Source organism: Grus americana, unplaced genomic scaffold (genome assembly GCF_028858705.1).
Source record: "Grus americana isolate bGruAme1 unplaced genomic scaffold, bGruAme1.mat scaffold_339, whole genome shotgun sequence".
Taxonomy (NCBI): Eukaryota; Metazoa; Chordata; class Aves; order Gruiformes; family Gruidae; genus Grus; species Grus americana.
In genome coordinates this window covers 13,509-83,781 of record NW_026561617.1, presented here as the reverse complement: position 1 = coordinate 83,781, position 70,273 = coordinate 13,509, and the positions used below count along the sequence as shown (strand labels likewise).

Genomic DNA, 70,273 nt, shown 5'->3' with positions numbered 1-70,273 from the left:
CAGATCTTCAGGGCCGTGCTGAGGATCCCCTCTGAGCAGGGACGGCACAAAGCCTTTTCCACATGCCTCCCTCACCTGGCCGTGGTCTCAATGTTTATCAGCACTGGCATATTTGCCTACCTGAAGACCCCCTCCATGTCCTCCCCATCCCTGGATCTGGTAATGGCAGTTCTTTACTCGGTGGTACCTCCAGCCGTGAATCCTCTCATCTACAGCATGAGGAACCAGGAGCTCAAGGATGCAGTGTGGAAACTGAGGACGGGATGATTTTCAGAAGCAATAAACTGTTCATCATCATCTCCATATCACTCATAATATAACTCATTGCAGCCCCAACCTGTCTTCTGAAGTTTTTGTTGCTTTTTTTTTGGGGGGGATTTCGATTTTTTTCTTTTGTTTTACTGATGATAATGTGGTCCACAAAGCAATGTCATTATTCATGCCACTTCTGCATCAGGATCTACCTTTCCTGTGTGATCCAGAGAGTGTGTTAATGAGAAGCAAGGCTGTCTGTACATTTAAAGAAATCAAAGGACCCTGCAGTGACTGGTTTGTTTGAGATCCTTCCTGAGAGACCTTTCTGGAGCTGCAGGTCAGTGCCTGTGTGCACAGGTGGAGGGGAAAAGAGTCCCAGCACAGGAGCACTGCCAAGCAGCACCAGCGCTTGGTCTTTCCTGAGCTGCTCTCTTTTCACTTCCACACTCTCTTTCTGAGCTCTTGTTTTGGTGCAAGGCCTGAGAGCACTGGCAGCTTGGTCAGAGTCCTGCTGCGTGGCAGTCCTGTGATCATAGGCAGGGACAGGCAATGGGCACTACTTTGACAGAGTTTGCCCCCATAACAGTGTTTCCGTCAGACAAGGGGACCTCCTGAGGCAGTGCCTGAAGGCGTAGGTCTTCCTTCAAAGTGGCTGTCCAGAACAAGCTCAAGAAAGTGCCCTGGTGAGGAAAACACCAGTGAACAGACCAAGTGTTTGAATGTGCAGGGTGGGGGAACGCACGCAGCAGTGTCCTCGCACAGCCAGTCCTCCTGGGATAGCCTTGAAGGACCAGCAGAGCAGGGTCTGGCCTGTGCCCGTGGTCACTGGACACCCCAAGGAAAGTGCCCCAGGGCAATCATCACAGGCCAGCCCCTTGCAACCACCATTCCCAACACTGGCTTCTCACTCCAGCTCAGAGAGGTGGTTTGTCCCTCCTGTTCAGAAGGAGGACACTGCATGACTAGGTCAGAAGTCCACGTCTACATTTTACAGACGAGATAGAAGCATGCACATCATGTGCATGTGGGGACATGAACCTGAGTGAGCATGAATGCCATCAGCTGTTCCTCAGAGGTGCCATGAAGGCTTGTGGGACAGACAGTGTCTTGAGGTCACTTCACTGTGAGAGTAACTTTCCCTGGGAAACCACCTGAATGCAGCACTGGGATGGGCTTCCTTGGACCTAAGTCCCGGTGTCCATTCCTCATGCCGTGGGGCATCTCAGATGAGTGCAGGGCAGGGCGACACACTGCAGGGCTGAGGTGCCTCCCAGCCTCCTCCCGGAGTGGCAACAAGAGGCCAGAGAGACACTGTGACTGCTGCGATGCACTGCCTCTGTGTCTGCAAGGGAAGGACTCGTGGCTCTGAAGACCCCTGTGTATATGAGGAGTCAATGAGGCCAGCTCAGGTGCGGACATCTCACAGGGCCTTGACGTTTCTATTTGTGACTGCAGGAACAACCCCCAACTTCCCCTTGAGATTCCTCTCAGCCGCCTTGGACAGGCTCATTGCAAATACTCCTGTCTGCTCGCGTCACCCTTTCTGGATTGTGCCCTCAAACGTGTCAGAGCAATCAGAGAGGTTCTGGGATCCTCAGAAAAGGCAGACATCAAACATTTCTTCAAGAAGGGCAAGGAGGAGGATTGGGAGAATTACAGGCTGGTCAACCTCACCTTAGTCCCTGAGAAGGTGATGGGCCAAATACACCTGCAGGGATTTACAGGCACTTGAAGGAGAAGGAAGGGACTGCCAAACCCATATGGGTAGGGGCAAGAAGGGCATGTTTCGTACCTAGACCTTAGCAAGGGCTTTGACATGGTCTCCATAGTCTCTATACAGTCGGATTGGGCCAACCCGTTGAATGTCTTTATTAACTCCCTGTATAATGTGACAGAGGGCATTTTCAGCTCCTTTGTGGATGATGCCAAACTGGGCAGAGCCTCTGAGCGACCTCATCAGGTTAACCCTGCCTTGAGCAGGATAGCCGGACAAGATGAACTTCAGGGCTCTCTTCCAACCTGAGTTATTTGATGATTCCATGAGTCTCTCCCTTGGAGAGCTTTTGGAGACAGAATCGACAAAACAAAGAGGCAGCAGTAGAGATATAAAATGCAGCGGTAGAAATACAGCAGTTCCTCTGAGGAACATTTCTCCACTCAAATTGTTGGTAGGAAATCTACTGGATAAATTTGATGAAAGCAGCTTACTTTTACCTGCTCAGGTACTGGGCCACAAAGAGGGTGATGGTTGGGTATGGTATGATGTGGTCAATTGTGTATAAGTACCTCATAATCCAGTAGGAAGCAAATGGGGAGGTGAGGTCAGTTCTGCCTCTGGAGGTGATAGGCCAGCAGCAGGAACGTGGCTGAGAAAGGGACTCTGAGGTCACTTCACTCTGAAATAGCTGATAGGCCAGACCTTGGCCCATGGCTGGGATATGTGCTTTAAAGCTCACATCTGACAGCGTCTCTGACAGGCCAGCAGAAGGCACCTGGTTGGCACATTGTCTGTGAGATCCCATCTGCCAAAGGACCTAGGCTTAGTCCAGGAAGGGGGCTTATATCTTGGTGGTCATGTCTGTTCTGCCTGAGAACATGATGGGACAGCAGCAGGCACACGGCTTGGTCGTGTCTATCATCTGAGAAGCTGAAAGGCTAGCAGCCTTGGGAGATCATGGTGAGGTTACTTCTGCCTGGTCAGGTGAAAGGCCTCAAGAAGACTGGTGGGTTGGGATGCCTGCCTGAAGGGTTGTTTCTCAGATGGTGGAGCTTTCCTTGGAGGTAGGAAACAACAGGAGAGAGAAACGCTGCCACACAGTGCAGCGTGGAAGGTGGAGACTGGACATGAGGAGGAAGAACTGTCACTCCAAGGGTAGTGCTGTGGTACAAGAAGTCATCCCGAAGGAGTGTGAGATCAGTCCATCTCTTTGTGTTTCAAGGAACAGAGCGTGAGGGTGGACAGATGTCCGTGAATGTATGGAAATGCCAGGGTGAGAGCAAGGTGAGGAAGTGAGATGGGTGTCTACGGTGTGCAGGGAAAAGAAGCAGCTGTGGGACAGCGTAGGACAACGTGTGGTGGAGATGGCAAAGGGCGCTGGCAAGGCTGGAAGTCGCCAAGAGAACCCAAGTCTGTGTCCCCTTGGCAATCATCTCTGCCACCAAGGCCTGTGAGGAGACATGTTGTCCTAAGGCACTGGGGGGCGCTCGTTGCCTCCTTGCACACCCCCAGTAAGGCTGGGAACTGCCATCCCGTTGTCCTTCACTCAGCACGACACCCCCCACATCCCACTGCCCCAGGAAGAGCCCTGAGCAAGGCGTGAAGGACAGGATCTGCCTTCCCAGGGGCTGGGGGTCAGGCCTTGGCCCTTCTGCTTCATCAAACAAAAGCAGGGCTTCCTCTGCATCTCAGCTGCCTGTACATTACCTTTGCCTGCCTGCAATCATGGCCTCCAATTATCCCTTCTAACGAGTCCTCGGGGAGCCTTTGCTGGTCATGGTGCTCAGTGGGACTCAATGCTTCAAGGTACTCTGGGTTTTTTCCTTTTACACTGAGTCTTTGAGAGGTTTGTGCAATCTCCTCTCAGTACCTGGGGTTTGTTACTCAGCACCAAATACACCATGGGACTCATTAAAATCAAGCAAGCCCTAACGAGCCATCTCTCTCCCTGTGATTTTCTTCAAGTCTTCAAGAGTTGTACAGATAATTGGAGCTGTTTCCTAGTGTAGTTATGGAGAAAGATTTCAAAGAACTTCTAACAAAGAGGAGCTTTTATTTCCAAGGGTGTATTTTACCACTTTTCAGTTTAGAGAAGAGGTGATGGCAGCATTCCTCAGTAGATATTGCTCCAGGGTCTCTCCTAAGGACGCCTGGACAGGAGGAAAAGCACTCCCTTGAGGTCTGACACAGCATGGACAACCTTCACCTCAGCTCCCCAGCCCCACCATTTCTCTCATTGGCCACCGGGGACTTTTCCTTACATCAGACTTCTCCACTGAATTCTGCAGCTGGATGTTACAGCTCCTTTGTACCAACCCGCACTTGCTTTCCTTAGAGAAATGGCTGCACGTATATTTTTTTTTTCCTATTTGCAAGCAAAGAAAAGTCAAGCACGATAAAGTTTCATCGACAATAAAACACACTCTGCACCATATGCTTACTACAAGCTGCCTCTAATGATGTTGCATTTCTCCAAGGGATAATCATATGAGGAATGTTTTAGACAGGTAGGTGCCAAAAGCTAGATATAAACACAGCTAAAGAGTTGGCTAAAGAGCAAATTGGACTAGTGTCGTGATTTAATCTGGTCGGCACCTAAACCAACCCCACAGCTGTTCTCTAACTCCCCTTCCTGGGATGGGGGAGAGGACTGAAAATGGAAAAAAGGAAATCTCTATGGGTTGAGATAAAGACAGTTTAATAGGACAGAAAAGGATGATGATGATGTTAGTAATAACAACAATAATAATAATAGACTATACAAAACAAGTGATGAACAGCACAGTTTCTCACCACCTGAAGTCGATGCTCAGCAAGATCCCAACCTGCCCCGTCTCCTGGCAAGCCCCCAGTTCTATATGGAGAATGATGTCATAAGGTATGGAATATCCCTTTGGTCAGTTTGGGTCAGCTGTCCTGGCTGTCTCCCCTCCCAGCTCCTTGGTGCCCCCCAACTTCTCGCTGGCAGGCCATATGAGAAGATGAAAAGTTTTTGACTGCTTGGCAACAACTAAAACCATCAGTGTGTTATCAACAATACTCTCCAAAACACAGCACTATCCCAACTGCTAGGAAGAAAATTAACTCTATCCCTGCTGAAACCAGGACAGCTACTTAATCACAGGGCAAGCATTTAACTCCCTGATGTCAAAACAGCAGCTTGGGGTGGGTGACAGGAATGTGAAGGAACAAAGAGTAAGGGGAGGCGAAAACTGGAGCATAATGGAAAAGGCCTTTGTCTAGACAGTCTGCTGGAAAGATGACTTTAGAAATGGTTGTTGTTATCAGGAGAGGTGAAAATATAGGAAAGATCAGGGAAATTAAAAACTCCATATAATGGGCAGAGTAGTGATGATGAAGGTACAGGGGAAGATCAATATTTCTTTTGAATATCCCTTTTCAAAGTTCACAGGCTTGGTAGAGGTCTCTTGTGAGTGAGGACGTGCAAATCTGCACCCGTCTTGGAAAGTGGCCAACATTGCGACGCAGGGAACCCCAGGCTGCACCAGCTCACTTTGGTGAGGAGTGTGCCATCAGGTAGAGTCTTCTCAGGTGACATATCTGGGCACCCAGATGAGAAGAACGTGTCCACAAGCTGTCAGCATGGACTTCCCAAGGGTATATCATGCCTCACCAACCTGGTTGCCTTCATGACAAACTAGCTGCAGTTATGCATGAGGCGAGAAGAGGGGCCATCGTTTACGTCAGCTTCAGCAAGACACATGGCATGATCTCCCTCACTATTCTTGCTCCCACGTTAGGCCATTACAGTCTGGAGGGGTAGACAAACAGATGGGTAAAACACCAGCTGGATGATCAGGCTGGGAGCGCAGTGGTGAAGGGGTCATACCCTACGTGGAGGCCAGTGAGACATCCTGGGGCATCGTGGGGCAGCACAGGGGATGCTCCTGGGCCCTGTGCAGTTTATCACCTGCATCCATGACCTGGAGGAGGCAACTCTCACCACGTGTGTCAATGACACTAAATGGGGGGGGGGATCGTTCCTGTGCCTTAGTGAAGCTGTTCAGGGGAAACGTGCCAGGCAGAAGGACTGTCCTGTCAGGAACTTCATGACAGAGAAGACAGACAAAGGCCAGGTCCTGCACCTGGGACAGACTGACACCAGCAGTGGCCGGGGCTGAGGAATGCCTGGCTGGGGATCAGCCCTGCCTCAAAGGCCCTGGTGGTGCTGGGGGACAAACGACAACGATCAATCCCACTGTGCGACCTGCTAGCAAAGGTCACCAGCGGTGTCCTGGAGTGTGTGAACTGGAGTGTCAGCAGGAGAGTGAGGGAAGCGACTGTGTCCCCCTGCTTATCGCTCTGTAGACCACCTGTACGCTGCTGTGTCAAGTTTGGGGCCCCCCCTGGGGAGGGGGAGGAGGAGGAGGGAGTGAGCAGCTGTGTGCCTGCTGGGCTGTTGGCCAGTCAAGCCACCCCATGGAGGAAGATGTTGATAACTGGGAGCGAGCGCAGTGGGAGGCCTCCGAGATGCTCAGGGGCTGGAGCACATGCCTGGGAGGAGAAACTGAGGGGAAGAACCTTGTTCAGCCTGCAGAAGAGGCGGCCTCAGGAACCTCGTAGCAGCCTGCCAGTCCCTACGGAGACTTCTTCGGGAAGATGGAGCCAGTCTGGTCACCATGGTGCTCGGCAGGGGGAAAACAGACAAGAGTTAGATGATGGAATAAGGCAGGTTCAGCGCAGAGATAAGGAAAATCTTTTTCTCCACGAGGGTATCCAAGCATTGGAACTGGTTTCACACCTTGGGTGTTTTCCAGCCCCAACTGGATAAAGCCTTGAGCAACGCTGTCTGACTCCATACCTGATTCTGTTGTGAGCAGGACACCAGAGCAGAGACCTCCTGAAATCCCAGGTGGTTTCCAGGGAATGACAGAGAGAAAAAGAGGTCACCGCTGCCTCCTGCAGCATCAGGGACTGAGGAGTGTGCTCCTGCCTCTTGGCTCCTGACAACGGTAAGTGCCTTTTGGCCTGCCCTGAAATGCGGAGATAGTGTGGCAGCACAGACACCGCCAGCAGCAGCTGCAGGCATCTGTCCAGCTTGGCCGGGCTCACTGGAACGGGCTTCCTTCAGCTCTGAGAAATGCCGCCTGTGAGACAGTCACCGTATGAGAAGTTCTCTGGCAGTTTCCCGTCAGCAAAGCTGGCCGGAACTCTGCTCTACCTGTGATCTTGCGAAGCGCTGAGACATCGGAGAGTTACAAAGAATAGGCTGTATGTCTGAGGGCATTTTGAAATGACCAGGAAATGCTGGCATGTGGATAACCTGCATACAAATGGGTGCTTTGAGTTAAAGCCTTAATTTAACATACATGTGGGTATCTCACAGTTTTTTCAGAAAACAAAGGTATTTCTTTTTTTCGGTACACTTACATGAATCAGTAGGTAGATTAGAAAACAATCATGGTGACTTTTCCCTCACACCAACCCCAATGTTGTCTTGGAAACAAAGGTAACAAAGGAACAAACCTCTGTGAGATACATAAAACTCACAGGAAAAAGGCAGGAATGCCTTGGAAAAAGAATCAAACTACTAGGACCACATGTTTTTGTGAATCCAGATTTTTCTCGTGAGAAAACCCTTCTGTGTTTTTCATTTGGCTAATCTGAATGCTTTAATTCCATGTTTTATGACCTGCTGTTCTCCTCAGTAATGCATCAGAGTTTAAGAAGACTTTGCAAAGGGAGTTAGCGATGGCTGGGGAGACACCGCCAGCATCCTCAGTCCTCTGCCTGGAAGAGCATATTCCTTCCCCATGTCAAACTGAGCTTCTTAAACATCTTTCAGCTGAGTCTCTTCTTCATAGGAAGACACCTGCTACTGCAGTGCTGCTTGCTTGGAGCTCACATCCTGCAAGTGAACCCAGCAAGAAGTCTTGATGCTCTGGGAAGGTGGGAAATGCAAAGGGAAGGCTCAGTTCCCCAGGCAGCAAGAGCATTGCTCTGCTTCTGCGAGGGCTTGCAGGGGAGAGGGAAGCATTGCAGGGCTGGGATCAGAGCGAATGGGCCCTCGGCTGGATTTGTAAGCTGTCAGAAATCCAAGTGACAGAGCAGGAAACTTAGGAAAGCTGAATAATTCAGGACTCATGGAGAAGTTACAAAAGTCTGACCTGTTCAGAAAAAGTGGGTATCGTCAGGACATGACCCAATTTTAATCACCTTCTTCTCTGTATGACTGAAAACTGCATGAAGCCGTTTGATTGCTTGCATAAACGTGTCTTTTAGCACCCTGAAATCTTGTGGTTGATGCAGAGACTGCTGCTCATCTGTCTTGTTAAGAAGTCCCATGGATGCATCAGTATTACTCGATTCCTTGACGGACAGAAGCCTGTTTTAATTTTGATGGGATTCACCCTTTGCCATGTAAAAATGAATGATTCGGATCTAAATATATTCTCCCAGATCTTTGTGTGTGGACACAGTATCAAGAGATGAGCTCTTACACATGAGGAATGCTGGGATTAATGTCTCTCACTAAGGTCTAAGAATCAAGCCATGCCTTGCCTTGCTTTGTTTTGATTGCCTCTCCGTGCCCAGCCCAGCCTTGCTTTCTCTTCCCCTTTTTCATCCCTCTCCTCCTTTTCACCCTATGTCTTCTTAATGTTCTTACATTCAGTGCAGCTCCTACAAGGTCTGGACAAGGAACGTAAGCAAGACTGTTCTTAAAGGGGCTAGTATTGATCCATTCTCTTCCTTTTCTCTCATCTCTCACCAGATATTCTAGGTAATAAAATCACCTCTAAAAAAAGAAAGTCAAATTTCTGTTATCCATGTGACAAAACCCAGACATTCAGGCTCAAGGATTCTGTTCTCTCCTCCCTTTACAAACCTCCCTGCAGCAAGCAACCCATGTTAGATTGCCAAACGTTCATGCATATCTTGGTCAAGCTTGCCTAACCCTGCAATCACGTGTCTGCTGATGTTTGTAATCTTTCTCCAGGCTTGGAGTGTACGTGATGGTGGACAAGCCATCAGCATCCTCTAAGAGGCTGTGGTTTGGCTTGCTCTGCATAGGGAAAATGCCCCAAAGAAAAGGCTTGGAGAACCACACCGTTGGATCTGGATTCATTCTCCTGGGACCTTCTGAGCACTCCAGCCTGCAGGGCCTGTGCTTCACCATATTGCTGCTCATCTACCTCGTGGCTCTCACAGGGAACAGCCTGATTGCACTCATCACAGTGCTGGACTCAAGCCTCCACAGCCCCATGTATTTCTTCCTGAGGAACCTGTCCTTCCTGGAGATCTGCTCCACGTCAGTCACTGCCAAAAATGCTGGTGGGTTTCCTGATGGAAGACGGCAGGATCTCCTTGCTTGGCTGTGCTGCCCAGCTCTATTTCCTGGTTTTGTTGGGCAGCATCGAATGCCTTCTCCTGGCTGCCATGGCCTACGACCGCTACATAGCCATCTGTGACCCCCTGCACTACACCCTCATCATGAGCAGGGGTGTCTGTCTGCATCAGACTGCTGGTGGGGTCATGGGTGGTCGTCGTACCAGTGCAAGTAGGACAGACCTACCAGGTGTTCACTTTGCCCTTCTGTGCATCCCTGGACCTTCGCCACTTTTTCTGGGATGTCCCCCCTCTGCTGGAACTGGCCTGTGCAGACACTTTCTGGAACCAAGTGATGCTGTACACCATCATCCTGGTCTTTGCGATCCTTCCCTTCTCCTTCATAGTTATTTCTTACATGAAAATTATCAGGGCAATTCTGAGAATACCTTCGGTTCTGGGCAGACACAAAGCCTTTTCCACCTGCTCTTCACACCTCGCGGTGGTGACGCTCTTCTATGGCTCAGCCACAATCGTCTACTTAAAGCGACGGTCAAGGGATTCTGTAGACCCTGACAAGTACCTTGCCCTGTTCTACACAATTGTGACCCCCATGTTTAAGCCTGAGGAACAAGGAAGTGAGAATTGCCTTGAAGAGACTCCTATGGACAAAGTGATACTACAGAGTATGTAAAATAGCCCCAAATAGTCCCAAATGCCCCACTGGGGTACGTGGTTGTCTGAAAAAAGGCATCCCACATTTGCCCCAAAAAACCCCACATGTCCAGCCTGGCTTCCATCCTCCTCAAGAAGGGGGAAGGTGGCCTGAGCCATTCCTGGTATGTCATGCCCCACCATGATTAATGCAAACAGCTCCTTCAAGCTCTGTCTGACCAATGTAAAGTTAAAGGGAAATAGCCGAATCGTGGTCAGCAGTCAAGGAGGCCCAAAGGTGACACAACCGATGAAGAGATGACTACCCTCAGGTTTGAGAAATCACTTGCTAGACCCCATGGACTGTCTAGAGTGTCACCGCATGGAATCAACCTAAAAACATTAAAAGTCATGAAGGTCATCTTCCCCTGCTATGATGTCTTGCACTGAGTTGTGTAATGCTTCACTAACTTGACAGAAAGAATAAAAAAAAAAGTCACCGGGGGGAAAGTCCAGCACTGGGATAGAGTCCCAGGGACCCATGGAGTGTCTTTTTGCCATGGTTTAATACCAGTCGGCAACTAAGCACCACACAGCAGCTTGCTCACTCCCCACCCTGGTGGGACAGGAGAGACTCGGAAGGGTAAAAGTGAGAAAACTGGGGGGCTGAGATAAAGGCAGTTTATTAGGTAAAGCAAAAGCCGTGCACACAAGCAAAGCAAAACAAGGAATTCCTCCATCACTTCCCATCAGCAGGCAGGTGTTCAGCCATCTCCAGGAAAGCAGGGCTCCATCACGCGCAATGGTTACTTGGGAAGACACACACCGTCACTCCCAATGCCCTCTCCTTCCTTCTTTTTCCACCAGCTTTTATGGCTCAACACGATGTCATATGGTATGGAATATCCCTTGGTCAGGTGAGGTCAGCTGTCCCAGCCGTGTCCCCTCCAAACTTCTTGTGCACCCCCAGCCTCCTCACTGGTGGGGCGGGGTGAGGAGCAGAAGAGGCCTTGACATCGTGCAAGCACTGCTCAGCAGTAACTAAACCATCCCTGTGTTATCAACACTGTTTTCAGCACACATCCAAAACGCAGCCCCATGCAAGCTACTACGGAGAAAATTAACTCCGTCCCAGCCAAAACCAGCACACGCATTTATGTGCTGAATCTGCTTTGCCAGTCTGAAACTGTCTCTTTAAAAAATGAGCCAGTGGGGGGTTGTAGCCCAAATGCCTATGCAGCATGAAGTGGGTTTCCCCAAACGGAGCAGCTTTGCACAATGTCTGCTCCACGAGGGGAAATATCTCAGCCTGCAATTGCAAATGGCTGATGCTGTGGAGGACAAATGTGTTTCCTGAGACAATATTCGATAAGCAAACAATACAAAAAGATTGGGAAGGTGAATGGGTAGGACAGAAACAGGAAAATTGCCCATCCACTGGAGCTCTGCAGAAGGAGGCTGGAGTGGTGCCCAGCATGAGGTGCTACAGTGGGATCAGCACCTAGACAAGACTTTTGTAGGGAAGGCTTTGCAAAGGAATAGCCTGACCTCACCCACCTGAAAAATAGACCCCGGGCAGCGTATTGAAGTGATGGTGAGATATGTCCCGGGGTAAAAGACCTTTGATGAGAGAAGGCTGGAGAGCTTTGGGTTGCAGAGATTGGAGGTAGTCCTCTGGCAATCTGAGTAGACTAAGCTTTGGAAAGGAGGAAAATAAAGAAGCTCTCAAGGATGTTTAAGGAATTAGTGGTCCTGTCACTAATAACACGAACAGCACAGTGCTGTAAGGGAATTCCTTCTTTTTCTTCATTAGGATTAATCAAAGCACTTCAATTTCATTCCCAACATTCATTTCTACTTTACAAAAGAGCCATAAGTTCTCAGCAGTTAGCCTCTGGCATGAAGTTCTTAAAACGCAGTGCTGCTTCTCTCACTGTTACCATTTCAATATTACACTTCTTAGACAGTATTGCCCTTAAATTATCCCTGCTTCATCTCTCTCCTCCCTGTTGTGTGGAGGAGAGGGAGGTGGAAGAGGGGAGCTGTTGCTTTTTTAGCCACAGGCGGCCAAGGGACAGACCCCAGCTTATGCAAAAGCACAAAGGAAGACAACATTTCCACGTGGTGTACGCTAACACAACACCGCTACCTGCATTTCCAGTCTCTGATGTCCTAACTGTGCGGCAGGGAACCTGGAAGCTCTGAGCTCCCTTCATCTGCCCTGCAATTCAGCATGTAAAATGAAACTAACCTCCTCAAAGAGATTCTTCTGGTTCTCTTCAGAACCTACAGCACCACATTTGCCAGGAGACTGGCCAGGACAGGGAAAGTGGACTCGCATTCCTCTGCACAGAAAGCTTAGGTGTTCCTGGGAAGCTCGGGAGGCATGGCATACCGATTCCTGGGTTCAAGGAGCCGCTCAAAGGCTTTGTGTCCATTTCCATAACGGTGGATTCAATGCCTGGCACACGTGCAGCCTCTGTACTGGGATGCTGATGTCTATGGAGCAACCTGCTCCGACCTCCGAGCTGGCCCTGCTTGGAACCAAAGGTAGAACTAGAGACCTCCTGAGTACAGGAGCATTCCACCCTGAATCGTCCTATGACCCCCTGCTGCAGAGACCCCCACCTCCAGCTGAATCCTTTCTCCTGGGGCACACTGCAAGGCACAGGCTTATGGAAGGGTTGTTGGGAAAGGGAGCGCTGGGATCTCTGGTCCAGCCTCCCAGCAAAGGGTGGGGTATCGCCAGTCCCACAGTCAGCTTGGCTGGAAACTGAAGACCTCCAAAGATGGAGATCACAGAGAGTTCTGGGTGTCCTGCTGCCGTCAGCAGCACCCTCTGTTCACTCTTTCTGAAGGCCCAGTGTGAAGGTCCCAGGAGGAAACTTGTGGCTGTTGCCTCTGCCAGGATTCAGCTGCCTTTGAGTGCCCTGCTCCTCACCTTCAGCAGACTAAAGAGACCCAGTTCCTTCTGCCTCTCCACACGGCTCATGCTTTAGGCCCCAACTCTCATCATGACAAACTGCCTCTGGACATTCTCCAGTTTCTCCATCCACCTTTCAAAATGGGAAACCCACTGGCTCATATGGCATCCATCATAACCCCATGCCCTTCTCCTCAGGACACTCCTCAGCCAGGCACGTCATGGTCCTCATGCATGCGGTTTATTCTGCTCCAGATGCAGACCTTGCCTTTCTGTTGGCCAAAGGCGCGAGGGTGTGAAGGTCCCTCTGGCCTGAAACTCCCACATGTCAGCATTCGAGATTTGTGGGTCAATGCCTCCAGCAGCATAGCAATATGGGGATTTCTCTCCTGCCAAGTATCAATAATTGTTCCCTATTCCTCTGCCAGGGCAATGCCCTGGACCTGTTCCGACATGAAATCACCCAGGTCCTCAGGCTCCCCTGCTCAGATGTCCACCTCAGTGAGGCTGGGTTTATTGTGGTTAGTGCCTGTTTAGCATTTGGTGTTTTGTTTTCATCGTGGTGTCCTGTGTGCAGATCTTCAGGGCCGTGCTGAGGATCCCCTCTGAGCAGGGACGGCACAAAGCCTTTTCCACATGCCTCCCTCACCTGGCCGTGGTCTCCCTGTTTAGCAGCAGTACCGTGTTTGCCCACCTGAAGTCCCCCCAATCTCCTCCCCATCTCTGGATCTGGTGGTAGCTGTTCTGTACTCTGTGGTACCTCCAGTAGTGACACACTATTTACAGCATGAGGAACCGGGAGCTCAAGGATGCCCTTGAGAAAATGATTCCAAGGACATTTTGCTACAGTGACAGAATTACCACCTCTGTCCACAAATGATTCCCAGTGTATCTGATTCCAGCTTTTGTTTGTTTGTTTGTTGTGAGGTTGGGTTTTTGGGGTTTTTTTTGGTTTGGTTTCATTTGGTTTAAATATCATTATAATATCATTATAATTATCATGCTGTTGATATTTTTCATTCACGGTTTTTATGTTTCTTTCTTCACAAATATTTGCATTTACGTCACTGTATCTGAGTCATGTACCAACTTTGCATGTATAAGTGAGCCTGGCTGCCTTTATAAAAGTATGTTCAACACTGCTCAGAGTTAGCGTGACTCGTAGCATCTTGATAATACCGTGGGATCTCCCCGGTGCAGTGCTTTCTGTCTGGGCTCTTTCTCCAAAGAGGCATGAGGAACTGCCCCACTGAAATTCCTCTTCCTCCATGTGTTTGGGAGCAAAAAGCTCAGTGTCTGTTTGTGACCTTTTAGAGACGAGACGTCGGACGGGATTTATGCGTCACCAGTCGGTGTCTGATGACAGGTAAGATGGTGAGTGTAACTGAGGGGTGTGCCCGGGGCTCTCACACAGGTGACATTAAGGACACCCATCGTCTAGGAGAGGAATCTGGAGCTGCCTGGAGGGCGCAGTGGTTCTCCAGGAGCGGCATGTTCCCAGGGTTGAGTGGGTATGGAAGAGGTCGGCAAAGATGGGGTTGAGGCCTAAAGTACAGGACATGTGCAGACCTCCTCGGGGCACTCTCCAGTTCCTCCCCACCTCTCTACAGCAGCAATTCCCACAGAGGGACACACCGGTCCAGATGTCACCACACCACGGCTCACTGCAGGGGGATGAAAACTCAAGATGTCTGGGGTGGCAGAGCTTCTCCTACCACGGCCTCAGATGCAGTTGACCTTGTTCACGCTGAGCACGCACCACTGCCTTGTATGGTGTCCCTCGTAGTGCCTACAGCACAGAGGACCCAAATCCTTGCCTGCTAGCCAAATCATTGTATTCCCTTCCCTGCATGCAGTAGTCATGCCACTCTCCTCGAGCTGCCTTTCCCTCTGGACACCTATCAGAAAACTTAATGCAATTTCTGGTGCAATGATTGTGAGGCTTTTGGGGAGTCAGCAGTCCTAGGATGAAAGCAAGCACACATTCAAAATTCACCAGGATTCACACGATTTTGAAGGCTTTTGGAAGATGCGGGTATGAACATGTATCACAGTTTCTGCAGGGGCTATGGGAAAGCCCATACGTACAGTAGTGATGTCTCCAGGAGCTGATCTTAAACTCTCCATCTATCCAGGAGCTGGCCCTGGGATTCCCTCATCCCTCCAGTTACCCCATGGAGAAACACATACACACAGACAAACACACACACACAGAGTCATGTATTTGGTAGCGGGAGGGCTACAGGGGGTGGATCTGCAAGAAGCTGCTAGAAGCTTCCCCTGTGTCCAATAGAGCTGATGCCAGCCGGCTCCAAGACGGACCCAATGCTGGCCAAGGCCAAGCCTATCAGCAACTGTGGCAGTGCCTCTGTGATAACATATTTAAGAAGGAAGAAAAAGAGAGCGACTGAGACTATTTGAGAGGAACAACTCTGCAGACACCAAGGTCAGTGCAGAAGGAGGGGGAGGAGGTGCTCCAGGCGCCAGAGCAGATTCCTTTGCAGCCCATGGAGGTTGATGGTGGAGCAGATATCCACCTGCAGCCCACGGACGACCCCACACTGGGGCAGGTGGAGACACCTGAAGGAGGCTGTGACCCTGTGGGGTGGAGCAGGCTCCTGGCAGGACCTGTGGACCCATGAAGAGAGGAGCCAACGCTGGAGCGGTTATTCTGTCAGGACTTGTGACTCCGCTGGGGGACCCATGCTGGAGCAGTCTGTTCCTGAAGGATTGTACCTCGTGGAAGGGACCCACGCTGGAGCAGGTCATGAAGAAATGTAGCCTGTGGGAAGGACTCAAGCTGGAGAAGTTCACGGAGGACTGTCTCCTAGGAGAGGGACCCCACGCTGGAGCGGGGGAAGTGTGAGGAGTCCTCCGTGAGGAGGAAGGAGGGGCAGAGACAATGTGTGATGAACTGACCAGAACCCCCATTCTCCGTCCCCCTGTTCCGCTGAGGGGGAGGAGGTAGAGAAATCGGGAGTGAAGTTGAGCCCGGCAAGAAGGGAGGTGTGGGGGAAAGGTGTTTTGAGATTTGGTTTTATTTCTTATTACTCTGTTTCACTTGGTAATAAATTGGATTATTTTTTTCTAAGTTGCGTCTGTTTTGCCCATGATGGTAAATGGTGAACGATCTCTCCCTGTCCTTATCTCAACCCACAAGCCTTTTGTTATCTTTTCTCTCCCCTGTGCAGTTGAGGAGGGGGAGTGATAGAGAGGCTTTGGTGGGAACTCGGCATCCAGCTGGGGTCAACCCACCACAACGGCTCTCTCCATCGCCAAATCACAGAACCATTGAGGCTGGAAGGCAGCCAGCTTCCACCTTCTCTGGGCTTCCTCTTCCTGCTTGATTTTTGTCAGGGGCTCCTTTCTTACCCAGTCCAGCCTCCTGCAATGTTGCTTGACTTCCTGCATGTCTGGGTGTATTGTTATGAAGCTTGAAGAGGAGATCCTTGTCTAGCAAACAGCTCTTCCCTCTTCTCTGCAGGACCCTAAACCATGGGATTCTTCCAAGCAGGTTCCTCAGCACGCCAAAGCTGTCTCTCCTCAAGTCCTGCTCTTTGCCTTGTTCCCTTCCCTCAGGAACCTCAACTCTACTTTCTCGCGCCCGATATTCCATCCCTGACCAGCTCTTCCTTGTTTTGACGTATGACGTCCTGAAGGACCGCCCCCCTCACTGGCTCCTCAGTCACCGTTCTCAGGAAGGTGTTGTCAGTGAACTCCAGAAACCTCCTGGATGGCTTTCACCTTGCTGTGTTGCCCCTTCAGTCAATACTGGGATAGTGCAGGTCTGCCATGAGGATCAGGGCCTGCAAACATGGGGCTTCTTCCAGGTGTCTGAAGAAGGCCTCATCTACTTCCTCTGCCTCATCAGGAGGTCCACAGCAGACATTCACCAACTACAGTGTTGCATTAGGGGCATTGCTGCGTCACGGGGCTGCATTAGGAGGAACATGGGCCCCTCAAACAACCTGCCTTATCATCCCCCTCAACTCACATTGGTGTGGCCTACACACATGGGTGTGTCCCAGGGTGTGGCTCCCCGTTTTGGAGAAGTAGGGAGGAAGTGGAGAGTGTCAAGTGGAGGTCTGCCAAGGTGAGGCTTGGGACCTAGTGCACATGACCTGTGTAGGGTGGTCAAGGGACTGGGCGTTCTTTGGCCCAGCAGTGTGGAGGCTCCAGGCAGTACAGGAGTGGCCTGAGAGTGCTTGAAGAGTTGCTTCAGAGATGATAGAGCTTCCCTTTGTAGTGAGATAGAGCATGAGAAAGAAGTAATGCCACAAAGTGCAGCTGAGGAGGCCTAGTCTGGACATGAAGAAACGTCACTCAAAGGGCGGGGCCATGGTGTATGAAGTCACCCAGAGGGAAACTGGATCAGCCCAAGGCTTTGTGTTTCAAGGAACAGCCAGGGAGGGTGGAGAGATATCAGTAAAGGAAGGGAGATGCTGAGGTGAGAGCAAGGTGTGGTAGCAGGGTGGATGTCTACAGCCTGCAGAGAAAGAGGCACCAGGCACCTCCGTGCCTGGCAAGATCATGGAGCAGATCCTCCTGAATGGATGCCCCATCCCTGGAAGTGTTTAAGAACAGGTTGGATGAGGCTTTGGGCAACGTGGTCTAGTGGAGGGTGTCCCTGCCCGCAGCAGGGGGGTTGTAACTAGATGATCTTTGAGCTCCCTCCCAACCCAAACCATTCTATGATGATTCGAGGAGGAGGAGGAGGTACAGGTGTGGGACACCAAAGGACAATGGCCTGCAGTGAAGAGGATAGAGGGATGAAGAAAGTCTGAAAAGCCCCCAACAGAGATGACCTCTTTCTCCCCTTGGCTATGGGTGTTGTCTCTGCCACTGATGCCTATGGGGGAGCACCTCATCCTTACAGCACTAGAGTCTCATGGCCTCCCCTTCCCCACCCAGGAGACTGGGAGGTGTTGGACCCTGGTCCTGCCCTTGACATTGCCCATCCTCACATCAGACTGCCCCAGGAAGAGCCCTGAGCAATGTGTGAGGGACAGGATCTCCCTTCCCAGGGGCTGGGGGGTCCAGCTTGTCCCTTTGACTTGATACAAGACATCCAGGATTACTCAGAATCTGTTCCACATTTACATTGCCTTTGTCTACCTGTCATCTCTGCCTCCAGCTTTCTGCTCTAACCAGCCCCTGGGGAGGCTTCGTCAGTAATGGTCCTCGGTGGGACCTGTTAACACTCCAAGAAACTTTGGAGTTTGCATCTGACTTGGACTTCTGGAGAGGTTCTTCAATTTCCTCTCAGTGTCTGAGGTTCAGGGACCAATCCCACCAGAGGGGTCATTAAAATGCCTTGGGCTGGTCCTCTGCTGCTGATCTGAGCTGGGCTCCTGGGATGGAGGGAGCTCATGGCAAGCGGGCAGCGCTGCAGAGAGACAGCTCTGCCCAGGAGCAGCTCCTCTGCAAAGCGCAGCAGGGCTGAGGGCACTGCCTGCAGGCAGCGAGGGGAAGAGAAAGGCCAACGGCAGATGGGCCTGGGAGGATGCTGAGAGGTCAAAAGAGGAGAAATCTTCACGGCCCTTGACACAGTAAGTCTCTGGGTGCAGGCCAATGCAGCTGCAGTTCATGGAGGGATCTCCTAAAGCTGAAATAACCCACAGCCTATGGGATCTCTCTCTTCTATAGAGGAGGAGGACGAGCTCCAGAGCGGGGTTTTCCTGCTGCACCATCAGAGGGACAGGGCATGAGAGGGACAGGGACGGCTGCAGGGTGTGAAGGTGGGTGTACAGCCCAGGGGTGCCCAGGACTGTTCTTCAGAGCAGGGTCTCTGTGCCCCAGGGGTCTCATGTGCCATGACAGGGACTCTGCCACCTGCCAGGGTCAGCACTCAGCCTGACCAGGGAGCTCCCCACGGCGTTACACACCATGGAGAAGGAGTGGGTGGAAGAAGTGACCCCCAACAGGGTAGGAGCCTTCTGATATTGATTGAGAGGGTGCTGTGTAGGCAGGGCTGGTTAGTGCTCCAGATCACCACGAGGAAAATGGCGGAGGCAGCATTTCAAGAGGAAGGTCAAGGCAGGGACTACCTTCTCAGCTTTCTTCTAAGGGAAAGGGGAGAGGAGCTGTCAAGTTGGAAGAAGTCACTGAGACTCCTGAACCCTTACACTGAGGGATCAACACAGCTGCCAGAAGCCTCCTAAGTGCCTTCACCCACTCCTCTACCAGCAGACAGCACCACCATCACCTTTGCTTGCAGCATCAGTGCTTCTCTGACCTACTCCTGCGGAGCTGCTAACAGGGAGGTGCCCTGGGCAGAGCCCTGCTGCCAGGAGATGTCTTCAGGGCAGAGCTGAGCACAGAGCAGGTGGGATGGGGTCTGTGAGCACTGACAGGGAGGAGACTTGGAGACAGAGAAACGGCTCCCGGCAGGGACATTCCAGGGAGCAGAGAGCCAGGCCACCCCTCGGCATCACTCTCTGCTCAGCTGCTTAGAGAAACAGAGAAGAGTTGTGAGAAATGGACTTTGAAACTGAATTCTTCTGAGCTGAAAAACATCCAGTTTCTTCTTCAAGTATATTGTGTGTGAGATCACCTCTGATGAAGAAAGTTGCAATAACTACAGGGCACCAGCATGATGACCATCAGGTCACTCGTGGGCAGACCAGCTCTCCTGACTCTGCATTAGGGATCAGGGAGCCCTTTTGTCCCTCAGGGCTCACCAGTGTCCAGGCTGAGAGCAAGGTGAAAGATGAGGATTTCTGCCCCTTCAGAGAAAGTGCCCTCACTCAGCAGCACAAACCTGAGCTCATAAAGAGGATTTAAATAAAGATCCCTCCCAAAAAAGAGAAGTAATTTTGAGGGGATTTTTTGAGAAACAGCATAGAACTGGCTCAAAGTCGTCTGCCCTAACTTGTCAATGTCGTCTTTCAACAGTTCCCCAAGCCCAGAGTGAACAAATGTCCAACAGCAGCTCCATCACCCAGTTCCTCCTCCTGGCATTCGCAGACACACGGGAGCTGCAGCTCTTGCACTTCTGGCTCTTCCTGGGCATCTACCTGGCTGCCCTCCTGGGAAACGGCCTCATCATCACTGCCATAGCCTGTGACCACCACCTCCACACCCCCATGTACTTCTTCCTCCTCAACCTCTCCCTCCTCGACCTGGGCTCCATCTCCACCACTCTCCCCAAAGCCATGGCCAATTCCCTCTGGGACTCCAGGGCCATCTCCCACTCAGGATGTGCTGCACAGGTCATTCTGTTTGTTTTTTTCATTACAGCAGAGTATTTTCTCCTCACCGTCATGGCCTACGACCGCTACATTGCCATCTGCAAACCCCTGCACTACGGGACCCTCCTGGGCAGCAGAGCTTGTGCCCACATGGCAGCAGCTGCCTGGGGCAGTGGGTTTCTCACTGCTCTGCTGCACACGGCCAATACATTTTCCCTACCCCTCTGCCACGGCAATGCTTTGGACCAGTTCTTCTGTGAAATCCCCCAGATCCTCAAGCTCTCCTGCTCAGATGCCTACCTCAGGGAAGTTGGGCTAATTGTGCTTAGTGTCTGTTTAGCCTTTGGGTGTTTTGTTTTCATTGTGGTGTCCTATGTGCAGATCTTCAGGGCCGTGCTGAGGATCCCCTCTGAGCAGGGACGGCACAAAGCCTTTTCCACATGCCTCCCTCACCTGGCCGTGGTCTCAATGTTTATCAGCACTTGCATATTTGCCTACCTGAAGACCCCCTCCATGTCCTCCCCATCCCTGGATCTGGTAATGGCAGTTCTTTACTCAGTGGTGCCTCCAGCCATAAACCCCCTCATCTACAGCATGAGGAACCAGGAGCTCAAGGATGCAGTGTGGAAACTGAGGACGGGATGATTTTCAGAAGCAATAAACTGTTCATCATCATCTCCATATCACTCATAATATAACTCATTGCAGCCCCAACCTGTCTTCTGAAGTTTTTGTTGCTTTTGTTTTGGGGGGGATTTTGTTTTTTTTCTTTTGTTTTACTGATGATAATGTGGTCCACAAAGCAATGTCATTATTCATGCCACTTCTGCATCAGGATCTACCTTTCCTGTGTGATCCAGAGAGTGTGTTAATGAGAAGCAAGACTGTCTGTACATTTAAAGAAATCAAAGGACCCTGCAGTGACTGGTTTGTTTGAGATCCTTCCTGAGAGACCTTTCTGGAGCTGCAGGTCAGTGCCTGTGTGCACAGGTGGAGGGGAAAAGAGTCCCAGCACAGGAGCACTGCCAAGCAGCACCAGCGCTTGGTCTTTCCTGAGCTGCTCTCTTTTCACTTCCACACTCTCTTTCTGAGCTCTTGTTTTGGTGCAAGGCCTGAGAGCACTGGCAGCTTGGTCAGAGTCCTGCTGTGTGGCAGTCCTGTGATCATAGGCAGGGACAGGCAATGGGCACTACTTTGACAGAGTTTGCCCCCATAACAGTGTTTCCGTCAGACAAGGGGACCTCCTGAGGCAGTGCCTGAAGGCGTAGGTCTTCCTTCAAAGTGGCTGTCCAGAACAAGCTCAAGAAAGCGCCCTGGTGAGGAAAACACCAGTGAACAGACCAAGTGTTTGAATGTGCAGGGTGGGGGAACGCACACAGCAGTGTCCTCGCACAGCCAGTCCTCCTGGGATAGCCTTGAAGGACCAGCAGAGCAGGGTCTGGTCTGTGCCCGTGGTCACTGGACACCCCAAGGAAAGTGCCCCAGGGCAATCATCACAGACCAGCCCCTTGCAACCACCATTCCCAACACTGGCTTCTCACTCCAGCTCAGAGAGGTGGTTTGTCCCTCCTGTTCAGAAGGAGGACACTGCATGACTAGGTCAGAAGTCCACGTCTGCATTTTACAGACGAGATAGAAGCATGCACATCATGTGCATGTGGGGAGATGAACCTGAGTGAGCATGAATGCCATCAGCTCTCCCTCAGAGGTGCCATGAAGGCTTGTGGGACAGACAGTGTCTTGAGGTCACTTCACTGGGAGAGTAACTTCCCCTGGGAAACCACCTGAATGCAGCACTGGGATGGGCTTCCTTGGACCTAAGTCCCGGTGTCCATTCCTCATGCCGTGGGGCATCTCAGATGAGTGCAGGGCAGGGCGACACACTGCAGGGCTGAGGTGCCTCCCAGCCTCCTCCCGGAGTGGCAACAAGAGGCCAGAGAGACACTGTGACTGCTGCGATGCACTGCCTCTGTGTCTGCAAGGGAAGGACTCGTGGCTCTGAACACCCCTGTGTATATGAGGAGTCAATGAGGCCAGCTCAGGTGCGGACATCTCACAGGGCCTTGACGTTTCTATTTGTGACTGCAGGAACAACCCCCAACTTCCCCTTGAGATTCCTCTCACCCGCCTTGGACAGGCTCATTGCAAATACTCCTGTCTGCTTGCGTCACCCTTTCTGGATTGTGCCCTCAAACGTGTCAGAGCAATCAGAGAGGTTCTGGGATCCTCAGAAAAGGCAGACATCAAACATTTCTTCAAGAAGGGCAAGGAGGAGGATTGGGAGAATTACAGGCTGGTCAACCTCACCTTAGTCCCTGAGAAGGTGATGGGCCAAATACACCTGCAGGGATTCACAGGCACTTGAAGGAGAAGGAAGGGACTGCCAAACCCACATGGGTAGGGGCAAGAAGGGCATGTTTCATACCTGGACCTTAGCAAGGGCTTTGACATGGTCTCCATAGTCTCTATACAGTCGGATTGGGCCAACCCTGTTGAATGTCTTTATTAACTCCCTGTACAATGTGACAGAGGGCATTTTCAGCTCCTTTGTGGATGATGCCAAACTGGGCAGAGCCTCTGAGCGACCTCATCAGGTTAACCCTGCCTTGAGCAGGATAGCCGGACAAGATGAACTTCAGGGCTCTCTTCCAACCTGAGTTATTTGATGATTCCATGAGTCTCTCCCTTGGAGAGCTTTTGGAGACAGAATCGACAGAGGAAGAAGACAAAACAAAGAGGCCGAAGTAGAGATAGAAAATGCAGCAGTAGAAATACAGCAGTTCCTCTGAGGAACATTTCTCCACTCAAATTGTTGGTAGGAAATCTACTGGATAAATTTGATGAAAGCAGCTTACTGTTACCTGCTCAGGTACTGGGCCACAAAGAGGATGATGGTTGGGCATGGTATGATGTGGTCAATTGTGTATAAGTACCTCATAATCCAGTAGGAAGCAAATGGGGAGGTGAGGTCAGTTCTGCCTCTGGAGGTGATAGGCCAGCAGCAGGAATGTGGCTGAGAAAGGGACTCTGAGGTCACTTCACTCTGAAATAGCTGATAGGCCAGACCTTGGCCCATGGCTGGGATACGTGCTTTAAAGCTCACATCTGCCAGCGTCTCTGACAGGCCAGCAGAAGGCACCGGGTTGGCACATTGTCTGTGAGATCCCATCTGCCAAAGGACCTAGGCTTAGTCCAGGAAGGGGGCTTATATCTTGGTGGTCATGTCTGTTCTGCCTGAGAACATGATGGGAGAGCAGCAGGCACACGGCTTGGTCGTGTCTATTCAAGAACCTGAAAGGCTAGCAGCCTTGGGAGATCATGGTGAGGTTACTTCTGTCTGGTCAGCTGAAAGGCCTCAAGAAGACTGGTGGGTTGGGATGCCTGCCTGAAGGGTTGTTTCTCAGATGGTGGAGCTTTCCTTGGAGGTAGGAAACAACAGGAGAGAGAAATGCTGCCACACAGTGCAGCGTGGAAGGTGGAGACTGGACATGAGGAGGAAGAACTGTCACTCCAAGGGTAGTGCTGTGGTACAAGAAGTCATCCCGAAGGAGTGTGAGATCAGTCCATCTCTTTGTGTTTCAAGGAACAGAGCGTGAGGGTGGACAGATGTCCGTGAATGTATGGAAATGCCAGGGTGAGAGCAAGGTGAGGTAGTAAGAGGGGTGTCTACGGTGTGGAGGGAAAAGAAGCAGCTGTGGGACAGCGTAGGACAACGTGTGGTGGAGATGGCAAAGGGCGCTGGCAAGGCTGGAAGTCGCCAAGAGAACCCAAGTCTGTGTCCCCTTGGCAATCATCTCTGCCACCAAGGTCTGTGAGGAGACATGTTGTCCTAAGGCACTGGGGGGCGCTCGTTGCCTCCTTGCACACCCCCAGTAAGGCTGGGAACTGCCATCCCGTTGTCCTTCACTCAGCACGACACCCCCCACATCCCACTGCCCCAGGAAGAGCCCTGAGCAAGGCGTGAAGGACAGGATCTGCCTTCCCAGGGGCTGGGGGTCAGGCCTTGGCCCTTCTGCTTCATCAGACAAAAGCAGGGCTTTCTCTGCATCTCAGCTGCCTGCACATTACCTTTGCCTGCCTGCAATCATGGCCTCCAATTATCCCTTCTAACGAGTCCTCGGGGAGCCTTTGCTGGTCATGGTGCTCAGTGGGACTCAATGCTTCAAGGTACTCTGGGTTTTTTCCTTTTACACTGAGTCTTTGAGAGGTTTGTGCAATCTCCTCTCAGTACCTGAGGTTTGTTACTCAGCACCAAATACACCATGGGACTCATTAAAATAAAGCAAGTCTTAACGAGCCATCTCTCTCCCTGTGATTTTCTTCAAGTCTTCAAGAGTTGTACACATAATTGGAGCTGTTTCCTAGTGTAGTTGTGGAGAAAGATTTCAAAGAACTTCTAATAAAGAGGAGGTTTTATTTCCAAGGGTGTATTTTACCACTTTTCAGTTTAGAGAAGAGGTGATGGCAGCATTCCCCAGTAGATCTTGCTCCAGGGTCTCTCCTAAGGACGCCTGGACAGGAGGAAAAGCAGTCCCTTGAGGTCTGACACAGCATGGACAACGTCCACCTCAGCTCCCCAGCCCCACCATTTCTCTCATTGGCCACCAGGGACTTTCCCTTACATCAGACTTCTCCACTGAATTCTGCAGCTGGATGTTACAGCTCCTTTGTACCAACCCGCACTTGCTTTCCTTAGAGAAATGGCTGCACATATTATTTTTTTTTTGCCTATTTGCAAGCAAAGAAAAGTCAAGCACGATAAAGTTTCATCGACAATAAAACACACTCTGCACCATATGCTTACTACAAGCTGCCTCTAATGATGTTGCATTTCTCCAAGGGATAATCATATGAGGAATGTTTTAGACAGGTAGGTGCCAAAAGCTATCTATAAACACAGCTAAAGAGTTGGCTAAAGAGCAAATTGGACTAGTGTCGTGATTTAATCTGGTCGGCACCTAAAGCAACCCCACAGCTGTTCTCTAACTCCCCTTCCTGGGATGGGGGAGAGGACTGAAAATGGAAAAAAGTAAATCTCTATGGGTTGAGATATAGACACTTTGATAGGACAGAAAGGGATGATGACGATGTTAATAATAACAACAATAATAACAGACTACACAAAAGAAGTGATGAACAGCACAATTTCTCACCACCTGAAGTCGATGCTCAGCAAGATCCCAACCTGCCCCGTCTCCTGGCAAGCCCCCAGTTCTATATGGAGCATGATGTCATAAGGTATGGAATATCCCTTTGGTCAGTTTGGGTCAGCTGTCCTGGCTGTCTCCCCTCCCAGCTTCTTGGTGCCCCCCAACTTCTCGCTGGCAGGCCATATGAGAAGATGAAAAGTCCTTGACTGCTTGGCAACAACTAAAACCATCAGTGTGTTATCAACAATACTCTCCAAAACACAGCACTATCCCAACAGCTAGGAAGAAAATTAACTCTATCCCTGCTGAAACCAGGACAGCTACTTAATCACAGGGCAAGCATTTAACTCCCTGATGTCAAAACAGCAGCTTGGGGTGGGTGACAGGAATGTGAAGGAACAAAGAGTAAGGGGAGGCGAAAACTGGAGCATAATGGAAAAGGCCTTTGTCTAGACAGTCTGCTGGAAAGATGACTTTAGAAATGGTTGTTGTTATCAGGAGAGGTGAAAATATAGGAAAGATCAGGGAAATTAAAAACTCCATATAATGGGCAGAGTAGTGATGATGAAGGTACAGGGGAAGATCAATATTTCTTTTGAATATCCCTTTTCAAAGTTCACAGGCTTGGTAGAGGTCTCTTGTGAGTGAGGACGTGCAAAAACTGCACCCGTCTTGGAAAGTGGCCAACATTGCAACCCAGGGAACCCCAGGCTGCACCAGCTCACTTTGGTGAGGAGTGTGCCATCAGGTAGAGTCTTCTCAGGTGACATATCTGGGCACCCAGATGAGAAGAACGTGTCCACAAGCCGTCAGCATGGACTTCCCAAGGGTATATCATGCCTCACCAACCTGGTTGCCTTCATGACAAACTAACTGCAGTTATGCATGAGGCGAGAAGAGGGGCCATCGTTTACGTCAGCTTCAGCAAGACACATGGCATGATCTCCCTCACTATTCTTGCTCCCACGTTAGGCCATTACAGTCTGGAGGGGTAGACAAACAGATGGGTAAAACACCAGCTGGATGATCAGGCTGGGAGCGCAGTGGTGAAGGGGTCATACCCTACGTGGAGGCCAGTGAGACATCCTGGGGCATCGTGGGGCAGCACAGGGGATGCTCCTGGGCCCTGTGCAGTTTATCACCTGCATCCATGACCTGGAGGAGGCAACTCTCACCACGTGTGTCAATGACACTAAATGGGGGGGGGGGATCGTTCCTGTGCCTTAGCGAAGCTGTTCAGGGGAAACGTGCCAGGCAGAAGGACTGTCCTGTCAGGAACTTCATGACAGAGAAGACAGACAAAGGCCAGGTCCTGCACCTGGGACAGACTGACACCAGCAGTGGCCGGGGCTGAGGAATGCCTGGCTGGGGATCAGCCCTGCCTCAAAGGCCCTGGTGGTGCTGGGGGACAAACGACAACGATCGATCCCACCGTGCGACCTGCTAGCAAAGGCCACCAGCGGTGTCCTGGAGTGTGTGAACTGGAGTGTCAGCAGGAGAGTGAGGGAAGCGACTGTGTCCCCCTGCTTATCGCTCTGTAGACCACCTGTACGCTGCTGTGTCAAGTTTGGGGCCCCCCCTGGGGAGGGGGAGGAGGAGGAGGGAGTGAGCAGCTGTGTGCCTGCTGGGCTGTTGGCCAGTCAAGCCACCCCATGGAGGAAGATGTTGATAACTGGGAGCGAGCGCAGTGGGAGGCCTCCGAGATGCTCAGGGGCTGGAGCACTTGCCTGGGAGGAGAAACTGAGGGGAAGAACCTTGTTCAGCCTGCAGAAGAGGCGGCCTCAGGAACCTCGTAGCAGCCTGCCAGTCCCTATGGAGACTTCTTCGGGAAGATGGAGCCAGTCTGGTCACCATGGTGCTCGGCAGGGGGAAAACAGACAAGAGTTAGATGATGGAATAAGGCAGGTTCAGCGCAGAGATAAGGAAAATCTTTTTCTCCACGAGGGTATCCAAGCATTGGAACTGGTTTCACACCTTGGGTGTTTTCCAGCCCCAACTGGATAAAGCCTTGAGCAACACTGTCTGACTCCATACCTGATTCTGTTGTGAGCAGGACGCCAGAGCAGAGACCTCCTGAAATCCCAGGTGGTTTCCAGGGAATGACAGAGAGAAAAAGAGGTCACCGCTGCCTCCTGCAGCATCAGGGACTGAGGAGTGTGCTCCTGCCTCTTGGCTCCTGACAACGGTAAGTGCCTTTTGGCCTGCCCTGAAATGCGGAGATAGTGTGGCAGCACAGACACCGCCAGCAGCAGCTGCAGGCATCTGTCCAGCTTGGCCGGGCTCACTGGAACGGGCTTCCTTCAGCTCTGAGAAATGCCGCCTGTGAGACAGTCACCGTATGAGAAGTTCTCTGGCAGTTTCCCGTCAGCAAAGCTGGCCGGAACTCTGCTCTACCTGTGATCTTGCGAAGCGCTGAGACATCGGAGAGTTACAAAGAATAGGCTGTATGTCTGAGGGCATTTTGAAATGACCAGGAAATGCTGGCATGTGGATAACCTGCATACAAATGGGTGCTTTGAGTTAAAGCCTTAATTTAACATACATGTGGGTATCTCACAGTTTTTTCAGAAAACAAAGGTATTTCTTTTTTTCGGTACACTTACATGAATCAGTAGGTAGATTAGAAAACAATCATGGTGACTTTTCCCTCACACCAACCCCAATGTTGTCTTGGAAACAAAGGTAACAAAGGAACAAACCTCTGTGAGATACATAAAACTCACAGGAAAAAGGCAGGAATGCCTTGGAAAAAGAATCAAACTACTAGGACCACATGTTTTTGTGAATCCAGATTTTTCTCGTGAGAAAACCCTTCTGTGTTTTTCATTTGGCTAATCTGAATGCTTTAATTCCATGTTTTATGACCTGCTGTTCTCCTCAGTAATGCATCAGAGTTTAAGAAGACTTTGCAAAGGGAGTTAGCGATGGCTGGGGAGACACCACCAGCATCCTCAGTCCTCTGCCTGGAAGAGCATATTCCTTCCCCATGTCAAACTGAGCTTCTTAAACATCTTTCAGCTGAGTCTCTTCTTCATAGGAAGACACCTGCTACTGCAGTGCTGCTTGCTTGGAGCTCACATCCTGCAAGTGCGCCCCGCAAGAAGTCTTGATGCTCTGGGAAGGTGGGAAATGCAAAGGGAAGGCTCAGTTCCCCAGGCAGCAAGAGCATTGCTCTGCTTCTGCGAGGGCTTGCAGGGGAGAGGGAAGCATTGCAGGGCTGGGATCAGAGCGAATGGGCCCTCGGCTGGATTTGTAAGCTGTCAGAAATCCAAGTGACAGAGCAGGAAACTTAGGAAAGCTGAATAATTCAGGACTCATGGAGAAGTTACAAGTGTCTGACCTGTTCAGAAAAAGTGGGTATCGTCAGGACATGACCCAATTTTAATCACCTTCTTCTCTGTATGACTGAAAACTGCATGAAGCCGTTTGATTGCTTGCATAAACGTGTCTTTTAGCACCCTGAAAACTTGTGGTTGATGCAGAGACTGCTGCTCATCTGTCTTGTTAAGAAGTCCCATGGATGCATCAGTATTACTCGATTCCTTGACGGACAGAAGCCTGTTTTAATTCTGATGGGATTCACCCTTCGCCATGTAAAAATGAATGATTCGGATCTAAATATATTCTCCCAGATCTTTGTGTGTGGACACAGTATCAAGAAATGAGCTCTTACACATGAGGAAAGCTGGGATTAATGTCTCTCACTAAGGTCTAAGAATCAAGCCATGCCTTGCCTTGCTTTGTTTTGATTGCCTCTCCGTGCCCAGCCCAGCCTTGCTTTCTCTTCCCCTTTTTCGTCCCTCTCCTCCTTTTCACCCTATGTCTTCTTAATGTTCTTACATTCAGTGCAGCTCTTACAAGGTCTGGACAAGGAACGTAAGCAAGACTGTTCTTAAAGGGGCTAGTATTGATCCATTCTCTTCCTTTTCTCTCATCTCTCACCAGATATTCTAGGTAATAAAATCACCTCTAAAAAAAGAAAGTCAAGTTTCTGTTATCCATGTGACAAAACCCAGACATTCAGGCTCAAGGATTCTGTTCTCTCCTCCCTTTACAAACCTCCCTGCAGCAAGCAACCCATGTTAGATTGCCAAACGTTCATGCATATCTTGGTCAAGCTTGCCTAACCCTGCAATCACGTGTCTGCTGATGTTTGTAATCTTTCTCCAGGCTTGGAGTGTACGTGATGGTGGACGGGCCATCAGCATCCTCTAAGAGCCTGTGGTTTGGCTTGCTCTGCATAGGGAAAATGCCCCAAAGAAAAGGCTTGGAGAACCACACCGTTGGATCTGGATTCATTCTCCTGGGATTTTCTGAGCACTCCAGCCTGCAGGGCCTGTGCTTCACCATATTCCTGCTCATCTACCTCGTGGCTCTCACAGGGAACAGCCTGATTGCACTCATCACAGTGCTGGACTCAAGCCTCCACAGCCCCATGTATTTCTTCCTGAGGAACCTGTCCTTCCTGGAGATCTGCTCCACGTCAGTCACTCTGCCAAAAATGCTGGTGGGTTTCCTGATGGAAGACGGCAGGATCTCCTTGCTTGGCTGTGCTGCCCAGCTCTATTTCCTGGTTTTGCTGGGCAGCATCGAATGCCTTCTCCTGGCTGCCATGGCCTACGACCGCTACATAGCCATCTGTGACCCCCCTGCACTACACCCTCATCATGAGCAGGGGTGTCTGCATCAGACTGCTGGTGGGGTCGTGGGTGGTCGTCGTACCAGTGCAAGTAGGACAGACCTACCAGGTGTTCACTTTGCCCTTCTGTGCATCCCGGGACCTTCGCCACTTTTTCTGGGATGTCCCCCCTCTGCCGGAACTGGCCTGTGCAGACACTTTCTGGAACCAAGTGATGCTGTACACCATCATCCTGGTCTTTGCGATCCTTCCCTTCTCCTTCATAGTTATTTCTTACATTAAAATTATCAGGGCAATTCTGAGAATACCTTCAGTTCTGGGCAGACACAAAGCCTTTTCCACCTGCTCTTCACACCTCGGGGTGGTGACACTCTTCTATGGCTCAGCCACAATCGTCTACTTAAAGCGACGGTCAAGGGATTCTGTAGACCCTGACAAGTACCTTGCCCTGTTCTACACAATTGTGACCCCCATGTTTAACCCTGTCATCTATAGCCTGAGGAACAAGGAAGTGAGAATTGCCTTGAAGAGACTCCTATGGACAAAGTGATACTACAGAGTATGTAAAATAGCCCCAAATAGTCCCAAATGCCCCACTGGGGTACGTGGTTGTCTGAAAAAAGGCATTGCACATTTGCCCCAAAAAACCCCACATGTCCAGCCTGGCTTCCATCCTCCTCAAGAAGGGGGAAGGTGGCCTGAGCCATTCCTGGTATGTCATGCCCCACCGTGATTAATGCAAACAGCTCCTTCAAGCTCTGTCTGACCAGTGTAAAGTTAAAGGGAAATAGCCGAATCGTGGTCAGCAGTCAAGGAGGCCCAAAGGTGACACAACCGATGAAGAGATGACTACCCTCAGGTTTGACAAATCACTTGCTAGACCCCATGGACTGTCTAGAGTGTCACTGCATGGAATCAACCTAAAAACATTAAAAGACATGAAGGTCATCTTCCCCTGCTATGATGTCTTGCACTGAGTTGTGTAATGCTTCACTAACTTGACAGAAAGAATAAAAAAAAAGTCACCGGGGGGAAAGTCCAGCACTGGGATAGAGTTCCAGGGACCCGTGGAGTGTCTTTTTGCCATGGTTTAATACCAGTCGGCAAGTAAGCACCACACAGCAGCTTGCTCACTCCCCACCCTGGTGGGACAGGAGAGACTCGGAAGGGTAAAAGTGAGAAAACTGGGGGGCTGAGATAAAGGCAGTTTATTAGGTAAAGCAAAAGCCGTGCACACAAGCAAAGCAAAACAAGGAATTCCTCCATCACTTCCCATCAGCAGGCAGGTGTTCAGCCATCTCCAGGAAAGCAGGGCTCCATCACGCGCAATGGTTACTTGGGAAGACACACACCGTCACTCCCAATGCCCTCTCCTTCCTTCTTTTTCCACCAGCTTTTATGGCTCAACACGATGTCATATGGTATGGAATATCCCTTGGTCAGGTGAGGTCAGCTGTCCCAGCCGTGTCCCCTCCAAACTTCTCGCTGGTGGGGTGGTGCGAGGAGCAGAAAAGGCCTTGACATCGTGCAAGCACTGCTCAGCAGTAACTAAACCATCCCTGTGTTATCAACACTGTTGTCAGCACACATCCAAAACGCAGCCCCATGCAAGCTACTACGGAGAAAATTAACTCCGTCCCAGCCAAAACCAGCACACGCATTTATGTGCTGAATCTGCTTTGCCAGTCTGAAACTGTCTCTTTAAAAAATGAGCCAGTGGGGGGTTGTAGCCCAAATGCCTGTGCAGCATGAAGTGGGTTTCCCCAAATGGAGCAGCTTTGCACAATGTCTGCTCCACGAGGGGAAATATCTCAGCCTGCAATTGCAAATGGCTGATGCTGTGGAGGACAAATGTGTTTCCTGAGACAATATTCGATAAGCAAACAATACAAAAAGATTGGGAAGGTGAATGGGTAGGACAGAAACAGGAAAATTGCCCATCCACTGGAGCTCTGCAGAAGGAGGCTGGAGTGGTGCCCAGCATGAGGTGCTACAGTGGGATCAGCACCTAGACAAGACTTTTGTAGGGAAGGCTTTGCAAAGGAATAGCCTGACCTCACCCACCTGAAAAATAGACCCCGGGCAGCGTATTGAAGTGATGGTGAGATATGTCCCGGGGTAAAAGACCTTTGATGAGAGAAGGCTGGAGAGCTTTGGGTTGCAGAGATTGGAGGTAGTCCTCTGGCAATCTGAGTAGACTAAGCTTTGGAAAGGAGGAAAATAAAGAAGCTCTCAAGGACGTTTAAGGAATTAGTGGTCCTGTCACTAATAACACGAACAGCACAGTGCTGTAAGGGAATTCCTTCTTTTTCTTCATTAGGATTAATCAAAGCACTTCAATTTCATTCCCAACATTCATTTCTACTTTACAAAAGAGCCATAAGTTCTCAGCAGTTAGCCTCTGGCATGAAGTTCTTAAAACGCAGTGCTGCTTCTCTCACTGTTACCATTTCAATATTACACTTCTTAGACAGTATTGCCCTTAAATTATCCCTGCTTCATCTCTCTCCTCCCTGTTGTGTGGAGGAGAGGGAGGTGGAAGAGGGGAGCTGTTGCTTTTTTAGCCACAGGCGGCCAAGGGACAGACCCCAGCTTATGCAAAAGCACAAAGGAAGACAACATTTCCACGTGGTGTATGCTAACACAACACCGCTACCTGCATTTCCAGTCTCTGATGTGCTAACTGTGCGGCAGGGAGCCTGGAAGCTCTGAGCTCCCTTCATCTGCCCTGCAATTCAGCATGTAAAATGAAACTAACCTCCTCAAAGAGATTCTTCTGGTTCTCTTCAGAACCTACAGCACCACATTTGCCAGGAGACTGGCCAGGACAGGGAAAGTGGACTCGCATTCCTCTGCACAGAAAGCTTAGGTGTTCCTGGGAATCTCGGGAGGCATGGCATACCGATTCCTGGGTTCAAGGAGCCGCTCAAAGGCTTTGTGTCCATTTCCATAACGGTGGATTCAATGCCTGGCACACGTGCAGCCTCTGTACTGGGATGCTGATGTCTATGGAGCAACCTGCTCCGACCTCCGAGCTGGCCCTGCTTGGAACCAAAGGTAGAACTAGAGACCTCCTGAGTACAGGAGCATTCCACCCTGAATCGTCCTATGACCCCCTGCTGCAGAGACCCCCACCTCCAGCTGAATCCTTTCTCCTGGGGCACACTGCAAGGCACGGGCTTATGGAAGGGTTGTTGGGAAAGGGAGCGCTGGGATCGCTGGTCCAGCCTCCCAGCAAAGGGTGGGGTATCGCCAGTCCCACAGTCAGCTTGGCTGGAAACTGAAGACCTCCAAAGATGGAGATCACAGAGAGTTCTGGGTGTCCTGCTGCCGTCAGCAGCACCCTCTGTTCACTCTTTCTGAAGGCCCAGTGTGAAGGTCCCAGGAGGAAACTTGTGGCTGTTGCCTCTGCCAGGATTCAGCTGCCTTTGAGTGCCCTGCTCCTCACCTTCAGCAGACTAAAGAGACCCAGTTCCTTCTGCCTCTCCACACGGCTCGTGCTTTAGGCCCCAAATCTCATCATGACAAACTGCCTCTGGACATTCTCCAGTTTCTCCATCCACCTTTCAAAATGGGAAACCCACTGGCTCATATGGCATCCATCATAACTCCCATGCCCTTCTCCTCAGGACACTCCTCAGCCAGGCACGTCATGGTCCTCATGCATGCGGTTTATTCTGCTCCAGATGCAGACCTTGCCTTTCTGTTGGCCAAAGGCATGAGGGTGTGAAGGTCCCTCTGGCCTGAAACTCCCACATGTCAGCATTCGAGATTTGTGGGTCAATGCCTCCAGCAGCATAGCAATATGGGGATTTCTCTCCTGCCAAGTATCAATAATTGTTCCCTATTCCTCTGCCAGGGCAATGCCCTGGACCTGTTCCGACATGAAATCACCCAGATCCTCAGGCTCCCCTGCTCAGATGTCCACCTCAGTGAGGCTGGGTTTATTGTGGTTAGTGCCTGTTTAGCATTTGGGTGTTTTGTTTTCATTGTGGTGTCCTATGTGCAGATCTTCAGGGCCGTGCTGAGGATCCCCTCTGAGCAGGGACGGCACAAAGCCTTTTCCACGTGCCTCCCTCACCTGGCCGTGGTCTCCCTGTTTAGCAGCAGTACCGTGTTTGCCCACCTGAAGTCCCCCCAATCTCCTCCCCATCTCTGGATCTGGTGGTAGCTGTTCTGTACTCTGTGGTACCTCCAGTAGTGACACACTATTTACAGCATGAGGAACCGGGAGCTCAAGGATGCCCTTGAGAAAATGATTCCAAGGACATTTTGCTACAGTGACAGAATTACCACCTCTGTCCACAAATGATTCCCAGTGTATCTGATTCCAGCTTTTGTTTGTTTGTTTGTTGTGAGGTTTTTTTTTTGGTTTGATTTCCTTTGGTTTAAACTATAATTATCATTATTGCTGTTGATATTTTTCATTCACGGTTTTTATGTTTCTTTCTTCACAAATATTTGCATTTACGTCACTGTATCTGAGTCATGTACCAACTTTGCATGTATAAGTGAGCCTGGCTGCCTTTATAAAAGTATGTTCAACACTGCTCAGAGTTAGCGTGACTCGTAGCATCTCGATAATACAGTGGGATCTCCCCGGTGCAGTGCTTTCTGTCTGGGCTCTTTCTCCAAAGAGGCATGAGGAACTGCCCCACTGAAATTCCTCTTCCTCCATGTGTTTGGGAGCAAAAAGCTCAGCGTCTGTTTGTGACCTTTTAGAGACGAGATGTCGGACGGGATTTATGCGTCACCAGTCGGTGTCTGATGACAGGTAAGATGGTGAGTGTAACTGAGGGGTGTGCCCAGGGCTCTCACACAGGTGACATTAAGGACACCCATCGTCTAGGAGAGGAATCTGGAGCTGCCTGGAGGGCACAGTGGTTCTCCAGGAGCGGCATGTTCCCAGGGTTGAGTGGGTATGGAAGAGGTCGGCAAAGATGGGGTTGAGGCCTAAAGTACAGGACATGTGCAGACCTCCTCGGGGCACTCTCCAGTTCCTCCCCACCTCTCTACAGCAGCAATTCCCACAGAGGGACACACCGGTCCAGATGTCACCACACCACGGCTCACTGCAGGGGGATGAAAACTCAAGATGTCTGGGGTGGCAGAGCTACTTCTACCACGGCCTCAGATGCAGTTGACCTTGTTCACGCTGAGCACGCACCACTGCCTTGTATGGTGTCCCTCATAGTGCCTACAGCACAGAGGACCCAAATCCTTGCCTGCTAGCCAAATCATTGTATTCCCTTCCCTGCATGCAGTAGTCATGCCACTCTCCTCGAGCTGCCTTTCCCTCTGGACACCTATCAGACAACTTAATGCAATTTCTGGTGCAATGATTGTGAGGCTTTTGGGGAGTCAGCAGTCCTAGGATGAAAGCAAGCACACCTTCAAAATTCACCAGGATTCACACGATTTTGAAGGCTTTTGGAAGATGCGGGTATGAACATGTATCACAGTTTCTGCAGGGGCTATGGGAAAGCCCATACGTACAGTAGTGATGTCTCCAGGAGCTGATCTTAAACTCTCCATCTATCCAGGAGCTGGCCCTGGGATTCCCTCATCCCTCCAGTTACCCCATGGAGAAACACATACACACAGACAAACACACACACGCACACACACACACACACAGACAAACACACACACACACACAGAGTCATGTATTTGGTAGCGGGAGGGCTACACGGAGTGGATCTGCAAGAAGCTGCTAGAAGCTTCCCCTGTGTCCGATAGAGCTGATGCCAGCCGGCTCCAAGACGGACCCAATGCTGGCCAAGGCCAAGCCTATCAGCAACTGTGGCAGTGCCTCTGTGATAACATATTTAAGAAGGAAGAAAAAGAGAGCGACTGAGACTATTTGAGAGGAACAACTCTGCAGACACCAAGGTCAGTGCAGAAGGAGGGGGAGGAGGTGCTCCAGGCACCAGAGCAGATTCCTTTGCAGCCCATGGAGGTTGATGGTGGAGCAGATATCCACCTGCAGCCCACGGACAACCCCACACTGGGGCAGGTGGAGACACCTGAAGGAGGCTGTGACCCTGTGGGAAGCCAGCGCTGGAGCAGGCTCCTGGCAGGACCTGTGGACCCATGAAGAGAGGAGCCAGCGCTGGAGCGGTTATTCTGTCAGGACTTGTGACTCCGCTGGGGGACCCATGCTGGAGCAGTCTGTTCCTGAAGGATTGTACCTTGTGGAAGGGACCCACGCTGGAGCAGGTCATGAAGAAATGTAGCCTGTGGGAAGGACTCAAGCTGGAGAAGTTCATGGAGGACTGTCTCCTAGGAGAGGGACCCCATGCTGGAGCGGGGGAAGTGTGAGGAGTCCTCCGTGAGGAGGAAGGAGGGGCAGAGACAATGTGTGATGAACTGACCACAACCCCCATTCTCCGTCCCCCCGTTATGCTGAGGGGGAGTAGGTAGAGAAATTGGGTCACTGAGTCTTTGAGAGGTTTGTGCAATCTCCTCTCAGTACCTGAGGTTTGTTACTCAGCACCAAATACACCATGGGACTCATTTAAATAAAGCAAGTCTTAACGAGCCATCTCTCCCTCTGTGATTTTCTTCAAGTCTTCAAGAGTTGTACAGATAATTGGAGCTGTTTCCCAGTGTAGTTGTGGAGAAAGATTTCAAAGAACTTCTAATAAAGAGGAGGTTTTATTTCCAAGGGTGTATTTTACTACTTTTCAGTTTAGAGAAGAGGTGATGGCAGCATTCCCCAGTAGATCTTGCTCCAGGGTCTCTCCTAAGGATGCCTGGACAGGAGGAAAAGCACTCCCTTGAGGTCTGACACAGCATGGACAGCCTTCACCTCAGCTCCCCAGCCCCACCATTTCTCTCATTGGCCACCGGGGACTTTCCCTTACATCAGACTTCTCCACTGAATTCTGCAGCTGGATGTTACAGCTCCTTTGTACCAACCCGCACTTGCTTTCCTTAGAGAAATGGCTGCACATATTATTTTTCATCTAATTTGCAAGCAAAGAAAAGTCAAGCACGATAAAGTTTCATCAACAATAAAACACACTCTGCACCATATGCTTACTACAAGCTGCCTCTAATGACGTTGCCTTTCTACAAGGGATAATCTTATGAGAAATGTTTTAGGTAGGTAGGTAGGTAGGTCAGTAGATATATAGATAGATAGGTGATATAGATATATAGATATAAACATAACTAAAGAGTTGGCTAAAGAGACAGTTAGACTACTTAATGACAGGGCAAGCTTTTAATTCCCTGATGTCAAAGCAGCAGCTTTGGGTGGGTGACAGGAATGTGAGTGAACAAAGAGCAGGGAGAGGAGAAAACTGGAGCGCAATGGAAAGGGCCTTTGTCTAGACAGTCTGCTGAAAAGATGACTTTAGAAAGGGTCATTGTATAATAGACAATAGTTAGATGATGAAATAAGGAAGGTTCAGCACAGAGATAAGGAAAATCTTTTTCTCCATGAGGATATCCAAGCATTGGAACTGGTTTCACAGAGACGTTGTGCCGTCTCTGCCCTTGGGTGTTTTCCAGCCCCCAATCGATAAAGCCTCGAGCAATGTGGCCTGACTCCACATCTGATTCTGCTGCGAGCAGAAGGCCAGAATAGACACCTCCTGAAATCCCATTTAAGAAAGTCGAAACCAAAAAGATGCAGCAGTTTCTTGTCCTCAAGGTCTGCATTTGATGACAGCAGGGAAAGTTCTCAGGTTCCCTGTGACCATGGAAGTAAGTCAGGTCCTTAGTTTAGTCAGAGCAGCTGCAGCTCTCATGCCTTGCTCCAGGCACTGCTGCTCAGGTGCAGGCCTGCTTGACAGGTATCCCCAAACTGTCCTGACCATTTCCTTTGCTTCACCATTCATTCCCTTGTCACTCCCTTCCCACCTCTCCAGTCCTACTCCTTATCCCCTCCCATGCAAAAAGACAACCCCTTTTATCCATTTCCTCACAGGCCCTGCACATTCTCCCTTTGAACCCTTATTTGGTGTTTCTGAGGTGGTTAAACGTTGCTTTCTGCCTTGATTAGCAACTACACTACACTAGTACTCTTTTTCTCATCTGTAGTGTCCTGTAGCTACCTAAGTTATCACCTTGTTAGAGGCACCATGGCTCAGGATGAACATCAGCACAGGTACTTTCAATGTTGGAGGTTCATTCCAGAGGGACCTTGACACACCTGGGGATTTGGCCAGCCGAAACTTGAAGATTTAGAAGGAAAAGCTGCAGAACAACTCCGTGCAGCAGCATGGGCGGTGACCACGCAGGCTAAGGAGTGCCTGGAGGAGAAGGGCCTGTGAGTCATGATGGCTGCCGTAGGAGCCAGTGGGCTTTGCATTCCAAAAGGAAAATGGAGAAAATGGAGAGTGTCCGGGGGAGGTCTGCCAAAATGGAGTGAGGAGCCTAAAGCCTGAGCTGTAGGAGAGTCTGAGGGAACTGGGCCTCTCTAGCTGGCTGAAGGGAAGGCATTGGGCAACCTCATAAGAGCCTGCACCTACCTACCTTGAGAGATGAGGGAGCCGAGCTCTCTTCTGCAGTGGCCAATGAACTGACAGAGGAAACAGCCACAAGGTGCCTCTTGGGAGTTTTGGGCTGAGCCTTAGAAAAAATAACATGGACTAGAAGGAGCACTGCTGTGACCTCCACCTTTGGAGCTCTTCAGGTTTCAGCTCTGCAAAGTCACAGCTACGTGGAGGATGGACTAGAGTCCCCCAGCAGTCTCCTCCTGCCAAGCCTTCCAAGAGCTTGTTCCTTGGCACGTGCTGTACAGGAAGAGATTAAGCTGGAGGTGAGGCTCTCTACATCATAGGATAATTCAGGGTGGAAGGGAGCTCTGGAGGTCTCAAGTGCAATGCCCAGCTCAAAGCAGGGCCAGCTCTGAGATCAGACCAGGTTGCTCAGGAAATGTCAGCATCCGCAGAGAAAATTTACACACAAACCAGGTCACCATTACAGAACTGGAGACGAGGCATCTCACCAGCTCCCTGAACACCGCTATCGGTAGGCCATGCCTCCTGAGATTCCTGGGAACATGCACCTTCTTTTCCAAGGAGTGGGTTCCTTATGCAAGTTCCCTGGCATATCTCCAGCCCATGGAGTGCTTTAGACTGTAAACAGAATTGAAAGAAAGCCTCTGACTTGGGTACTATCAACCTCATTGCTCAAAGAGAGGGATATGGAGGCATCTCAGAGCTTCCACGTTCCTGCTACAGATTCAATGCCTCATAGGAAGGAGCTGAAGAAAACACTTTTGAACTGGTATAGCCTTTAGATCATTTCACATGTGAAGGCTCTGCTCTCTGCTTTCAATCGTTGGCACCCTGCTTTTCCTCACCTGCTTTTCCTTGCTCTCCTGCCAAAACCTGACCAAGTGATGAGAAGAAAGGCAGCAGAAAGGCCCTAGGCCTCCATGAATCAGCTGTGGTGTGGCAGCTGGAGGGCGATGGTGTCATTTCATTGTACACCCCACAAAGAATCCAGCTAGGAAGTGAATCTGCAAGTCTGAATCGACAAGGTCCATGGACAGCCCAGGCTGTGTCTATGGCTGTGACTGGAGACCCATACACCTGCAGTGCAGATCAAGCTGGGGCTGAAAGTGGGCTTCAATGGGCTCCTGGGCCCATGGACAGGGATGCAGGTGGAGGCTGCAGGTTATGCTGGTCAGGGCCATGAAGGCCGATGGATGCTCTCAGGGCCCTGACACTGCCCCCGTGGCATCCCACCTGCCAGTGCCCGCAGGAGGCCAAAGTCTCATTCCCTCATGTGCAGGGTCTGTGCTCTGCTAATCTCCTTCCCCTCGTCCCTGGGGATGTGGGAGACCACATGGTCACTGCAGACCAGGCTGACACTGGACCTGCCTGAGAATGGGCTTGGCTGAGAGACCAGCTGTGGCAAGAGCTATGGGACTTGGATTGTAATGAGTGTCAGTAGGAAACTCGTTTTCTTTTTATTAATAATGGCAGTGGAGTTGGGTATCATGAAGGCCCGGAGGAGGACAGAGGTGGCCATGCAGCAAAGGTCCCTCCTCAGGACTGAGGTGTATGGCCAGAGATGGAAATGGCCAGTGTGTGGGGCAGCCAGGGAAAATTGCCCTGCCGGGGCAGCGTCCCTAGGGCGTCCAGGGAAAAAGGCACAGACTGGGCCCCTCTCTTCTGCACCTTTGCTCCTTGCTTCCTTCACCGTGACCCTTGGCTCTGCACCGTGATCTGCACCCTGCCGCATGCCCCCACCCTGCACACTCACACAGCTTAGCTCTACACTGTGTTTGTTCTCTCCTGGGCACATTTCAACCCAGCCCAACCCCTCCCCAGCAATCCCTAATTCTCCTCGCCTCTTCCCAGTACAGTGGCCAAGTCTGGGCTGGCCCACGGCAGTGCCCACGGCAGGGTGCTGCAGAGCTCTGGGCACTCAGCCCACAGCCCCAGCCCCTCTGAAGGGCACAGCAGGTCCTGGGGGGCAGAGCAGGGGGTTCCGGCTCCCCATCGGTCCCAGGGCTTGACCTGGCCGCAAGGGCATGAGGAAACAGAGGCCACTCACCCTCTGGCTCTCCTCTGTTCCTACTGTAGGTGACCCTCCATGCTGACTGCATTTGCCCCCTTCTCTGCCCCCACCAGCCCCACTCTCCAGGACAGCATGGCAATCCTGGCGCTGGAGCTCCTCAGCTAACAGCTCTCCAGTCTCCCTTCCCTGTGCCAGCGGGGCTCCCGCTGCCTCTCCTGTGATCGCAGAGTCCTCGTTTTCCTGTGAATGCCTGGAATTAACACTTTACTTTAAAAGGTAGAAGGGGACGTTCAGATTGATGGCATTTGTCTTCCCAAGTAACCGTTACACGTGATGGAGCCCTGCTTTCCTGCAGATGGCTGAACACCTGCCGGCTGATGGGAAATGGTGAAGGAGTTCCTTATTTTACTTTGCTTGCATGCACGACTTTTACCTATTAAACTGTCTTTATCTCAACCCACAAGTCTTTGCACTTTTACCCTTATGATTTTCTCCCCCATGCTGCCGTGGTTGGAGTGAGCGAACGGCTGTGTAGGGCTTGGTTGCTGCTTGGGATTAAACCACGGGACAAAAGTGCTTTGATTTCTCATTCATTCCTGCCCCCCTAAGGGTTGACTTCAGACAAAAAGATGCTGCTGGTTAATTTATTTTGCTTAAATGCAGAGAGAGTCTGGCTCCTCATTTACACAGACACTGTGGGTCACACAAGACAGGTGGATACCTAGGACGGAGGGGATGAATAAAGACATTTCTTTGCAGACAGCATCATCAAAAGTGGAAAAGGAAAAAAAGAGAGAAAATAAAAAAGAATAAACGAAGAGAAGGAAAGACAGGCTTAGACTGTCAAGATATATATTGGGAGTGATTTGCAGAGGAAGGTACACAGTCTCTGGCTGTTAAATACCATCTAATCAGTTTCCTCAGGGCATCCTTGAGCTCCAGGTTCCTCATGCTGTACATGAGGGAGTTCACTGTTGGATGTAGAACCATGAACAGAACTGCCATCACCAGATACAGGAATGGGGAGGAGATAGAATGGGGCTCCAGGTAGGCAAACATGGCAGTGCTGAAAAACAGGGAGACCATGGCCAGGTGAGGGAGGCACGTGGAAAAGGCTTTGTGCCGTCCCTGCTCAGAGGGGATCCTCAGCACGGCCCTGAAGATCTGCACATAGGACACCACAATAAAAACAAAACATCCCCAAACAAGAAAACCACTAACCACAAGAAGGCCAACTTCCCTGAGGTAGGCATCTGAGCAGGAGAGCTTGAGGATCTGGGGGATTTCACAGAAGAACTGGTCCAGGGTATATCCTTGGCAGAGAGGTATTAAAAATGTATTGGCCGTGTGCACACTGGCATAGAGAAACCCACTGCCCCAGGCAGCTGCTGCCATGTGGGCACAAGCTCTGCTGCCCAGGAGGGTCCCGTAGTGCAGGGGTTTGCAGATGGCAATGTAGCGGTCATAGGCCATGACAGTGAGGAGAAAACACTGCTACAACTAAAAAGAGAAACCAAAATATTTGAGCAGCGCATCCCAAGAAAGAAATTGCACTCTTGTCTCAGAGGTAATTGGCCATGGATCGATGATGCCATGATGGAAGAGCAGTGGAGACAGAGCCCAGGCCGAGGAGGAAGAAGTACATGGGGGTCTGAATGCACTGGTCGCAGGCTATGGTGGTGATGGTGAGGCCATTGGAATAGCTGATGGCATTTGTGGGTTCATCTCCCCACACACACACACTGTGCATGCTTATGTCTCGTCTGAAGCATGCAAACTTGGACTTCTGACCTTGTCATTCAATGTCCCTCTGGGGAGGGAAGAACAGCCTCTCTGAGCTGGGCTGAGAGGCCAGTGCTGGAAATGGTGCTTGTTATTGGCTGCTCTGTGATGGCTGCCCTGGGGCAACTTCCCCGGGATGTCCAGCGAATAAGGGCCCAGAGCAGACTCTGCTCTGCCGGTCCTCCTTCTCTCTCTCAGGAGGCCTGGCTGTGCAAGGACACTGCCGTGTGCCCCCAACCTCCGCACTCACGCACTGTAGCTGATCACTGGTGTTTTCCTCTCCCTGGCACTTCCCATCCCAGCCCCTCCCCAGCTCTCCCCATCTGCCTGCCCTTGCCCCAGCACAGCCCAGCACAGCAGCCCAGGTTGGGACTGACCCCACAGCAGGAAATGGAGGTCGGTGACTGTGTCTCTGGCTGGCATGCTGACAAGATCCCCACCCCAGACAGCCTGCAGCCCCCCGTGCCAGTCCCACTCCCCAGGACAGCACAGAGTCCTGGCCCTGCGGCTCCTCAGGCAGCTCCTGCTGCGGCCCTAAGGATAGGGCAGCCTGCCCGGTCGAAGGATTTCTCTTGCCTTGCACACACGTGGTGCCCTGCTCTTCTCCCAGGACATTCCATTTCCCCACAGAGCCTTTCCCCAGGTGAGCATGTCTGTGTTGGCCTGGCCGGCCATTCCCGCACCCTCTCCTCATGCTCCCCGCAGCCCCTGAGCTGGTGGTGCTGCTCTGCAGAGCGCGTGGGCTGCGGTGCCCGGCGCCACGGGCTGACTCTGCAGGGCCGGTGCCGGTCGGGCTGCGTGGCAGACCTAGCTCAGGGCTGTCACTGCCATTGACTGCCTCCCACACAAGTTCTTCTGAGGCCATGGAGGGTGCGCAGAGGTACCCTGCCTCACTTCCAAGGCCATGAGATGCATTTTGGTGCTGCACTGCATCCAGCCTATGACATTTCACTGAGGGTGATAACGCATCACTCACCAGACTGCTTTCCTTGTGCCTGTTGTGTCCCCCGCGTTGCAGAGCTCGGACTTTCCTGTTCACACCCAGATTTGGCACTTTACCTCTGGTCTCCACCTTGGACAGGCTCACGCTCAGTGGGGCTCCATCCACCGCTGACTCCCCGGCACACGCTGTCCCTGCAGATCCCCTGTGCTCTTCTGGCAGCTCCTGAGTCCCTCCAGAAAAACATTCACTTGCCAGCAGCTCTGTGAACTGCTGTAGAGCCCCAGGCAGGTGAGTTGGGAACCATTCCCCATCCGCATGGGTGTTGGCCACCAACAAGCAACACCGGTACCAGACCTCAGTCCCTAGCAGACCACACTGGGACCTTGATCTCATCCTACTGAGCCCACAGAGAAACAAGCAAAGCAACAAGCCTCTCTGCGGAGTCTATTCTTTGGGCATGTTCTTGAGACCCGCTTCTGAACACCTAAGCCTTCGGGCACTGCCCTGAGAAGACTTCCTTGTATGATGGAAATGCTGCTATGGAGGCCAGCTCTGTATCAGAAGTGCCCGTTGCCTGTCCCTGCCTGCGGTCACAGGACCGCCACACAGCACGACTGTAACCAAGCTTCATGAGCCCCCAGGCCTTCCACCAAAAAAGGGCTCAGGAGAGCATGGAAATGGAAGGAGAACAGCTTGGGAAAGACCAAGTGCTGGTGCTCCCTGGCAGTGCGGCTGCGCTGACACTCTTTTCTTCTTCCCCTCTGGACACAGGCTCCCTGCAGCTGCAGAGCAGGTCTTGGAGGAAGGACCTCAGAAAAAAGAGTCAATGCAGGGCACTTTGTTTTGTTTAAACACCCAGAGGGTATGACTCCTCATTTGCACAGCCTCCAGGTCACACAAAAGCTGGATAGATTGTGAATTAGAAATGGGTCAAATAAAGACATTTCTTTGTGGAAAGCATTCAGATAAGTAAAACAAAAAACAAATAACCCAAACTTCACACGCCCCCCCACAAACCCCCTTCCCCCAAGACCAAAATGATCATAAAAAAAACTTCCAGAAGACTGGCTGGGCCTGTAATGAGATATATTATGAATATTCTGAAGAAGAAAACAGGCATTTTATTGTTTCTGGAAATCATCCAGTCATTAGTTTCCTGAGGGCATCCTTAATCTCATGGTTCCTCATGCTGTAGATGAGGGGGTTCATGGCTGGAGGCACCACTGAGTACAGAACAGCCACCACCAGGTCCAGAGATGGGGAGGAGATGGAGGGGGGCTTCAGGTAGGCAAACATGGCAGTGCTGATAAACAGGGAGACCACAGCCAGGTGAGGGAGGCACGTGGAAAAGGTTTTGTGCCGTCCCTGCTCAGAGGGGATCCTCAGCACGGCCCTGAAGATCTGCACATAGGACACCACAATGAAAACAAAACACCCAAAGGCTAAACAGACACTAACCACAAGAAGGCCAACTTCCCTGAGGTAGGCATCTGAGCAGGAGAGCTTGAGGATCTGGGGGATTTCACAGAAGAACTGGTCCACAGCATTGCCGTGGCAGAGGGGTAGGGAAAATGTATTGGCCGTGTGCAGCAGAGCATTGAGAAACCCACTGCCCCAGGCAGCTGCTGCCATGTGGGCACAAGCTCTGCTGCCCAGGAGGGTCCCGTAGTGCAGGGGTTTGCAGATGGCAACGTAGCGGTCATAGGCCATGATGGTGAGGAGAAAATACTCTGCTGAGATCAAGAAGACTAACAGAAAGAGCTGTGCAGCACATCCTGTGTAGGAGATGGCCCTGGAGTCCCAGAGGGAATTGGCCATGGCTTTGGGGAGAGTGGTGGAGATGAAGCCCAGGTCTAGAAGGGAGAGGTTGAGGAGGAAGAAGTACATGGGGGTGTGGAGGTGGTGGTGACAGGCTATGGCGGTGATGATGAGGCCGTTTCCCAGGAGGGCAGCCAGGTAGATGCCCAGGAAGAGCCCGAAGTGCAAGAGCTGCAGCTCCCATGTGTCTGCGAATGCCAGGAGGAGGAATTCAGTGATGGAGCTATGGTTGAACATTTGTTCAGTCTGGGCATGGGGAACTGTTGAAAGAGGACAAGACATTGACAAGTTAGGGCAGACTTCTTTGAGCCTGTCCTATGCTGTTTCCCAAAGATTTCCCTCAAAATTCCATCTCTTTCTTGGGACGGGGGGGAAGTTTATTCGATTCCTTTTTCTGAGCTCAGGTTGGTGCTGCTGAGTGAGGGCACTTTCTTGAAGGGGCAGAAATCCTCATCTTTCACCTTGCTCTCAGCCTGGACACTGGTGAGCCCTGAGGGACAAAAGGGCTCCCTGATCCCTAATCCAGAGTCAGGAGAGCTGGTCTGCCCACAAGTGACCTGATGTTCACCACGCAGGTGCCCTGTGGTTATTGCACCTTTCTTCATCAGAGGTGATCTCACGCACAATATACTTGAAGAAGAAACTGGAACTCCGAAGAGTTCAGCTTCAAAGTCCATTTCTCCAAGCTCTTCTCTCTTTCTCTAAGCAGCTGAGCAGAGAGTGATGCCGAGGGGTGGCCTGGCTCTCTGCTCCCTGGAGTTGTCCCTGCTGGGAGCCGTTTCTCTGTCTCCAAGTCTCCTCCCTGTCACTGCTCACAGACCCCATCCCACCTGCTCTGTGCTCAGCTCTGCCCTGAAGACACCTCCTGGCAGCAGGGCTCTGCCCAGGGCATCTCCCTGTTAGCAGCTCCGCAGGAGTAGGTCAGAGAAGCACTGATGCTGCAAGCAAAGGTGATGGTGGTGCTGTCTGCTGGTAGAGGAGTGGGTGAAGGCACTTAGGAGGCTTCTGGCAGCTTTGTTGATCCCTCAGTGTAAGGGTTCAGGAGTCTCAGTGACTTCTTCAAACTTGACAGCTCCTCTCCCCTTTCCCTTAGGAGACAGCTGAGAAGGTAGTCCCTGCCTTGACCTTCCTCTTGAAATGCTGCCTCTGCCATTTTCCTCGTGGTGATCTGGAGCACTAACCAGCCCTGCCTACACAGCACCCTCTCAATCAATATCAGAAGGATCCTACCCTGTTGGGGGGTCACTTCTTCCACCCACTCCTTCTCCATGGTGTGTAACGCCGTGGGGAGCTCCCTGGTCAGGCTGAGTGCTGACCCTGGCAGGCGGCAGAGTCCCTGTCATGGCACATGAGACCCCTGGGGCACAGAGACCCTGCTCTGAAGAACAGTCCTGGGCACCCCTGGGCTGTACACCCACCTTCACACCCTGCAGCCGTCCCTGTCCCTGTCATGCCCTGTCCCTCTGATGGTGCAGCAGGAAAACCCTGCTCTGGAGCTCGTCCTCCTCCTCTATAGAAGAGAGAGATCCCATAGGCTGTGGGTTATGTCAGCTTTAGGAGATCCCTCCATGAACTGCAGCTGCATTGGCCTGCACCCAGAGACTTACTGTGTCAAGGGCCGTGAAGATTTCTCCTCTTTTGACCTCTCAGCATCCTCCCAGGCCCATCTGCCGTTGGCCTTTCTCTTCCCCTCACTGCCTGCAGGCAGTGCCCTCAGCCCTGCTGCGCTTTGCAGAGGAGCTGCTCCTGGGCAGAGCTGTCTCTCTGCAGCGCTGCCCGCTTGCCAGGAGCTCCCTCCATCCCAGGAGCCCAGCTCAGATCAGCAGCAGAGGACCAGCCCAAGGCATTTTAATGACCCCTCTGGTGGGATTGGTCCCTGAACCTCAGACACTGAGAGGAAATTGAAGAAACCTCTCCAGAAGTCCAAGTCAGATGCAAACTCCAAAGTTTCTTGGAGTGTTAACAGGTCCCACCGAGGACCATTACTGACGAAGCCTCCCCAGGGGCTGGTTAGAGCAGAAAGCTGGAGGCAGAGATGACAGGTAGACAAAGGCAATGTAAATGTGGAACAGATTCTGAGTAATCCTGGATGTCTTGTATCAAGTCAAAGGGACAAGCTGTGACCCCCAGCCCCTGGGAAGGGAGATCCTGTCCCTCACACATTGCTCAGGGCTCTTCCTGGGGCAGTGTGATGTGAGGATGGGCAATGTCAAGGGCAGGACCACGGTCCAACACCTCCCAGGCTCCCGGGTGGGGAAGGGGAGGCCATGAGACTCTAGTGCTGTAAGGATGAGGTGCTCCCTCATAGGCATCAGTGGCAGAGACAACACCCATAGCCAAGGGGAGAAAGAGCTCATCTCTGTTGGGGGCTTTTCAGACTTTTGTCATCCCTCTGTCCTCTTCACTGCAGGCCATTGTCCTTTGGTGTCCCACACCTGTACCTCCTCCTCCTCCTCGAATCATCATAGAATGGTTTGGGTTGGGAGGGAGCTCAAAGATTATCTAGTTACAACCCCCCTGCTGTGGGGAGGGACACCCTCCACTAGACCACGTTGCCCAAAGCCTCATGCAACCTGGTCTTAAACACTTCCAGGGATGGGGCATCCATCCAGGAGGATCTGCTCCATGATCTTGCCAGGCACGGAGGTGCCTGCTGCCTCTTTCTCTGCAGGCTGTAGACATCCACCCTGCTACCACACCTTGCTCTCAGCTCAGCATCTCCCTTCCTTTACTGATATCTCTCCACCCTCCCTGGCTGTTCCTTGAAACACAAAGCCTTGGGCTGATCCAGTTTCCCTCTGGGTGACTTCATACACCATGGCACTGCCCTTTGAGTGACGTTTCTTCATGTCCAGTCTAGGCCTCCTCAGCTGCACTTTGTGGCATTACTTCTTTCTCATGCTCTATCTCACTGCAAAGGGAAGCTCTGTCATCTCTGAAGCAACTCTTCAAGCACTCTCAGGCCACTCCTGTACTGCCTGGAGCCTCCACACTGCTGGGCCAAAGAACGCCCAGTCCCTTGACCACCCCACACAGGTCATGTGCACTAGGTCCCAAGCCTCACCTTGGCAGACCTCCACTTGACACTCCCCACTTCTCCCTACTTCTCCAAAACAGGGAGCCACATCCTGGGACACACCCATGTGTGTAGGCCACACCAATGTGAGTTGAGGGGGATGATAAGGCAGGTTGTTTGGGTGGCCCATGTTCCTCCTAATGCAGCCCCGTGACGCAGCAATGCCCCTAATGCAACACTGTAGTTGGTGGATGTCTGCTGTGGACCTCCTGATGAGGCAGAGGAAGTAGATGAGGCCTTCTTCAGACAACTGGAAGAAGCTTGGTCCTCATGGCAGACCTGCACTATCCCAGTATTGACTGAATGGGCAACACAGCAAGGTGAAAGCCATCCAGGAGGTTTCTGGAGTTCACTGACAACACCTTCCTGAGAACGGTGACTGAGGAGCCAGTGAGGGGGGCGGTCCTTCAGGACGTCATACGTCGAAACAAGGAAGAGCTGGTCAGGGATGGAATATCCGGGGTGGGAAAGTAGAGTTGAGGTTCCTGAGGGAAGGGAACAAGGCAAAGAGCAGGACTTGAGGAGAGACAGCTTTGGCATGTGGACGAACCTGCTTGGAAGAATCCCATGGTTTAGGGTCCTGCAGAGAAGAGGGAAGAGCTGTTTGATAGACAAGGATCTCCTCTTCAAGCTTCATAACAGTACACCCAGACATGCAGGAAGTCAAGCAACATTGCAGGAGGCTGGACTGGGTGAGAAAGGAGCCCCTGACAAAAATCAAGCATGAAGAGGAAGCCCAGAGAAGGTGGAAGCTGGCTGCCTTCCAGCCTCAATGGTTCTGTGATTTGGCGATGGAGAGAGCCGTTGTGGTGGGTTGACCCCAGCTGGATGCCGAGTTCCCACCAAAGCCTCTCTATCACTCCCCCTCCTCAGCTGGACAGGGGAGAGAAAAGATAACAAAAGGCTTGTGGGTTGAGATAAGGACAGGGAGAGATCATTCACCATTTACCATCACGGGCAAAACAGACTCAACTTAGAAAAAAATAATCCAATTTATTACCAAGTGAAACAGAGTAATAAGAAATAAAACCAAATCTCAAAACACCTTTCCCCCACACCTCCCTTCTTGCCGGGCTCAACTTCACACCTCCCTTCTTGCCGGGCTCAACTTCACTCCCGATTTCTCTACCTCCTCCCCCTCAGCAGAATGGGGGGACGGAGAATGGGGGTTGTGGTCAGTTCATCACACATTGTCTCTGCCCCTCCTTCCTCCTCACGGAGGACTCCTCATGCTTCCCCCGCTCCAGCGTGGGGTCCCTCTCCCAGGAGACAATCCTCCATGAACTTCTCCAGCTTGAGTCCTTCCCACAGGCTACATTTCTTCATGACCTGCTCCAGCGTGGGTCCCTTCCACAAGGTACAATCCTTCAGGAACAGACTGCTCCAGCATGGGTCCCCCAGCGGAGTCACAAGTCCTGACAGAATAACCGCTCCAGCGCTGGCTCCTCTCTTCATGGGTCCACAGGTCCTGCCAGGAGCCTGCTCCAGCGCTGGCTTCCCACAGGGTCACAGCCTCCTTCAGGTGTCTCCACCTGTCCCAGTGTGGGGTCGTCCGTGGGCTGCAGGTGGATATCTGCTCCACCATCAACCTCCATGGACTGCAAAGGAATCTGCTCTGGTGCCTGGAGCACCTCCTCCCCCTCCTTCTGCACTGACCTTGGTGTCTGCAGAGTTGTTCCTCTCAAATAGTCTCAGTCGCTCTCTTTTTCTTCCTTCTTAAATATGTTATCACAGAGGCACTGCCACAGTTGCTGATAGGCTTGGCCTTGGCCAGCATTGGGTCCGTCTTGGAGCCGGCTGGCATCAGCTCTATTGGACACAGGGGAAGCTTCTAGCAGCTTCTTGCAGAAGCCACCCCCTGTAGCCCTCCCGCTACCAAATACATGACTCTGTGTGTGTGTGTGTGTGTTTGTCTGTGTGTATGTGTTTCTCCATGGGGTAACTGGAGGGATGAGGGAATCCCAGGGCCAGCTCCTGGATAGATGGAGAGTTTAAGATCAGCTCCTGGAGACATCACTACTGTACGTATGGGCTTTCCCATAGCCCCTGCAGAAACTGTGATACATGTTCATACCCGCATCTTCCAAAAGCCTTCAAAATCGTGTGAATCCTGGTGAATTTTGAATGTGTGCTTGCTTTCATCCTAGGACTGCTGACTCCCCAAAAGCCTCACAATCATTGCACCAGAAATTGCATTAAGTTGTCTGATAGGTGTCCAGAGGGAAATGCAGCTCGAGGAGAGTGGCATGACTACTGCATGCAGGGAAGGGCATACAATGATTTGGCTAGCAGGCAAGGATTTGGGTCCTCTGTGCTGTAGGCACTACGAGGGACACCATACAAGCCAGTGGTGCGTGCTCAGCGTGAACAAGGTCAACTGCATCTGAGGCCGTGGTAGGAGAAGCTCTGCCACCCCAGACATCTTGAGTTTTCATCCCCCTGCAGTGAGCCGTGGTGTGGTGACATCTGGACCGGTGTGTCCCTCTGTGGGAATTGCTGCTGTAGAGAGGTGGGGAGGAACTGGAGAGTGCCCCGAGGAGGTCTGCACATGTCCTGTACTTTAGGCCTCAACCCCATCTTTGCCGACCTCTTCCATACCCACTCAACCCTGGGAACATGCCGCTCCTGGAGAACCACTGCGCCCTCCAGGCAGCTCCAGATTCCTCTCCTAGACGATGGGTGTCCTTAATGTCACCTGTGTGAGAGCCCTGGGCACACCCCTCAGTTACACTCACCATCTTACCTGTCATCAGACACCGACTGATGACGCATAAATCCCGTCCGACGTCTCGTCTCTAAAAGGTCACAAACAGACGCTGAGCTTTTTGCTCCCAAACACATGGAGGAAGAGGAATTTCAGTGGGGCAGTTCCTCATGCCTCTTTGGAGAAAGAGCCCGGACAGAAAGCACTGCACTGGGGAGATCCCACTGTATTATCGAGATGCTACGAGTCACGCTAACTCTGAGCAGTGTTGAACATACTTTTATAAAGGCAGCCAGGCTCACTTATACATGCAAAGTCGGTACATGACTCAGATACAGTGACGTAAATGCAAATATTTGTGAAGAAAGAAACATAAAAACCATGAATGAAAAATATCAACAGCAATAATGATAATTACAGTTTAAACCAAAGGAAACCAAACCAAAAAAACCCAACCTCACAACAAACAAACAAACAAAAGCTGGAATCAGATACACTGGGAATCATTTGTGGACAGAGGTGGTAATTCTGTCAGTGTAGCAAAATGTCCTTGGAATCATTTTCTCAAGGGCATCCTTGAGCTCCCGGTTCCTCATGCTGTAAATAGTGTGTCACTACTGGAGGTACCACAGAGTACAGAATAGCTACCACCAGATCCAGAGACGGGGAGGAGATTGGGGGGACTTCAGGTGGGCAAACACGGTACTGCTGCTTGTGTTGGGTTTTGTGTGGCAAGGTTTTGGTAGCGGGAGGGGCTACAGGGGTGGCTTCTGTGAGAAGTTGCTAGAAGCTTCCCCTGTGTCTGACAGAGCCAATGCCAGCCGGTTCCAAGATGGACCCGCCCCTGGCCAAGGCCAAGCCAATCAGCGCCTCTGTGATAACATATTTAAGAAGGAAAAAAAACCAGAGAAAGCTTTTGCAGCTGGAGAGAGGAGTGAGAAGATGTAAGAAACTCTGCAGACACTAAGGTCAGTGAGGAAGGAGGGGGAGGAGGCGCTCCAGACACCAGAGCAGAGATCCCCCTGCAGCCCGTGGTGAAAACCATGGTGAGGCAGGCTGTCCCCTGCAGCCCATGGAGGAAGGATGAGGGGGTGTAGAGATTCCACCTGCAGCCCGCGGAGGACCCAACGCCGGAGCAAGTGGAGGCACCTGAAGGAGGCTGTGGCCCGTGGGAAGCCCACGCTGGAGCAAGTCCGGGCCGGACCGGTGGACCCGTGAAGAGGGGAGCCCACGCCAGGGCAGGTTTGCTGGCAGGACTTGTGACCCTGTGGGAGAGACCCCACGCTGGAGCAGTTTGCTCCTGAAGGTCTGCACCCTGTGGGAGAGACTACGCTGGAGCAGTTTGTGAAGGACTGTAGCCCGTGGGAGAGGCTCCATGTTGGAGCAGGGGAACGATGAGAGGAGTCCTCCCCCTGAGGACAAAGAAGCAGCAGAGACAATGTGTGCTGAACTGACCGCAACCCCCATTCCCTGCCCCCTTGTGCCGCTGAGGGGGGAGGAGGTTGAAGCCGGGAGTGAAGTTGAGCCCGAGAAGATGGGAGGGGTGGGGGAAGGTGTTTTAAGACTTGATTGTATTTTCTCATTGCTCTACTCTGTTTTGCCTAGTAATAAATTAGATGAATTTCCTCTCTAAGTTCAGTCTGTTTTGCTCGTGACGGTAATTAGTGAGTGATCTCTCCCTGTCCTTATCTCGACCCAAGCCTTTTGTTAGACTTCTCCTCTCCCATCCCGCTGGGGGAGGGGTGAGTGAGCGGCCACGTGGCACCCAGCTATCGGCTGGGCCTAAACCACGACACTGCTAAACAGGGAGACCACGGCCAGGTGAGGGAGGCACGTGGAAAAGGCTTTGTGCCGTCCCTGCTCAGAGGGGATCCTCAGCACGGCCCTGAAGATCTGCACATAGGACACCACGATGAAAACAAAACACCAAATGCTAAACAGACACTGACCACAATAAACCCAGCCTCACTGAGGTGGACATCTGAGCAGGGGAGCCTGAGGACCTGGGTGATTTCATGTCGGAACAGGTCCAGGACCTTCAAACCCTCGTGCCTTTGGCCAACAGAAAGGCAAGGTCTGCATCTTGAGCAGAATAAACCGCATGCATGAGGACCATGATGTGCCTGGCTGAGGAGAAGGGCATGGGGTTATGATGGATGCCATATGAGCCAGTGGGTTTCCCATTTTGAAAGGTGGATGGAGAAACTGGAGAATGTCCAGAGGCAGTTTGTCATGATGAGATTTGGGGCCTAAAGCACGAGCCGTGTGGAGAGGCAGAAGGAACTGGGTCTCTTTAGTCTGCTGAAGGTGAGGAGCAGGGCACTCAAAGGCAGCTGAATCCTGGCAGAGGCAACAGCCACAAGTTTCCTCCTGGGACCTTCACACTGGGCCTTCAGAAAGAGTGAACAGAGGGTGCTGCTGATGGCAGCAGGACACCCAGAACTCTCTGTGATCTCCATCTTTGGAGGTCTTCAGTTTCCAGCCAAGCTGACTGTGGGACTGGCGATACCCCACCCTTTGCTGGGAGGCTGGACCAGAGATCCCAGCGCTCCCTTTCCCAACAACCCTTCCATAAGCCCGTGCCTTGCAGTGTGCCCCAGGAGAAAGGATTCAGCTGGAGGTGGGGGTCTCTGCAGCAGGGGGTCATAGGACGATTCAGGGTGGAATGCTCCTGTACTCAGGAGGTCTCTAGTTCTACCTTTGGTTCCAAGCAGGGCCAGCTCGGAGGTCGGAGCAGGTTGCTCCATAGACATCAGCATCCCAGTACAGAGGCTGCACGTGTGCCAGGCATTGAATCCACCGTTATGGAAATGGACACAAAGCCTTTGAGCGGCTCCTTGAACCCAGGAATCGGTATGCCATGCCTCCCGAGATTCCCAGGAACACCTAAGCTTTCTGTGCAGAGGAATGCGAGTCCACTTTCCCTGTCCTGGCCAGTCTCCTGGCAAATGTGGTGCTGTAGGTTCTGAAGAGAACCAGAAGAATCTCTTTGAGGAGGTTAGTTTCATTTTACATGCTGAATTGCAGGGCAGATGAAGGGAGCTCAGAGCTTCCAGGCTCCCTGCCGCACAGTTAGCACATCAGAGACTGGAAATGCAGGTAGCGGTGTTGTGTTAGCGTACACCACGTGGAAATGTTGTCTTCCTTTGTGCTTTTGCATAAGCTGGGGTCTGTCCCTTGGCCGCCTGTGGCTAAAAAAGCAACAGCTCCCCTCTTCCACCTCCCTCTCCTCCACACAACAGGGAGGAGAGAGATGAAGCAGGGATAATTTAAGGGCAATACTGTCTAAGAAGTGTAATATTGAAATGGTAACAGTGAGAGAAGCAGCACTGCGTTTTAAGAACTTCATGCCAGAGGCTAACTGCTGAGAACTTATGGCTCTTTTGTAAAGTAGAAATGAATGTTGGGAATGAAATTGAAGTGCTTTGATTAATCCTAATGAAGAAAAAGAAGGAATTCCCTTACAGCACTGTGCTGTTCGTGTTATTAGTGACAGGACCACTAATTCCTTAAACGTCCTTGAGAGCTTCTTTATTTTCCTCCTTTCCAAAGCTTAGTCTACTCAGATTGCCAGAGGACTACCTCCAATCTCTGCAACCCAAAGCTCTCCAGCCTTCTCTCATCAAAGGTCTTTTACCCCGGGACATATCTCACCATCACTTCAATACGCTGCCCAGGGTCTATTTTTCAGGTGGGTGAGGTCAGGCTATTCCTTTGCAAAGCCTTCCCTACAAAAGTCTTGTCTAGGTGCTGATCCCACTGTAGCACCTCATGCTGGGCACCACTCCAGCCTCCTTCTGCAGAGCTCCAGTGGATGGGCAATTTTCCTGTTTCTGTCCTACCCATTCACCTTCCCAATCTTTTTGTATTGTTTGCTTATCGAATATTGTCTCAGGAAACACATTTGTCCTCCACAGCATCAGCCATTTGCAATTGCAGGCTGAGATATTTCCCCTCGTGGAGCAGACATTGTGCAAAGCTGCTCCGTTTGGGGAAACCCACTTCATGCTGCATAGGCATTTGGGCTACAACCCCCCACTGGCTCATTTTTTAAAGAGACAGTTTCAGACTGGCAAAGCAGATTCAGCACATAAATGCGTGTGCTGGTTTTGGCTGGGACGGAGTTAATTTTCTCCATAGTAGCTTGCATGGGGCTGTGTTTTGGATGTGTGCTGAAAACAGTGTTGATAACACAGGGATGGTTTAGTTACTGCTGAGCAGTGCTTGCACGATGTCAAGGCCTTTTCTGCTTCTCGCACCATCCCACCAGCGAGAAGTTTGGAGGGGACACAGCTGGGACAGCTGACCTCACCTGACCAAGGGATATTCCATACCATATGACATCGTGTTGAGCCATAAAAGCTGGTGGAAAAAGAAGGAAGGAGAGGGCATTGGGAGTGACGGTGTGTGTCTTCCCAAGTAACCATTGCGCGTGATGGAGCCCTGCTTTCCTGGAGATGGCTGAACACCTGCCTGCTGATGGGAAGTGATGGAGGAATTCCTTGTTTTGCTTTGCTTGTGTGCACGGCTTTTGCTTTACCTAATAAACTGCCTTTATCTCAGCCCCCCAGTTTTCTCACTTTTACCCTTCCGAGTCTCTCCTGTCCCACCAGGGTGGGGAGTGAGCAAGCTGCTGTGTGGTGCTTAGTTGCCGACTGGTATTAAACCATGGCAAAAAGACACTCCACGGGTCCCTGGGACTCTATCCCAGTGCTGGACTTTCCCCCCGGTGACTTTTTTTTTTATTCTTTCTGTCAAGTTAGTGAAGCATTACACAACTCAGTGCAAGACATCATAGCAGGGGAAGATGACCTTCATGACTTTTAATGTTTTTAGGTTGATTCCATGCAGTGACACTCTAGACAGTCCATGGGGTCTAGGAAGTGATTTCTCAAACCTGAGGGTAGTCATCTCTTCATCGGTTGTGTCACCTTTGGGCCTCATTGACTGCTGACCACGATTCGACTATTTCCCTTTAACTTTACATTGGTCAGACAGAGCTTGAAGGAGCTGTTTGCATTAATCATGGTGGGGCATGACATACCAGGAATGGCTCAGGCCACCTTCCCCCTTCTTGAGGAGGATGGAAGCCAAGCTGGACATGTGGGGTTTTTTGGGGCAAATGTGGGATGCCTTTTTTCAGACAACCACGTACCCCAGTGGGGCATTTGGGACTATTTGGGGCTATTTTACATACTCTGTAGTATCACTTTGTCCATAGGAGTCTCTTCAAGGCAATTCTCACTTCCTTGTTCCTCAGGCTATAGATGACAGGGTTAAACATGGGGGTCACAATTGTGTAGAACAGGGCAAGGTACTTGTCAGGGTCTACAGAATCCCTTGACCGTCACTTTAAGTAGACGATTGTGGCTGAGCCATAGAAGAGCGTCACCACCGCGAGGTGTGAAGAGCAGGTGGAAAAGGCTTTGTGTCTGCCCAGAACTGAAGGTATTCTCAGAATTGCCCTGATAATTTTAATGTAAGAAATAACTATGAAGGAGAAGGGAAGGATCACAAAGACCAGGATGATGGTGTACAGCATCACTTGGTTCCAGAAAGTGTCTGCACAGGCCAGTTCCGGCAGAGGGGGGACATCCCAGAAAAAGTGGCGAAGGTCCCGGGATGCACAGAAGGGCAAAGTGAACACCTGGTAGGTCTGTCCTACTTGCACTGGTACGACGACCACCCACGACCCCACCAGCAGTCTGATGCAGACACCCCTGCTCATGATGAGGGTGTAGTGCAGGGGGTCACAGATGGCTATGTAGCGGTCGTAGGCCATGGCAGCCAGGAGAAGGCATTCGATGCTGCCCAGCAAAACCAGGAAATAGAGCTGGGCAGCACAGCCAAGCAAGGAGATCCTGCCGTCTTCCATCAGGAAACCCACCAGCATTTTTGGCAGAGTGACTGACGTGGAGCAGATCTCCAGGAAGGACAGGTTCCTCAGGAAGAAATACATGGGGCTGTGGAGGCTTGAGTCCAGCACTGTGATGAGTGCAATCAGGCTGTTCCCTGTGAGAGCCACGAGGTAGATGAGCAGGAATATGGTGAAGCACAGGCCCTGCAGGCTGGAGTGCTCAGAAAATCCCAGGAGAATGAATCCAGATCCAACGGTGTGGTTCTCCAAGCCTTTTCTTTGGGGCATTTTCCCTATGCAGAGCAAGCCAAACCACAGGCTCTTAGAGGATGCTGATGGCCCGTCCACCATCACGTACACTCCAAGCCTGGAGAAAGATTACAAACATCAGCAGACACGTGATTGCAGGGTTAGGCAAGCTTGACCAAGATATGCATGAACGTTTGGCAATCTAACATGGGTTGCTTGCTGCAGGGAGGTTTGTAAAGGGAGGAGAGAACAGAATCCTTGAGCCTGAATGTCTGGGTTTTGTCACATGGATAACAGAAACTTGACTTTCTTTTTTTAGAGGTGATTTTATTACCTAGAATATCTGGTGAGAGATGAGAGAAAAGGAAGAGAATGGATCAATACTAGCCCCTTTAAGAACAGTCTTGCTTACGTTCCTTGTCCAGACCTTGTAAGAGCTGCACTGAATGTAAGAACATTAAGAAGACATAGGGTGAAAAGGAGGAGAGGGACGAAAAAGGGGAAGAGAAAGCAAGGCTGGGCTGGGCACGGAGAGGCAATCAAAACAAAGCAAGGCAAGGCATGGCTTGATTCTTAGACCTTAGTGAGAGACATTAATCCCAGCTTTCCTCATGTGTAAGAGCTCATCTCTTGATACTGTGTCCACACACAAAGATCTGGGAGAATATATTTAGATCTGAATCATTCATTTTTACATGGCGAAGGGTGAATCCCATCAAAATTAAAACAGGCTTCTGTCCGTCAAGGAATCGAGTAATACTGATGCATCCATGGGACTTCTTAACAAGACAGATGAGCAGCAGTCTCTGCATCAACCACAAGTTTTCAGGGTGCTAAAAGACACGTTTATGCAAGCAATCAAACGGCTTCATGCAGTTTTCAGTCATACAGAGAAGAAGGTGATTAAAATTGGGTCATGTCCTGACAATACCCACTTTTTCTGAACAGGTCAGACTTTTGTAACTTCTCCATGAGTCCTGAATTATTCAGCTTTCCTAAGTTTCCTGCTCTGTCACTTGGATTTCTGACAGCTTACAAATCCAGCCGAGGGCCCATTCGCTCTGATCCCAGCCCTGCAATGCTTCCCTCTCCCCTGCAAGCCCTTGCAGAAGCAGAGCAATGCTCTTGCTGCCTGGGGAACTGAGCCTTCCCTTTGCATTTCCCACCTTCCCAGAGCATCAAGACTTCTTGCGGGGCGCATTTGCAGGATGTGAGCTCCAAGCAAGCAGCACTGCAGTAGCAGGTGTCTTCCTATGAAGAAGAGACTCAGCTGAAAGATGTTTAAGAAGCTCAGTTTGACATGGGGAAGGAATATGCTCTTCCAGGCAGAGGACTGAGGATGCTGGCGGTGTCTCCCCAGCCATCGCTAACTCCCTTTGCAAAGTCTTCTTAAACTCTGATGCATTACTGAGGAGAACAGCAGGTCATAAAACATGGAATTAAAGCATTCAGATTAGCCAAATGAAAAACACAGAAGGGTTTTCTCACGAGAAAAATCTGGATTCACAAAAACATGTGGTCCTAGTAGTTTGATTCTTTTTCCAAGGCATTCCTGCCTTTTTCCTGTGAGTTTTATGTATCTCACAGAGGTTTGTTCCTTTGTTACCTTTGTTTCCAAGACAACATTGGGGTTGGTGTGAGGGAAAAGTCACCATGGTTGTTTTCTAATCTACCTACTGATTCATGTAAGTGTACCGAAAAAAAGAAATACCTTTGTTTTCTGAAAAAACTGTGAGATACCCACATGTATGTTAAATTAAGGCTTTAACTCAAAGCACCCATTTGTATGCAGGTTATCCACATGCCAGCATTTCCTGGTCATTTCAAAATGCCCTCAGACATACAGCCTATTCTTTGTAACTCTCCGATGTCTCAGCGCTTCGCAAGATCACAGGTAGAGCAGAGTTCCGGCCAGCTTTGCTGACGGGAAACTGCCAGAGAACTTCTCATACGGTGACTGTCTCACAGGCGGCATTTCTCAGAGCTGAAGGAAGCCCGTTCCAGTGAGCCCGGCCAAGCTGGACAGATGCCTGCAGCTGCTGCTGGCGGTGTCTGTGCTGCCACACTATCTCCGCATTTCAGGGCAGGCCAAAAGGCACTTACCGTTGTCAGGAGCCAAGAGGCAGGAGCACACTCCTCAGTCCCTGATGCTGCAGGAGGCAGCGGTGACCTCTTTTTCTCTCCGTCATTGCCCTGGAAACCACCTGGGATTTCAGGAGGTCTCTGCTCTGGCGTCCTGCTCACAACAGAATCAGGTATGGAGTCAGACAGCGTTGCTCAAGGCTTTATCCAGTTGGGGCTGGAAAACACCCAAGGACAGAGATGGCACAACGTCTTGGGGAAGCCTGCTCTGATGCTCAGATGCCCTCAGGGGAAAAAAGATTTTCCTTATCTCTGCGCTGAACCTGCCTTATTGCATCATCTAACTCTTGTCTGTTTTCCCCCTGCCAAGCACCATGGTGACCAGACTGGCTCCATCTTCCGAAAAAGTCTCCATAGGGACTGGCAGGCTGCTACGAGGTTCCTGAGGCCGCCTCTTCTGCAGGCTGAACAAGGTTCTTCCCCTCAGTTTCTCCTCCCAGGCAAGTGCTCCAGCCCCTGAGCATCTCGGAGGCCTCCCACTGCGCTCGCTCCCAGTTATTAACATCTTCCTCCATGGGGTGGCTTGACTGGCCAACAGCCCAGCAGGCACACAGCTGCTCACTCCCTCCTCCTCCTCCCCCTCCCCAGGGGGGGCCCCAAACTTGACACAGCAGCGTACAGGTGGTCTACAGAGCGATAAGCAGGGGGACACAGTCGCTTCCCTCACTCTCCTGCTGACACTCCAGTTCACACACTCCAGGACACCGCTGGTGGCCTTTGCTAGCAGGTCACACGGTGGGATTGATCGTTGTCGTTTGTCCCCCAGCACCACCAGGGCCTTTGAGGCAGGGCTGATCCCCAGCCAGGCATTCCTCAGCCCCGGCCACTGCTGGTGTCAGTCTGTCCCAGGTGCAGGACCTGGCCTTTGTCTGTCTTCTCTGTCATGAAGTTCCTGACAGGACAGTCCTTCTGCCTGGCACGTTTCCCCTGAACGGCTTTGCTAAGGCACAGGAACGATCCCCCCCCCCCCATTTAGTGTCATTGACACACGTGGTGAGAGTTGCCTCCTCCAGGTCATGGATGCAGGTGATAAACTGCACAGGGCCCAGGAGCATCCCCTGTGCTGCCCCACGATGCCCCAGGATGTCTCACTGGCCTCCACGTAGGGTATGACCCCTTCACCACTGCGCTCCCAGCCTGATCATCCAGCTGGTGTTTTACCCATCTGTTTGTCTACCCCTCCAGACTGTAATGGCCTAACGTGGGAGCAAGAATAGTGAGGGAGATCATGCCATGTGTCTTGCTGAAGCTGACGTAAACGATGGCCCCTCTTCTCGCCTCATGCATAACTGCAGTTAGTTTGTCATGAAGGCAACCAGGTTGGTGAGGCATGATATACCCTTGGGAAGTCCATGCTGACGGCTCGTGGACACATTCTTCTCATCTGGGTGCCCAGATATGTCACCTGAGAAGACTCTACCTGATGGCACACTCCTCACCAAAGTGAGCTGGTGCAGCCTGGGGTTCCCTGGGTTGCAATGTTGGCCACTTTCCAAGACGGGTGCAGTTTTTGCACGTCCTCACTCACAAGAGACCTCTACCAAGCCTGTGAACTTTGAAAAGGGATATTCAAAAGAAATATTGATCTTCCCCTGTACCTTCATCATCACTACTCTGCCCATTATATGGAGTTTTTAATTTCCCTGATCTTTCCTATATTTTCACCTCTCCTGATAACAACAACCATTTCTAAAGTCATCTTTCCAGCAGACTGTCTAGACAAAGGCCTTTTCCATTATGCTCCAGTTTTCGCCTCCCCTTACTCTTTGTTCCTTCACATTCCTGTCACCCACCCCAAGCTGCTGTTTTGACATCAGGGAGTTAAATGCTTGCCCTGTGATTAAGTAGCTGTCCTGGTTTCAGCAGGGATAGAGTTAATTTTCTTCCTAGCTGTTGGGATAGTGCTGTGTTTTGGAGAGTATTGTTGATAACACACTGATGGTTTTAGTTGTTGCCAAGCAGTCAAGGACTTTTCATCTTCTCATATGGCCTGCCAACGAGAAGGTGGGGGGCACCAAGGAGCTGGGAGGGGAGACAGCCAGGACAGCTGACCCAAACTGACCAAAGGGATATTCCATACCTTATGACATCATTCTCCATATAGAACTGGGGGCTTGCCAGGAGACGGGGCAGGTTGGGATCTTGCTGAGCATTGACTTCAGGTGGTGAGAAATTGTGCTGTTCATCACTTGTTTTGTATAGTCTATTATTATTATTGTTGTTATTATTAACATCGTCATCATCCCTTTCTGTCCTATCAAAGTGTCTTTACCTCAACCCATAGAGATTTACTTTTTTTCCATTTTCAGTCCTCTCCCCCATCCCAGGAAGGGGAGTTAGAGAACAGCTGTGGGGTTGGTTTAGGTGCCGACCAGATTAAATCACGACACTAGTCCAATTTGCTCTTTAGCCAACTCTTTAGCTGTGTTTATATCTAGCTTTTGGCACCTACCTGTCTAAAACATTCCTCATATGATTATCCCTTGGAGAAATGCAACGTCATTAGAGGCAGCTTGTAGTAAGCATATGGTGCAGAGTGTGTTTTATTGTCGACGAAACTTTATCGTGCTTGACTTTTCTTTGCTTGCAAATAGGCAAAAAAAATATACGTGCAGCCATTTCTCTAAGGAAAGCAAGTGCGGGTTGGTACAAAGGAGCTGTAACATCCAGCTGCAGAATTCAGTGGAGAAGTCTGATGTAAGGGAAAGTCCCTGGTGGCCAATGAGAGAAATGGTGGGGCTGGGGAGCTGAGGTGGAGGTTGTCCATACTGTGTCAGACCTCAAGGGAGTGCAATTCCTCCTGTCCAGGCATCCTTAGGAGAGACCCTGGAGCAAGATCTACTGGGGAATGCTGCCATCACCTCTTCTCTAAACTGAAAAGTAGTAAAATACACCCTTGGAAATAAAACCTCCTCTTTGTTAGAAGTTCTTTGAAATCTTTCTCCACAACTACACTAGGAAACAGCTCCAATTATATGTACAACTCTTGAAGACTTGAAGAAAATCACAGGGAGAGAGATGGCTCGTTAGGGCTTACTTGATTTTAATGAGTCCCATGGTGTATTTGGTGCTAGGTAACGAACCTCAGGTACTGAGAGGAGATTGCACAAACCTCTCAAAGACTCAGTGTAAAAGGAAAAAACCCAGAGTACCTTGAAGCATTGAGTCCCACTGAGCACCATGACCAGCAAAGGCTCCCTGAGGACTCGTTAGAAGGAATAATTGGAGGCCATGATTGCAGGCAGGCAGGCAAAGGTAATGTGCAGGCAGCTGAGATGCAGAGAAAGCCCTGCTTTTGTTTGATGAAGCAGAAGGGCCAAGGCCTGACCCCCAGCCCCTGGGAAGGCAGATCCTGTCCTTCACGCCTTGCTCAGGGCTCTTCCTGGGGCAGTGGGATGTGGGGGGTGTCATGCCGAGTGAAGGACAACGGGATGGCAGTTCCCAGCCTTACTGGGGGTGTGCAAGGAGGCAACGAGGCCCCCCCAGTGCCTTAGGACAACATGTCTCCTCACAGGCCTTGGTGGCAGAGGCGATTGCCAAGGGGACACTGACTTGGGTTCTCTTGGTGACTTCCAGCCTTGCCAGCGCCCTTTGCCATCTCCACCACACGTTGTCCTATGCTGTCCCACAGCTGCTTCTTTTCCCTGCACACCGTAGACACCCATCTCACTTCCTCACCTTGCTCTCACCCTGGCATTTCCATACATTCACGGACATCTGTCCACCCTCACGCTCTGTTCCTTGAAACACAAAGAGATGGACTGATCTCATACTCCTTCGGGATGACTTCTTGTACCACAGCACTACCCTTGGAGTGACAGTTCTTCCTCCTCATGTCCAGTCTCCACCTTCCACGCTGCACTGTGTGGCAGCGTTTCTCTCTCCTGTTGTTTCCTACCTCCAAGGAAAGCTCCACCATCTGAGAAACAACCCTTCAGGCAGGCATCCCAACCCACCAGTCTTCTTGAGGCCTTTCAGCTGACCAGGCAGAAGTAACCTCACCATGATCTCCCAAGGCTGCTAGCCTTTCAGGTTCTCAGATGATAGACATGACCAAGCCCTGTGCCTGCTGCTGTCCCATCATGTTCTCAGGCAGAACAGACATGACCACCAAGATATAAGCCCCCTTCCTGGACTAAGCCTAGGTCCTTTGGCAGATGGGATCTCACAGACAATGTGCCAACCAGGTGCCTTCTGCTGGCCTGTCAGAGACACTGGCAGATGTGAGCTTTAAAGCACGTATCCCAGCCATGGGCCAAGGTCTGGCCTATCAGCTATTTCAGAATGAAGTGACCTCAGAGTCCCTTTCTCAGCCATGTTCCTGCTGCTGGCCTATCACCTCCAGAGGCAGAACTGACCTCACCTCCCCATTTGCTTCCTACTGGATTATGAGGTACTTATACACAATTGACCACATCATACCGTACCCAACCATCACCCTCTTTGTGGCCCAGTACCTGAGCAGGTAAAAGTAAGCTGCTTTCATCAAATTTATCCAGTAGATTTCCTACCAACAATTTGAGTGGAGAAATGTTCCTCAGAGGAACTGCTGTATTTCTACTGCTGCATTTTCTATCTCTACTTCGGCCTCTTTGTTTTGTCTTCTTCCTCTGTCGATTCTGTCTCCAAAAGCTCTCCAAGGGAGAGACTCATGGAATCATCAAATAACTCAGGTTGGAAGAGAGCCCTGAAGTTCCTCTTGTCCGGCTATCCTGCTCAAGGCAGGGTTAACCTGATGAGGTCGCTCAGAGGCTCTGCCCAGTTTGGCATCATCCACAAAGGAGCTGAAAATGCCCTCTGTCACATTATACAGGGAGTTAATAAAGACATTCAACAGGGTTGGCCCAATCCGACTGTATAGAGACTATGGAGACCATGTCAAAGCCCTTGCTAAGGTCCAGGTATGAAACATGCCCTTCTTGTCCCTACCCATGTGGGTTCGGCAGTCCCTTCCTTCTCCTTCATGTGCCTGTGAATCCCTGCAGGTGTATTTGGCCCATCACCTTCTGAGGGACTAAGGTGAGGTTGACCAGCCTGTAATTCTCCCAGTCCTCCTTCTTGCCCTTCTTGAAGAAATGTTTGATGTCTGCCTTTTCTGAGGATCCCAAAACCTCTCTGATTGCTCTGACACGTTTGAGGGCACAATCCAGAAAGGGTGATGCGAGCAGACAGGAGTATTTGCAATGAGCCTGTCCAAGGCGGCTGAGAGGAATCTCAAGGGGAAGTTGGGGGTTGTTCCTGCAGTCACAAATAGAAACGTCAAGGCCCTGTGAGATGTCCGCACCTGAGCTGGCCTCATTGACTCCTCATATACACAGGGGTCTTCAGAGCCACGAGTCCTTCCCTTGCAGACACAGAGGCAGTGCATCGCAGCAGTCACAGTGTCTCTCTGGCCTCTTGTTGCCACTCCGGGAGGAGGCTGGGAGGCACCTCAGCCCTGCAGTGTGTCGCCCTGCCCTGCACTCATCTGAGATGCCCCACGGCATGAGGAATGGACACCGGGACTTAGGTCCAAGGAAGCCCATCCCAGTGCTGCATTCAGGTGGTTTCCCAGGGGAAGTTACTCTCCCAGTGAAGTGACCTCAAGACACTGTCTGTCCCACAAGCCTTCATGGCACCTCTGAGGAACAGCTGATGGCATTCATGCTCACTCAGGTTCATGTCCCCACATGCACATGATGTGCATGCTTCTATCTCGTCTGTAAAATGTAGACGTGGACTTCTGACCTAGTCATGCAGTGTCCTCCTTCTGAACAGGAGGGACAAACCACCTCTCTGAGCTGGAGTGAGAAGCCAGTGTTGGGAATGGTGGTTGCAAGGGGCTGGCCTGTGATGATTGCCCTGGGGCACTTTCCTTGGGGTGTCCAGTGACCACAGGCACAGACCAGACCCTGCTCTGCTGGTCCTTCAAGGCTATCCCAGGAGGACTGGCTGTGCGAGGACACTGCTGCGTGCGTTCCCCCACCCTGCACATTCAAACACTTGGTCTGTTCACTGGTGTTTTCCTCACCAGGGCACTTTCTTGAGCTTGTTCTGGACAGCCACTTTGAAGGAAGACCTACGCCTTCAGGCACTGCCTCAGGAGGTCCCCTTGTCTGACGGAAACACTGTTATGGGGGCAAACTTTGTCATAGTAGTGCCCATTGCCTGTCCCTGCCTATGATCACAGGACTGCCACGCAGCAGGACTCTGACCAAGCTGCCAGTGCTCTCAGGCCTTGCACCAAAACAAGAGCTCAGAAAGAGAGTGTGGAAGTGAAAAGAGAGCAGCTCAGGAAAGACCAAGCGCTGGTGCTGCTTGGCAGTGCTCCTGTGCTGGGACTCTTTTCCCCTCCACCTGTGCACACAGGCACTGACCTGCAGCTCCAGAAAGGTCTCTCAGGAAGGATCTCAAACAAACCAGTCACTGCAGGGTCCTTTGATTTCTTTAAATGTACAGACAGCCTTGCTTCTCATTAACACACTCTCTGGATCACACAGGAAAGGTAGATCCTGATGCAGAAGAGGGATGAATAATGACATTGCTTTGTGGACCACATTGTCATCAGTAAAACAAAAGAAAAAATGAAATTCCCCCCCCAAAACAAAAGCAACAGAAACTTCAGAAGACAGGTTGGGGCTGCAATGAGTTATATTATGAGTGATATGCAGATGATGATGAACAGTTTATTGCTTCTGAAAATCATCCAGTCCTCAGTTTCCACACTGCATCCTTGAGCTCCTGGTTCTTCATGCTGTAGATGAGAGGATTCATGGCTGGAGGCACCACCGAGTACAGAACTGACACCACCAGATCCAGGGTTGTGGAGGAGACAGACAGGGGCTTCAGGTAGACAAACATGCCAGTGCTGATAAACATTGAGACCACGGCCAGGTGAGGGAGGCACGTGGAAAAGGCTTTGTGCCGTCCCTGCTCAGAGGGGATCCTCAGCACGGCCCTGAAGATCTGCACATAGGACACCACAATGAAAACAAAACACCCAAAGGCTAAACAGGCACTAACCACAAGAAGCCCAACTTCCCTGAGGTAGGCATCTGAGCAGGAGAGCTTGAGGATCTGGGGGATTTCACAGAAGAACTGGTCCACAGCATTGCCGTGGCAGAGGGGTAGGGAAAATGTATTGGCCGTGTGCAGCAGAGCATAGAGAAACCCACTGCCCCAGGCAGCTGCTGCCATGTGGGCACAAGCTCTGCTGCCCAGGAGGGTCCCGTAGTGCAGGGGTTTGCAGATGGCAACGTAGCGGTCATAGGCCATGACAGTGAGAAGACAATACTCCCCTACAATAAAGAAGAGAAAGAAAAAGAGCTGGGCAGCACATCCTGCGTAGGAGATGGCCCTGGTGTCCCAGAGGGAATTGGCCATGGCTTTGGGGAGAGTGGTGGAGATGGATGCCAGGTCAAGGAGGGAGAGGTTGAGGAGGAAGAAGTACATGGGGGTGTGGAGGTGGTGGTCACAGGCTATGGCAGTGATGATGAGGCCGTTTCCCAGGAGGGCAGCCAGGTAGATGCCCAGGAAGAGCCAGAAGTGCAAGAGCTGCAGCTCCCGTGTGTCTGCGAATGCCAGGAGGAGGAACTGGGTGATGGAGCTGTTGTTGGACATTTGTTCACTCTGGGCTTGGGGGGCTGTTGAAAGACAGCAAGACATTGACAAGTTAGGGCAGACGACTTTGAGCCTGTCCTATGCTCTTTCCCTAAGATTCCCTTCAAATTTACTTCTCTTTCCTGTCAGGAGGGGAACTTTATTTAAATCCTCTTTATGAGCTCAGGTTTGTGCTGCTGAGTGAGGGCACTTTCTCTGAAGGGGCAGAAATCCTCATCTTTCACCTTGCTCTCAGCCTGGACACTGGTGAGCCCTCAGGGACAAAAGGGCTCCCTGATCCCTAATGCAGAGTCAGGAGAGCTGGTCTGCCCACAAGTGACCTGATGGTCACCACAGAGGTGCCCTGTGGTTATTGCACCTTTCTTCATCAGAGGTGATCTCACGCACAATATAGTTGAAGAAGAAACTGGATGTTTTTGAGCTCAGAAGAATTCAGTTTCAAAGTCCATTTCTCCAAGCTCTTCTCTCTTTCTCTAAGCAGCTGAGCAGAGAGTGATGCCGAGGGGTGGCCTGGCTCTCTGCTCCCTGGAGTTGTCCCTGCCGGGAGCCGTTTCTCTGTCTCCAAGTCTCCTCCCTGTCAGTGCTCACAGACCCCATCCCACCTGCTCTGTGCTCAGCTCTGCCCTGAAGACACCTCCTGGCAGCAGGGCTCTGCCCAGGGCATCTCCCTGTTAGCAGCTCCGCAGGAGTAGGTCAGAGAAGCACTGATGCTGCAAGCAAAGGTGATGGTGGTGCTGTCTGCTGGTAGAGGAGTGGGTGAAGGCACTTAGGAGGCTTCTGGCAGCTGTGTTGATCCCTCAGTGTAAGGGTTCAGGAGTCTCAGGGACTTCTTCAAACTTGACAGCTCCTCTCCCCTTTCCCTTAGGAGACAGCTGAGAAGGTAGTCCCTGCCTTGACCTTCCTCTTGAAATGCTGCCTCCGCCATTTTCCTCGTGGTGATCTGGAGCACTAACCAGCCCTGCCTACACAGCACCCTCTCAATCAATATCAGAAGGCTCCTACCCTGTTGGGGGTCACTTCTTCCACCCACTCCTTCTCCATGGTGTGTAACGCCGTGGGGAGCTCCCTGGTCAGGCTGAGTGCTGACCCTGGCAGGCGGCAGAGTCCCTGTCATGGCACATGAGACCCCTGGGGCACAGAGACCCTGCTCTGAAGAACAGTCCTGGGCACCCCTGGGCTGTACACCCACCTTCACACCCTGCAGCCGTCCCTGTCCCTCTCATGCCCTGTCCCTCTGATGGTGCAGCAGGAAAACCCCGCTCTGGAGCACGTCCTCCTCCTCTGTAGAAGAGAGAGATCCCATAGGCTGTGGGTTATGCGAGCTTTAGGAGATCCCTCCACGAACTGCAGCTGCATTGGCCTGCACCCAGAGACTTACTGTGTCAAGGGCCGTGAAGATTTCTCCTCTTTTGAGCTCTCAGCATCCTCCCAGGCCCATCTGCCGTTGGCCGTTCTCTTCCCCTCGCTGCCGGCAGGCAGTGCCCTCAGCCCTGCTGCGCTTTGCAGAGGAGCTGCTCCTGGGCAGAGCTGTCTCTCTGCAGCGCTGCCCGCTTGCCATGAGCTCCCTCCATCCCAGGAGCCCAGCTCAGATCAACAGCAGAGGTCCAGCCCAAGGCATTTTAATGACCCCTCTGAGGGTGGGTTTGGTCCCTGAACCTCAGACACTGAGAGGAAATTGAAGAAACCTCTCCAGAAGTCCAAGTCAGATGCAAACTCCAAAGTTTCTTTGAGTGTTAACAGGTCCCACCGAGGACCATTACTGACGAAGCCTCCCCAGGGGCTGGTTAGAGCAGAAAGCTGGAGGCAGAGATGACAGGTAGACAAAGGCAATGTAAAGGTGGAACAGATTCTGAGTAATCCTGGATGTCTTGTATCAAGTCAAAGGGACAAGCTGGACCCCCCAGCCCCTGGGAAGGGAGATCCTGTCCCTCACACATTGCTCAGGGCTCTTCCTGGGGCAGTGTGATGTGAGGATGGGCAATGTCAAGGGCAGGACCACGGTCCAACACCTCCCAGGCTCCTGGGTGGGGAAGGGGAGGCCATGAGACTCTAGTGCTGTAAGGATGAGGTGCTCCCTCATAGGCATCAGTGGCAGAGACAACACCCATAGCCAAGGGGAGAAAGAGTTCATCTCTGTTGGGGGCTTTTCAGACTTTCGTCATCCCTCTATCCTCTCCACTGCAGGCCATCGTCCTGTGGTGTCTCACACCTGTACCTCCTCATCATCATTGAATCATCATAGAATGGTTTGGGTTGGAAGGGATCTCAAAGATCATCTAGTTCCAACCCCCCTGCTGCGGGCAGGGACACCCTCCACTAGACCAGCTTGCCCAAAGCCTCATGCAACCTGGCCTTAAACACTTCCAGGGATGGGGCCTCCACAACCTCTCTGGGCAACCTCTTCCAGTACCTCACCACTCTAACAGTAAAGAATTTCTTACTAACATCTAATCTAAATCGACCCTCCTTCAGCTTAAACCCATTACCCCTTGTCCTGTCACTACACTCCCTCATAAACAGTCCCTCACCATCTTTCCTGTAGCCCCTTTAGGGACTGGAATGCTGCTATTAGGTCTCCCCAGAGCCTTCTCTTCTCCAGGCTCAACAGCCCCAAGTCTCTCAGTGTGTCTGCATAGCAGAGGTGCTCCAGCCCTTTGATCATCTTCGTGGCCTCCTCTCGACTTGCTTCAACAGCTCCATGTCCTTGTCCTGGGGACCCCAGAGCTGGACGTGGTACTGCAGGGGGGGTCTCACGAGAGCAGAGTGGGGGGGGGAGTGTCTCCTCCCTCGACCTGCTGGTCATGCTGCTGTTGATGCAGCCCAGGACACGGTTGGCTTTCTGGGCTGTGAGTGCACACAGCTGGCTCATGTTGAGCTTCTCATCCACCAACACGCCCAAGTCCTTCTCCTCAGGGCTGCTCTCAATCCATCCTCCGCCCAGCCTTGGCGTCCTTTGCCAGATTCAATCCTATCAGGGCTTTAGCTTTCCTAACCTGATGCCTGGCTGCTCAGACAATTTCACAACAAATCTGATGCTGCAGGGTAGAATTTCATTCTTGCTTCAAAGGAAGATCATTTGGAAATACCGTGCCATCTCAAAGATAAACAAGGTGTACAACCTGCAGCTGGATGTGGCCCACTTGGCCCCGCACCCCTCTGCCAGCCCGTTCGCACCGTCACCCTCCTCACCAGTACGACCCCCCCCAGAACCTCCCAAATCCCCTAAATTCACCCCAAAACATGCCCTTTCACATGACCCGTGAACTCTCACAGCGATGCGGGATGTGCCCTGGCCACCCTGTGCCCATCCCTCTGCTGCTGCTCAGCAAGGTAAGAGAGGTGTCCCTAGGCAGGTCCCTGCCACCCTGGGGGGTTTCCCCAGTGATGTCACCTCACTGCCACCCTGTCCTCAAGGTGGTGGCCTGGTCCATGGGGTACAACCACCTGGGGCTGGACCACGTGGTGGTCACACAGGTCACAGGCCACCCCCTGTCCCTGTCCCTGTCCCCATCACTGTCCTGTCCCTGTCCCCACAGGTGTCCTGGCCCCATCCCTGACCCTCTCCCTCAGCCCAGTGTCATCCCTGTAGGTTCCTGCATGTCCCCATCCCTCTCCTGTCCCCCCACTGTCCCTGTCCCTGTTCCCATCACTGTCGCCATCCCTGTCCCTGCCCCTGCAGGTGCCTTGTCCCCACCCTTGTCCCTGTGACTCTCCCTAAAGGTGTCCTGTCCCCATCCCTGTCCCCATCCCCATCCCCGTCCCTGTCCCTGTCCCCACAGGTGTCCTGTGCCTGTCCCTGTCCCCAC

The 70,273-nt window shown here is 51.4% G+C and overlaps 5 protein-coding genes and 1 pseudogene across 5 annotated transcripts in view; 3 read left to right on the top strand and 3 right to left on the bottom strand.

Moving 5' to 3' along the window:
- Positions 1–237, top strand: part of LOC129200595 (olfactory receptor 14J1-like) — a gene marked incomplete at its 3' end in the record, with an annotated part of 543 nt that extends 306 nt beyond the window's left edge. The window contains exon 1 of the mRNA XM_054811912.1: positions 1–237. This exon is cut by the window's left edge and continues 306 nt beyond it. Coding sequence (XP_054667887.1) covers positions 1–237 — 237 coding nt within the window.
- Positions 238–8,946: 8,709 nt separating this feature from the next.
- LOC129200598 (olfactory receptor 10AG1-like) lies at positions 8,947–13,716 on the top strand (annotated as a pseudogene).
- Positions 13,717–19,753: 6,037 nt separating this feature from the next.
- Positions 19,754–30,365, top strand: LOC129200597 (olfactory receptor 2T1-like). Its single transcript, XM_054811914.1, is given in 4 exon segments — positions 19,754–20,653; positions 21,196–21,290; positions 29,347–29,821; positions 29,823–30,365. Coding segments are annotated over 4 exon segments (2,013 nt in total).
- A 13,794-nt stretch (positions 30,366–44,159) lies between these two features.
- Positions 44,160–45,122, bottom strand: LOC129200593 (olfactory receptor 14C36-like). The gene has a single exon (XM_054811909.1). It carries the CDS (start codon positions 45,120–45,122, stop codon positions 44,160–44,162), a length of 963 nt encoding a protein of 320 aa, XP_054667884.1.
- Positions 45,123–55,826: 10,704 nt separating this feature from the next.
- Positions 55,827–56,828, bottom strand: LOC129200596 (olfactory receptor 10AG1-like). The gene is given in 1 exon segment (XM_054811913.1): positions 55,827–56,828. A coding segment is annotated over 1 exon segment (1,002 nt).
- Positions 56,829–65,549: 8,721 nt separating this feature from the next.
- On the bottom strand, positions 65,550–66,467 carry LOC129200594 (olfactory receptor 14C36-like). The gene has a single exon (XM_054811910.1). It carries the CDS (start codon positions 66,465–66,467, stop codon positions 65,550–65,552), a length of 918 nt encoding a protein of 305 aa, XP_054667885.1.
- Between the last annotated feature and the right edge of the window lie 3,806 nt (positions 66,468–70,273).

What these genes read in the sequence shown, in the direction of transcription:
- LOC129200593 (XM_054811909.1), bottom strand. Translation starts at nt 45,122, where the DNA reads ATGTCTTGTCCTCTTTCAACAGTTCCCCATGCCCAGACTGAACAAATG.
- LOC129200594 (XM_054811910.1), bottom strand. Translation starts at nt 66,467, where the DNA reads ATGTCCAACAACAGCTCCATCACCCAGTTCCTCCTCCTGGCATTCGCA.